The sequence below is a fragment of the Idiotropiscis lumnitzeri genome, chromosome 1 (genome assembly GCF_059441095.1).
Source record: "Idiotropiscis lumnitzeri isolate Australia: NSW breed Sydney's pygmy pipehorse chromosome 1, RoL_Ilum_1.0, whole genome shotgun sequence".
In the NCBI taxonomy this organism is placed as follows: Eukaryota; Metazoa; Chordata; class Actinopteri; order Syngnathiformes; family Syngnathidae; genus Idiotropiscis; species Idiotropiscis lumnitzeri.
The window spans coordinates 5,286,475-5,354,144 of record NC_142391.1 but is presented as its reverse complement, the minus strand read 5'-3'; the positions used below and the strand labels follow the sequence as shown (position 1 = coordinate 5,354,144).

Below are 67,670 nucleotides of genomic sequence, written 5' to 3'. Positions count from 1 at the left end.
TTAGGCAAGCCCCCTCTTTGTCCATTTTTAAAACTTGTTTGAAGACATGTTTTTATTCTTTAGCTTTTGACTCAACATGAGACACCGTTCTGCTGTTCTTCTGGTATCCGTGTTTACGCGTTGTCATTTATATGACACCATTTGGAAAGCGCTTTGTTACAGCTCCAGCTTTTGTGAAATGCTATATAAATAAAGTTGTATGGCATTCTATTTATTCCACCTGACTCATTAATAGTGTATGTATGGGAAAGATGGTAGCCAAATGCTTAATAAGGAGTTTTCAAAGAAAAAGCACATTATGATTGATGTAATGCCTTGAACTTTAATTAAAACGCACAGGTTTCATGAAAATTCGGCATGACAGGTGTGTGGCGATGAGCAGTGCTAGCCAACTAAACAACATATCTATATATTATAATAATAATAATAATATAACGTGATAAACAATTACTTTTTAATTAATTTAAACTTATTTCTAGTATTGTTTAATTGGTTGAAAAAAAATGAAAAAAAAAAAACACTCGGAACAATACATAGACTATATAACAGAATTAAAAAATATATAAATAAGCCCTTATTTCATATTCTAGTCGTGACAAGAATGCAAAAAGGAATCAAAACACGATTCATAGGTTTATAAAAAAAAATAATGATATTTTGAGTAGATTTTGGAAACACGCGCAGCTGTTTTAATGAGAGAAATCTATGATTTTAGAATGTCCCTGAAAGCAACTTTCTAAACAAGCTAAAATGATAGATACATACTGATGCATTGTTTGTTTGTTTTTAACAACAAAACATATTTAGAATTACCAACAACATAAATAAGCATATGAAAAAAAAAAAAGATGACAGAATTCTTTTTTACTCGCGCGTTTTGACGCTGAATCGGAACACCGTAACGTAAGGTTCTATCTCCCTCTTGTGGATTTTAAGTGCATTACAGCATCGTTTTTTTTCTTCCTCCGTCGATGACAGCTGCTGTCTCTCTGGATCATTTCGATCCATTGCCATCATGCGCACATCATTTGAAAAACGCATTAAATAGGCACCACCAGGATGAATTCTACTCACTTTAACGAAAACATAAGCAAGAGATAATCTAAAAGGATCACTGATCGCATAGGAAGCATCAAGCGCGGTGCACGTTAAAAGCATGCAGGAGGAGCCGCGCAGCCATTGGTCCATATTGCCGTCACAATCGCGAGCATATTGAGCTAAGAGCAGGCGGGGCCTCCTCGGAAGCTGAGGCGAAGCGGGGGTAGGATGCTGCAGCGCAAGCGAGGACTCGCGATGTCATCATAGTAAAAAAAAAAAAAAAAAAATCTGACGACATTCGGTTGGGGTGTTTTTGCTATCAAGTGAAACATCGATCGAATTCGCCGCCATCTGCGCGTCCCCGGGTGACGAGATGCTGAGGCGGCGTGACGCTCCGCGGCGGTGGGGGAGGAGAGGCCCCACCGCCAGCTGATGTTATTATGCGGGGAACGAGGCCCGCTGGACGGATTAAAGAAGAACAAAGCACCGATTCAAGTGACGTCTTGCACACTGGTAGGTCAGCATACATTTTACAATTAATATTCATTTGGAATATGAAAAAATACTGTCCGCTTCCTCTTCGTGATTTGTCCGTGGGAGTGTGGGCGGGGGTTCGAGGCCTTCATTTTGTTGTAGCCGGTTCTAGTAACATCATCCTCTATTGTATGCCAAGCCTCTCTATTGGGGACATTGTGCAGTCACAGAATTTGCCTATTTGTGGATTTTATTTATCTTTTTGTCTGAATTTAGTCTCCGTTAAATCACAGAGATATTTAATTTAGACATAAGAAGTGCTTTGCCGCCACAGGCAATTATAAAACTTTCGGGCAGATGTAAATCCTGACCCTCTGCGAATCATCCTTCATGTGCATTTTCAGTCATGTGCCTATTCATCAAAATGTAGATGTGATGTCATAATTTGACAAATTTGCATAAATAGGTCCACCCGTGACTTAGAAGCTAGGCTGGGTGAACGTCTGCCACTTTCAAGCAAGGGCTTAGACTACAATGAACTCCCGCTATTTCTGATGGATAGTGAATGAGTCATGTCGCAAAACACAAAAATCTGCCAATGATTGACACCCAATCAAATCTGTTGGTAATTGTCAAAAGATTTAGTCAAGACAATGGCTAAATGAAGCGCCATCGAAAAGTTCATAAGCGCTAGGCAACAAAATGCCACAAGATGATGACAAAGGAAGATTTCTATACAAAACACTGTTTTGGCCTGAGCACAAAAACAGCAAATATGTGAGTTTTTCAGCAAATTTGCAAATGCTTATTGGACGCACAGTAAGCATTATCAGCAGCATAGACGCTATTTGTTTGGCAACACTGCATGCGCCATATGCACGGATCCTCTTTAAGTGGAAGACGAATGTCTCGTTTATTAAAAAGGGAGTGACCGCACATTGAGTTCATTATTTAACCCCAAAAGAACCTTTTTGACCCATTTTGGGTCCTTTTTGACCCAACCTTTTTTAGAGTAAAAAACGTGGTATTAAAACACTTGGGTGCAGTTTTAAATTGTTGGGAGGGGGTGGAAAAACAGGTCGTTTACGGTAGAGTGAAATTTTTTTTTTCTTCATAATTCACTTGGCCTACTAAATCGGCCAAAAATAGAGCTTCTGTTACAGGATGGAGGCTTGTGTGTGATGTCACTTCCCTGGAGGCAGAAAGTCTCATCTGCTGAGAAAAAAAAGAAATAAATAAATCATTTGAGTGCATGCACATGTGTAAGCAGCCATGCATGAAGGCGACCCTCCCCCCTGCTGACCACCAAATTGAACCCTCTTCCTGTTCCTCCATCTTAGCCAACGATGGTGGACCCCTCCGAGGCTGAGGAGCAGACGAGCAAGTCCATCGCCCCGCAACTGGGCGCCTCCACCGTGGTCCCCGGAGACCAACGCTTGCCAGACCAGGCGGATGGCGCCATTGCGGAAGAGGAAGGCGACGTCGGCGACTTCCAGACACCGCCCACCGGCAGCTCCGAGCCGAGCCCCTGCCACACCTCGTCTCCGGCGAACCCATCACCGCCGCCGCCTCCAGAACCCGACGGCGACCTGTCACCCAAGCTGCACCTGGATCTGTACAACTTCGACTCGCCCGCAGCCGAGGGCAGCCGCTACGTGTTGACGAGCCCGCGCTCGCTGGAGGCATGCGCCCGCTGCGGCGTCAAACCCGTGGAGCTGCTGTCTCGCCCACTCTCTGACTTTGCCCGCGAGGCGCCAGGTCGCTCCATGCGGGTGGCGACAGGTCTGTTCGAGGTCTACGAGCGGGATCGGCATGCCAAGCTGCGGCACTGCAGGGAAGAGCGGGAGCGGATCGTCCGGGAGGAAAAGCGGCGGGTGATGCAGGCAGCGGTCAACAGTTGCGCGTCGGCGTTGGAGCAGCACAAAGTCACCACTCAGCCTCCTACACAAGAGACCTGCAGCTCAGCTACTGATTCAGTTTCAGCTTCTAAACCGGGACCATCACTGCAATCAAACCCAAACAGAGTCGGTTCCACAGGTCCCAAGCAGTCCTCCGGCAGAACGCCGCGGCCGGCGTCAGGTGGTCCACCAAAGGTAGTCCGGAAATCTTCTGGGTGCAAACCCTCCGGCACATACCCCAGAGTGACACCGAAAGCTCCCGTCTTCGTCAGAGCCAAGTCCACATTGACGCCATCTGTGTCAAAACCGCTGAACGGTGTCACCGGAGGTTTGTTTTCGCAGCACAATGGACACTTTCACCCCAAGCTGCGAGCCAAAAGCCACTCCTTGGAGTCCCTGCAGAGGAGGACCGAGCCCGTCTGCTCCTCCGCCTCCAACACCACCACCTGCACCTCCTCAGAGTCCGGAGCTTCGTCATACAGCTGGGACGGGCCACGGGACCACTGGGCCAAAGTGTCCAGTCCCCGCGCTCGGACCCTGGCCATGTTCAACTCCCTGATGGGCCGCAGCCTCAGCCTGGGAGACCTGAGCCACTCGCCGCAAACCACGCAGAAGGTGGAGCGCATCGTGAAGGAGGTCAAGCGCCGAGGCCTGAACGCCGTGTCGGAGCGCGACCGTAAAATCGCGGCGCTGATGCTGGCCAGGTACCAGGAGGAGGACATCATGAGCCAGACTCGCTACGTGGCCCACCTACAGTGGGACAGCGAGCGGCGAATGGAGGAGCTCCGGCGGGAGCAGGATGAGCGCAACAAGCAACGGGCTGTGCAGGAGGGCCAGCGGCTGTGGCAGACGCAAGTGTCCACGCGGCAACGGTGGCTCAGCCGGGAGGAGCGCCAGTCGACCGCCGCCAAGATGCGGCAAGCCGAGGAGAGCGAGAAACAGTGGCGCGAGCTGGCGGAGCGGCAGGAACGCCACCGCTTGCACAAGTTGCAGCAGGCGGCGCGCGAGGAGAAGCACAAAAAGTCTCTGCAGGAGCAGAACCTCAAGGCCTTGGAGGAGGAACGGGCAGCCGTGTTGGAGCAGGAGCGACTGCTACTGAGGGAGAAGCTCACAATGGCTGAGCTCAAGCGGCAGGAGAAGGAGCACCAGTCCCAGGAGGAGCGGCGGGGCCTGAACAAGGCGGAGCGGAGGCGCCACGCCGCCCTCATCCAGGAGATCACTCGGCGCGAGAAGGAGGACTGCGAGGAGGCCAAGCGGGCGGCGCAGGAGAAACTCAGCCGCTCCCTGGAGAACTACGAGCACATCGTGGAGCGACGAGGCCAGGAACTGCGGGAGAAGGCCAAGCGTGAGGAGGATCAGATCCAGCGAGCCCGCCGAGCCGCCGAGAATCGTGAGCGGCAACAGCAGAGGCAGCTGGAGGCCCGCGCCCGCGAGGCGGACAAGCGGGCCCGGCAGGCGGCGCTGGTGGCCGAGGAGCGCGCCAAGGAGAAGGCCCAGCGCGCCGTTCAGAACCGGAGAGAGAAGGAACGCCTGCAGCGTCTCAACCGGCAACGTGTGGAGGAGGAGGAGAAGCAGCGGCGGCGCGAGCTGCTGCAGTCCATCGAGCGCAAGCTGGAGAAGAGCGAGCAGATCTTCAAGGAGAAGCGCGCCGTACTGGAGAGCGCTCGCTCCGTGGCACGCGCCTCCTTCCACGTACGGGACAAAGTCCGCGAGGAGACCAACGGGCGCACCTTTGACAAGATGGCGCTGGAAGCTCAACTCAAAGCCGGCCTGGATGACAAATAGGACCAGTTTTTAAAAGCTTTAATTCCCTCTCCCCCCATGAACCCCCCCCCCTTTTTTTTTACACTTTCATATCATCAAAAACTACATCCATCCCTCTTTTGTGCCTCCATGATGACAGACCAGGCTCTCAAAGGATCCCGCAGGCACCATTAAAGGACAAGCCAGAAAAAAAAGGAGGAATTCCTCCGGAAAATAATGCTGTAGGCTAGACGATGAATCACCAGACATCGTCATCATTCCCTCAAATGCTCAGTCGGCCATGCACAAGTTAAGGGCTACAGGTAACAACTTTATCTGGAAAAAGCTGAGAAGCATTGCTGTACTTTTCCTTAGTGACATTTAAATCTACGCTAATTAATAAAGCCTCAGTTTTACATACTTTTTACACCCTGCAGTGTGACATTTACATGTTTTCAGTTAAAAAAAACAAACAAACATGAAAACATGTAATTGTTTGTGTGGAAATAACACATTTAAATCCTAAGGGCAGTTCAGAGTTTATCACGCGCAACGAAGACGTTGATACCTAGCAGATATTAGCATTAGCGGCTAACAGTGTTCCTCGTGTGTCATTTCAGGTCCATGAGATGATGAACCAAGTTGTCCTGGGGAGAAGAATTCTTATCAAATTGCACAAATGCAAATTAAACGTGTATACTTTTATGGGTTTTTTTTGTTTTTTTTTTTTTGGTGTGCGAGGCTCAAAGACAGTTAGTTTTATTAGCATCAAGACGGTTCCTTTTGTGTCTCCCTCCTCCATTTCATGTTAAATTCAGGTGTGGCTACAATTCAGAACAAAACCGCTCGCGGCAAAAAAATAATAATAATAAAACAATCAGAAGCAGAATTAAAAAAAAACATTTGACAATGATTTTGCCTCATTTCAATAACTGCAGCCATTTTAGACCCTAAACATCCTCTCTCTTTAACGTATCAGAACCATTGTATATTAGCTTACTCAGTAATTTGTGACTTTTGGATTAATTTTGGTTTACATTTAATCAAAGAGCTTAGTTACCTAAATAGCACCTTATTTCTTACCTCAATGATGTTCTTCTCAGCACTGGTTTTGTGAGTCCATCTGTGCTCGTATCCTGCAGCTAGTCCGTATGGTCGTGCGTCAGTTAGCCACATTAGCCCGCTAGCATAGGCCGCTAGCATAGGCCGCTAGCAAAGGCCGCTAGCATTGCCCGCTAGCATTGCCCGCTAGCATTGCCCGCTAGCATTGCCCGCTAGCATTGCCCGCTAGCATTGCCCGCTAGCATTGCCCGCTAGCATTGCCCGCTAGCATTGCCCGCTAGCATTGCCCGCTAGCATTGCCCGCTAGCATTTATGAGTAGATAAAGGCATGTCTTTGGCTATTTGCTTAGTGGAGCGTCACCTAACACATAATGTATCTGGAGGCAAGTTAGTCAGCAGGGTCCATTTTTTTTTTTTTTTAAACCAGGAGCACAATGGCCCCTAACCTAAAATTTTATGGGCGCAAAAAGATTTAGGGGCACACACGGTAAATTACCATAGTAAATAATCATCTCACACATTTTTACTGTTACTGATAAAGAAAATATTCAAGAATTATACAACTAAAATAAAAAAAAAAAATGAAAATTAACTGGTTGTGCTGTATAAAAACTGGAGCTGTATTGTCTGAAATTTTCGGGGCAGTCTGTAGCCCTCGGTACTTTATTTATATAATGCATTTCATATACACATGGTAACACAATGTGCTTCACATCATTAAAATTACATTTAAAAGCAATTACAAACAAAATAGTTGAAGACATTTAAAAGCAAAGTACATAAATAAAGAGAATAGTACTAAAATTACTAAAAAAAAACTTTACACTTTATTGGTTCGTTTTTAATCTTTTTTCATTCATATTATTCACTGAGGGGACCGTGTTCTACATAGAAAACATGGAATTTTATGGGTGATTTTGGTGGGACATATTATATGACGGGACGTTATACACGAGAAATTACAGTAGCATGTGGTGTTACGTTACTATGGTGACACAAAGCCGCAAATTAAATTCATATTTCGTTGGGTTAAACATCAGCTTCAGGGGGGCTGAAGAGCTCAAGCTGGTCGCCATTTTTGACAGTTTTGTTGTGTACTGAAGTTGAAGTCAATATCGTGGAACATTCTTAGAAAATATTGGTGGCGACTGGTTGGCTCAGTAGATAATGCAATACCATGTACAGACCATAAATTAAGTTTTTTTTTGTCACCAGCGGGCAAAGGAGATTATTAAAATCACTTTTTGCATGAATTTCAATTTATTTAGATTAATCATTGAAATGACGATCAAAATGTTATCCCATGTTACAACCACATCAGGTATCGTAGACAAAATAGCTTTTAGCCAATTAAGCATTATCCGTCTTTGCTGAACAACTCTTTTCAATTCGGGCTCATTTTGGGCAAAATTCCCAAATATGAGCCCTGGAACTCACCCAAAATGCCTGATTCAAAACAAAATGGCCGACTTCCTGTTTAATTTAAGGGAAAAGCGTTCTTGAGACTTTTTCGTGAATCTTATGATGAGACAATTCGTGTCAATCGGTGAAACTCTTGTCGGACGGAAAGGTTTTTATAACTGTCCAAGGCCCCTAACACCTCCATGTTCTACTTGAATAGAGTCGCTAATAAAATAATCCACAACAATGTATCGCTAATATTAATGTCGGCCATGTTTGTTGTTTTCCTTCTGAGCTCACAGATGTGTTCTCCCTGACGTCTTAAACACGGTCACGTCTACCTCCTTGGGGTTGGAAGTTGTCCGTGCGTCCGTCAGTCTTGGTCGAAGCTGGTGGCGGCGTCCTTGCGCGCTATGATCTGGTAGACGCTCTCCCGGAAGTTGCTGTCGGAGGTGAGGCGGCGCGCCGTTTCCCTCAGCTCCTCCATGCTGCTGCCCACGCCGCCGTCCAGGCTCGCCGTGGCAAATGATTTGGAGTGTTTCACTGGGGAAAAGGGAATACTGTGGTGACATCGGCGCACCTCCAGTGTACCACATTCATGACGCACCTTTAGTTTACCATGTTTACGAGGCCGACGCAGCGCCAATGGGCTACATTTAATAGCTGACACAACTCTAGTTCGTGATATTTATAATGCATGTTTAATGTCTGACGCGCATTGAGTGTGACGAATTTAACTCAAAAATCAAATGAACTTTTTGACTTCTATAACCGTCAATGGCAGCGAATGAGTTCATATCCGACACATCTTGAGCGAACCATATTTACGCCTGTATTCTCGTGACGGCCGCAAATCTGACACACCGCACTGTGTAAACCTGCACGGAGGCTTGTTAGAGCCCCTAATTTCTGTACAAAATTTCACAGCCGACGGACATCCTATGTGCCAAATTTAACATCTAACACATTTCCAATGTACCATATTTACATACCTTCAACGTCCCAAAGTTAATCGTCGACACACCTCCAGTGTACAGAAAGTAATAAACCAAATTCAACAGCTGACGCACCTCAGTGTGAAAACTTTAACGTCTGACAGTGACACATCTCCAGTCTACGACATTTGCATTTTTAATGTCTAATTTGCATCTGACACACCTGGAAATCACCATATTTACATATATCACATCTGGAGAACCTCTGATGTACCAGTTTCATATTTAATGTAACAATGCAGCTCCAGCGCACCATTTATAATGGCTGACGCACCTCCAGTGTACCAAATTTATCATCTGATGCAGGACTCAATGGTGAGTGCAAGACTTACACCAGTGTCGTCTCGAGGCCCTCCTCTGGACGCGGCAGCTCTTGATCCTGCGCGCCGCCGCCTTGTGTAGGTAGACAGCGTTTTTCATGATGGCCGGCAGCTTGGCTTCAATCTCGGCGGCGCAGATGCACTCCTCAAAGAAGCCTGACGGACACGGCGACAGCGTCAAGAAGATGTTGATAAAACACTGCGCCAAAGTGGGAGAGATCAACTCACGCCTCAGCTGAGTAACGTCACCCCTCATCCTCTGGTCTCGCTCGCTGCTGCGATCCAGAGAGTCCAGGCCTTTCTCCAGGTCTTGCAGGGCCTCCTCGGCCTGCTTCAGTCTTTTCTCGAGCTCCATACGGGACTCCATCTCTGCCTGAAAGGGCAAAGGTGAAGAAATCATAAAGAACAATAAAGTTAAGGCAATACCTGCAAACAGCAAAAAAAAGAAAAATCACCTTCAATTATTTTTTTTATCTACAAATTTAGCGCTAAAGTGCCAGGCATTAAAAGTAACCGAACTTGGAAGTTTTTCTGCATTCTGCCACAAGATGGCGGCAGGCAAAGTTGCAACATCAGGTAACTTCAAGCTCGTTACTTAATAGTAAAATAGCGAATGTGATTTGTGATCAAGTTTTCAGGTTCTTAGGGCATCTATTGTATTTTGACAGTTGTCTGGGAGGGGGAGAGAGAGAGAGAGAGAGAGAGAGAGAGAGAGAGAGAGAGAGAGAGAGAGAGAGAGAGAGAGAGAGAGAGAGAGAGAGAGAGAGAGAGAGAGAGAGAGCGCGGGCGAAGAGTTACAATGGAGTGACTTGAAAGACCTTACAATTTAAAGCCGTAACACGTGACTGTAGTACTGTGTGCGTGCGCGTGCGTGCGTGCGTGCGCGTCACCTGCAGCTCGGCCTCAGTTTGCTGCTTGTCTGCGGTGAGCTGCGAGAGCGACTGCTGCAGCGTATTGGCTTGCGAGGAGTAAAACTCCCGCTCCTGCTGCAGGACTTCTGCCCGCTGCTGGTTCTCACGCAGTCTGGAAAAACAGCGATAACACGAGATCGGATCGTGAAATGAAAACACTGGCCCACCATGATGGTAAATTACAAAAAAATGACAGTCCTATTTCAGTCACATTTTAATTAACCCGATGACACACCTACAATGTTATATTTATGGGCTGTACGGAAGAGGAGCCTAAAGTAAAGGTGGAGTACAAGTTCTGATTACTGGCCCCTCTAAAAACTTTCAAAACAAGTAACAACAAAAACAACAACACACGATCAGCGTTTCCCAGTCGATACAAACCAGCCTGGAAGCTGACAGTCAACGCTTGCGCTTGTGGAGCGATCAATGTCGTTTTTTTCCATTAGCATTAGCATTAGCATTAGCAGTTTGTGTTGTAGCAGGTGCGGGTGAACGTTTTTATTCAAGGATCACGTGTGATTGTTAGAACTGACAGATAGGCAAGATGAAGTTTAAAATCCCAAAACAAAGGTAAAATTAAAGAAACTACAGCCAACAAACCCATAAATAGCCAAATCTGATCACTTTGCTTTGGCCTTTTTCATTTTTTTCCCACCAGAGGTCTAGATATGTAAAACATTTTAATTATTTTATTATTTCAAAGAAATCAATTCACTCAATTCAATTAATTGAGAAGAATGAATCAAATTTAATACCTTTTGGGGGTGCTCAGCTAAATGAATGCAATAAATAAAATGATTTATTTTCACCAAATCATAATTGAAGCGGATTTACAATTCTACGATCAGTTATGAAATATTTACTTGATGCAAATAATGTTAAAGTGTCATTATTTAGCATCAACTTATTAAAAAAAAAAAAGCAATCTCATAAAACCAAAAATAAAAATCAATGAACAATCATTCTTACTTCTCATCCGCCTGCTCCTTCTCCTTCAGCAGCAGCTTCATTTGCTCCTCGATGTGGTGCAGATCCTGCAGGAGGTCCAGGTTTCCCAGCTCCTTCCTGTTCTCCACCACCACCTCCTCCTCATTGTCCGCTTTCTCCTCCTCCACCACCTCCTCCTCTTCCTCCTTAGCCTCCAGAAGCTCCAGAGTCCTCTGCTTCTCCAGGGAGAGTTGCTGCCAAAACACTCGAAAAGGTTGGGAACACTTTCTCACTGTTCTCATTGATCCTGAACGGCAACGATGTCACGGCGGAGTTGTTGGGTAACGCGTTACGTCGGTGTTGTCAATACAGTTGTCACGTACCTCGATGGACTTCTGCAGCATGACTGTCAGGCCGCTCAGCTCTTCCTTCTCACTCTCCACACCTCGCAGAGATTGAGTTGTGCCGTCCAGGTCCCTGTCGGCACCAAAAGCAAATGACCATTTTTGTCCTGATACATCAACACAAGAAGAAATAGAAGTGAACTATGCCGAAAAGCCGCCTTGAACGTCTGAACGTTCGCTGGAGTTGATCAGAGTGTGCGCTGACCAAGGTTATTACAGTTAACAAAAACGAACAGAATAAAATTAAATCGAAAAACTAAATTAGTTAATAAAATTAAATAAAAACTTTTTTTTTTAAATGCAAAAAAAAAAAAAAAAAGGAAAGTAACGCAAGTAAGTATTCATTTTAACTGTATTTATTTCGGTATTGCTGTACGTCCACACTGTAGAACAGGGGTGGGCAAACTTTTTGATTGGTGGGCCACAATGGGTTCTAAAATTTGACAGAGGAGCAGATGGAATGGAGTGTTTTGGTAACCTCACCTCATCGGAGAAAAAAAAATACATTTAATTTAAATGAAAGTGAACAAAAGCGTGACAACATTATATATGTCTTTGAAAAACTATAGTATTTAGAAAATAAAACATTAACTAGGTTTATTCATTTAATTTTTTTCAAGTTTGACGGGCCGGATTAAAACATTTAACGGGCCGCATGTGACCCCCAGGCCGTAGTTTGCCTACACCTGCTGTAGAAGGATAGTCAAACAGTTTTTTGAGAATTGTAGTTTACTTTACTGCACAATACTTTATATCTTGCACTTGACAAATACTCCATAAATTGAGGAAAATAAAACTAATACTAAAACTAAGAAAACTAATATCTAACAACCATGCTCTAAAAACTAATTGGAACTAACCAAATAAAAAAAAAATGCACAAAATAAAATCTAACTATAAAGAGAAATTCCCAACTCTTATGACCTGCTGATTCCTATTTAACATGAATCTGAATGTGATACAAGAATGCACTGTAGCCACATCCTCAGTTATAAGAGGGTGTACGCACTTATGCAACCATATTATCTTCGTTGTTTCACTTATCCTTTCTAAAATATTTCAGTTTTTTTTCCCACCGAGTTGTAAAAGTTATGTTCAAATTCATTGTGGACAAAGTTCTGAAAAGATTTATCTTGGTGTTATTTATTTATTGTGTCCACCTACATTATTAGTGGAAAACACTTTTGGGAGATTTTCTTTTCCTCTTTTTTTGGTCAATCAGTTATACGCAGATTTTCACTATTTGTGGGCCAGCCCGGTCCTTATCCCCCGCAAATACCGTGTAGGAGACACTGCATAATGTCTTAAGAAATAAATCTGCTTCAATTTACAGGTTCTTTAAAAATCTATCAGTGTTGCTTCATTACAGTTTAATTTGCTCCTGCTCGGCCTTCAGCTCCATAACCACTTCCTCGTACTTCATCTTCTCCTCCTCCAAAACCTGATTAAGACGTTCCAGCTCCTGTCATTAAACACACACACACACACACACACACAGATTCACACCAACATAAACATGGTGGAACAAAAGAGAAATCATTAAAAACAAAAGTCTGACTTCTCTCTGTGCTCGCTGGTGAGTGAGCTCCTCCGTCTCCTCCATCAGCTTATCTGCAGGAGGAACACACTGGATGGCAACATGCTTCGAAAAGACTTTCCCACACATTCACGAGCACAAATGACCTAAGTACTCCTGCTTCTCTTTGGCCAGCTGAAGCCCCTGAGCCTCCAGACTTTCGATCATGGCCTCCCCCAGTTGAGCGTTTTTCCACGTGCTGTGGACGAAAAAAAACACCTTCAAATATCTGAAATATAAGATAATGCGCACTCTTGCCATTTTCAGTTGAAGTTTAAAACTAAACTAAACTGGGGAGAAAAAGAGATAAAACAACTGCGCAACTTGATCTTAAGTTCTCCTCGCTGGAGCGACACATGTAGATTGATAATATGTAACGCGGCAAATTTTTACGTCATTCATCAATTGAAAGTTTCATTTTCATGCTCAAAAATCTGATTTTGTGACAGGCACTCAACAAAGAACTAATTTCCGTGGCATTGTCATAGATAACATCCAAATGCAGCAAAGCGTACAATTCCCTTTTACTTATGTCGTACTCATTTTATAATTCAACATTATTATCAGCTAATATGAAGCCGGGAATCTGTAGAATTTTTCATAAACAACCCCTGTGAACTCTAGCATAGCAACTGTTGCTATGTTGAAGTTCATGACCACAAAATATTCTCTTCTGCGTTCATTTGAGCAGCGAAATTAACAGGCACGTAGATCAATAGAGACGGTTTCATCCCTACCTATTCATATCTGTTATCATATTGTAATGAGCAAACAATTATGTAATGAGTAGCATATCATAATGGTTGATTGGCTCATTGGAAAGCTAAAATCATTCTCTTTTTGATTATGCCAAAACCTAATTTCAGAAATAAGTGTCACAGTGACTCATTTTGCTCTGCCGGGTCACGCGTAGTCTTCATCCTCAATGAAGAACCGCTAATACTAAATTGTCGTCTCCCTTCGTATCCACATGGCGGTATTAGACTGCCCCCATGTGGCCAAAGTGCATAGCACAAAGCCCATTCAATTCGAGCAAATAAAACGCAGCAAAAAGTGTTTACATCTTTCCATTCACTTTAAAATTATTTTTGGATTCATTATTAATCCAGAAAAAAAAAATCAAGAACAAATTATTGGTATTTCCATTCATTTCAATGGGGAAAGACTTTCTTTTACGAAACGAATGTTTTCAGTTACAGGAGAGGTCGCGGAATAAATTAAGATCGCATCTTAAAGGCACAATAATTAACGTAATGGAGTGTCTTACACTTTGCCCGACTCCTGCAGCATCTCCATCCAATGCATTTGCTCCTCCTCAGACTCAGCAGCCACCACGATGGTGCCCTGGTTAGCGCGACAATGTTATACTCTCCTCCTTGACATCATTCAGGAGGATATCTTGCAAAATTATTATATTATATTATATTGCAGCGTTATAATAGTTTGGGATTTTTCATCATAAGATAAAAGTGCTCACCGAGAAGTCTTCCAGGCTGATAACGAGGCCAAAGGGCATGCCCATGTCCTCCGTGGCCGACACCACGCATCCTCCCAGTGGAATCACTCCCTGATACAACAAACGGACAAAATAAGTGCGCAGATCGCCTTGGGGGAGGCCTCGAGGTGACCGAAGTTGGTTGACCTTGGGGTGGATGTTGAAAATCCGGCTGCTCTCAAAGCTTCTCTTCTCACTCTCAGCGTAGTAGAGCAAAAAGCTGTCTTTGATCACGAAGAATCTTTGCAAGACAGAGCAAGTGTCACTCAGACTTGATTTGATTCATAGGGCACTTTAAAAACAACCACTGCCACATGCAAAGTGCTGGATATGGAGTGAAAATTAGTCATAGTATATAAAAAGACAGAGAAGACAGAAATGTGAAGAAAACATGATTTAAAAAAAAAAAAAACATGATGTAAAACTTTCTTAAAAGTCCACATTGGTTGAACCGCAGAGCTAACGAGATGAGTTCATCATACTTCTCGAAATAATCAATTCCCTTCTATAAGAAATCGCAATGTTATGACTTCTTCCCATGTGATTTCGCGTTAAAAAGTGATCTGTTAAATTCTAAAGAAGAAAACATATGACTAACGTGGGAATATGAATGTTTGGGGAGGCGGGGCAAAACTAATTTAATTTCTTAATACAACCCCCACCCCAATAAAAAAAAATCTGGTAATATTGACTTCCTTATCTATATATTTTTCAAATCATAGTTTTGTTGTACTCCTGTGATATCTTATTTTTTTTTTTTGTTCTTCCATATTACCGCTGTAACCCTCTTCAAGTGCAAGTGCTGCATAACACAAATTGACAAACGCAATAAATAAATACCGCGACCTTCACCACCCGCACAAACGATCGCAAAGAGCACGCGGCAAATTGACTCAACTGTGACGCCTTAACGGTTACGTCATCGGGATGCTTGTTTACATCAGTCAACACTCTCACAATTCTGACAATTATGACACAACCACTGACTATTTGTTGCACTAGATGTCTTTCATAATTGATATCAAATTTTTAAAAAAAACACACAAGGAGAGTGCTTTCTAATATTTTGAATCTCTTAACGTATACAAGCACGAGAATAAACAGTGTCCGTACGAGTTGTGAAAAGTTCTGACCTGCGGGACCACTTGGCCGAGGGCCGTCCGAAGGGTCTTTTCCACAAGACGCCGTGCAGCTGCACCTTGGCGCTGATGTCCAACGCTTCTGAGTCCGACTGCTCCATGGACGACCAGGGCGAGAACGCCGAGCTTCTGGACGAGGACGGGAACATCCCGCCCGCCTAAAGATGAGGACGAGGAGGAGGAGGAGGAGGAGGCGAAAGAGGGAGGCGCTGGAAACTGAATCACATACGTGAGTCCATTTGAAAGCGAAAACGATCGATAACAATTAACCCGCTGCACACGAGGATGCTCACCCCCCCCCCAAAAAATAAAATCCTCAATAAGTCAGTGAGGCGGAAAGGATGCAAATGCCAATACGCTCATCACTGGAGGCGGGTAGAGGGGGGGGGGGGGGTGATGAGCGAGGATGCTGGAAAGTCAATTGCGCTCCAGCCAGTAAAAGCCGCGCTTCAGATTACTGCATAGGAGCCGTTTAAGAGCAGCATTATAACTGCGCTGAGGCTAAACACATGCAGTCAGATTAATGCTCACAACGTGGACCACAACATGTGTTCTATTGGACCAGAACGTTGGTCAGCAGAACTCGGCAGACTAAGGATACGAACGCCTGGGCCAGAACATATTTGGGCGGGTGGAACACTGGCCAGAACAGAACAGGGGTCAGAATGTGTCGTACCAAAACATAGAGGCCAGAACATTTGTCAGAACAAGATATTATGGCGTGGTAGAACACGTGAAAACCTGGAGCAGAACATGTCAAACGGAAGCCAGAAAGAGGCATTCGAATATATGAAAACATGATATAAACATAATACAACATGTGGCAGACGACATCAAAACTCAGGCAAGCACCTATATATATATATCTTTTTTTTAAATGTTTTATTTTCTTAGTTTTGTTTTAATTCATTTTTTAAAATAAAAGTATTTTTGAGTGCATTGCAGACAAAAAGTATTATATTATTCGAATATTGAGTATTTCACTACAATTCTCAAATGGTTGCTTGTAAACCACGAAACAAAAGATGAAAACTAAATTAATTTTCGCTTTAGTTTTCAAAAGGCAAGTTGCAGTTCCTGTTGCTTTGTATTTTTATTTTGTTCACAAAAATATGTATTCAATTTTAGTTTTATTTTTGTTAATCATCATAAACTTGGTCAGAACAAGTTTCTGGATAATAATTAGGACCTGACCGATACCGATTACGGTATTTAGCAGAATAAAATTCTGAGAACTGATTAAAGGGATGATTAATAATTTTTTTTGGGGCTCCTTAACATTTACAATAAATGAACTATAGCCAGAACATTTGACCAATTTATGATACTTAGTCCTTATGAACATCACAAAGGAAAATCTGTCAAAATAGATTTTCTGCTGGTGGTTGGGGGGGGGGGCTGAATCTCTTTAAATTGTTCTTGTGTTTTTACACGGTAAAGCGCAAAAAAAAGAAAAATTTAAATGGGCTGAATTTTGTCCATTTAAAAGCTCTAATAACAGCTGGTCTGGCAATAATAACCCATTAAAACATGTCAGATCCTGTTTGCACATACATCAGAATACATGAAAGTGAACCTCCCAAAAATATTTGAAATAAAATGTTCTATGCACCTTCACTAGTCGAAGCACATCATTCTGTTTCATTTTGCGTCTGCGGAATACGAGGGAACTAGTAAAATGCACGTTTCTAGCCCTCTCAGGGGGCGGCCATTTTTTTTTTGCTTCTGTTGACTGACAAGGACATCACAGTCACTCAGGTAATGACCAATCACAGCTCAGCTTCACAAAACTGGTGAGTCGCCCAAACATGGCCCATAGAACATTTTATTGCAGAGAATTTTTGGGGTTGTCTTCCCCTTTAAGAACATGTGTCGGAACTTACCGGGTGTTGTCGATCATGCGCCAGAACCTATTCAAGAAAATGCAAAAATATGGGCCAGAACTTCCGGCGTCAGAATCAGAACAGAGGCGATGGGATTGAACCTGGGTCAAAAGATTGCAAGTTGAAACATACGAGAACATGGATCAGAACCGAGGGTCATTACGTGTGTCAGGAAATTCAGTGATTCTTAATTTCACTTTATTCGTCTGAAAATTAATTCTTACAAATTGATGTTTGCTCCGCTCAGCCAGCGGCGCACGATGAATGCTCGTCCAATGGATGGCGTTAGGTAACGTACAAAAAAAATCCAAACCTGTGTCCACCTGCAGCCTTTCATGTATTTCTCAACTGTTGAAAATGTCTCGCTCTCTTTTAACTTTGCTATGTTAATGGTTCATAAACATGCCTGAAAAGTGGTTTTCCACAAGCGAGGGCGTACGTTTTAATGACACATTTAACAGCAAATCTGAAAGTGACAACTCAAATCCTCCCCCTCGTGGATTTATTCATCCCGACACACTCACACTCCACTAAAGCTGCTTTTCCCCCCAACACGTGATCCCATCTGAACACTTTTCACGATACCTCTTTCGGCACATAACATCACCAGAGAAGAAGGAAGTGATGGTGGGGGGGGGGAAGGATTTGGACATGGTGAGCCAATTAAGTAAAGAGGCGTGACAATTTTCTTTTTGCACCAGTTTAAAAAAAGAAAGACATTTCATTTTGTCAGAAAACATGTCGCTTTACAACCCACATTTCACCATCAAACATGACGCAGACTCACTGTGGTATATATATATATATATATATATATATATATATATATATATATATATATATATATATATGTATATATATACACACACACACACGCACGCACGCACAACACCGCCTTTATTGTTTCTCAAGTTCCTCAGTCCCAATTGGAACATTTCTTATAGATTAAATTGAATTTAGCCAGAGTCCAGAAATAGAAGTGTGGTGAATCGTAATCCGGGCTACGGAATATCCCTTAAATTGGCGAAGTGAACCAAAGACACCTTGTTAATCGATAAATTCCTCTTAAAGGAACAAAATGTACACGAGTCCCAGAAGCAGGAAGTAGCCGACTTCCAGCTACTATGGCACTTGAACGTCACTTTAAATCTGCGTCTAAGAGATCTGTACAGTGTATATAAAAGAAAAATGCCGTGACCATAACAGTTCCACGTTTAGGAGTCTTTTGTTTTCAGCGTGCCCCCCCTCCCTAATGGTGATGGCCGATCGACAGCAGCAGAGGGATGAGGCAGCCCAGCACCAGGGCGCCCACCTCTACCTTGCTCAGACCTTTGCCCCCTGGCGTCCCATGGCTGTGGCCCGCCACGCCGCCCACCTCGGGCAGCACGTGCACGGTCGCCACGTACAGAAACGTGCCGGCTGAGAAGAGCATGGCCACGCCGGTGGCGTTGATGTTGGACAGCGCCTCCTTGCTGCTCTGTGGATGAGGAAAATAAGGAAGGGAATTTTTTTTTTTTTCGATCATTGTGTTGTCATGCTGACTATTTAATAGAACTGCACGATATTGGAAAAAACTGACATTGCGATTTGGGGGGAGGCTGCGATGTACATTGAGATATTGAAACTAGAAAAAATTTCACCAGATGACTCAAATAGCTCTGCTTGGGAAGACTATTGTGCATGCGCACATCACAATCGCGATGTTCAAACCGCATATTGTGCAGGCCTACTAATGACTGATTTGTAAAGTCAACGTGGGATTGTGGAACATGATTTTAGGGAAAGCAATTAGTGATGTATTCTAGCGTCCCCAAAAAAATAAAAAAAATTGACAGGCGACTTGACTTGCTGCTAGTGCGATTTTAAGGCCATATTAACTCATTCACAATCAGCCGAGCGAAAAAAATGGATCTTTGACGTATTTATCCGTCAATGGCAGTGAGTGAGTTAATGCAAATGATTTTGGGTTTTTTAGTTGAATAAGCCATTTTTTTAATCAAATCATCAGTAGATTTAATTAAATGTTAATATTTATGTTTGTATTTAATGCCTTTTTGGGAGCATAGTTTGTAGCAAATATATGGTTTAAACAATATAGGTAATTCTATATTTGGGTACAGTGTTGTCAATTAACTGCATTTTTTTTTGTAGGGGTCAGTCCGAAAGCAGATGGCAGGGATTTAAAAAAAAAAAAAAAATTTTAAAGCACGATTTTTGGCCATTTATTAGTATTTGGTGTCATCCAGCCAAATTAATGACATATGAGAAGCCCTCATGATAGCCATTAATTTGACATATGACTTGATGCAGTTGGTCACAAAGTGATTTTTACCGTAAACTTCTCCATCGGTTTGGCGATCACGCAAGTCGATATTTTTTTGTCTTCAGGTACATCTTGCCCTCGTGCGTGTACAATGAGATAAGCCTCACAACGTCATGCGGGTTGTACCTGGCTGAGCCCGAGGAAGGTGAGCATGGCCAGGACGGGCGCCGCCAGGGCAAAGACGAGCAGATGCTTGCGGATCCGATTCCTCTCCAGCCCGGCGTGCATGAGGAAGGACACCAAGCCAAACGCCGCTGGGGCCTGCGGAAGAGATGCCGTCACATATTCCATCATTCATCATATATATAGGTTAGTCTAAACACTGAACGAAAGGCAAATGAACCGTGTCATAACGTGAAAGACAGTTTACCAAATATTATACTCATATTATTGACATAAATAATTTGATAATCCTAAATGATACCTTGTGTAGCATGATAGCGACAAAGACGATGAGCTGAACGCTGGTTCGAGAGGTGGAAGCGGCAGCTCCGAGGGCCACGCCGTCAGCTGGAAGCGACAAAACGCTGACGATTAGCGGCTCACAAAAAGACGCAATCAACGGCCACGTTAGCGAGACGTCAACGTTACAATGGGATCCTATCCGTACAAACAAAAGCCACTGAGATGGGCGGAAGTAAATTAATGCGCTTTGACCTCGCTTGCATGCTTGAGCTGCGAAAATAAACTCTCCTCATCACGGGCGCCACCAGCCGGCTCTCGAGCAGAGCAATAAATAGTAAGTAATTGGCATTTAATTCTCCAACCTATTCACGAATGAAGTTGCCCCTTTGTCCATTTCAAAAATCAAATGTGGACTTTGAACACTAACGTTTGCCCCCCCCCCAATATGTTGACTTACCGGCAGCATGCACCACTAGACCCAGTGTGGTGGTAATTTTGGAAGAGGCCACTCGGGCTGATTCGGAATCTGTTACAAACACACACACGTAATTACACAAACGTAAGATAACAAGAACAACAACTCACAATTGTGTGTGACTGCTTGAAAAGCTGAAGCTGAACTGCAAAGCTCTGGAATTAATTGACGTGAATTTGTATGTTGCGTTTGCAAGTTCTCCATATGCTTGTGAGGACTTTCTTTCACACGTGGTGTGCGTTCAACTGCCGTAACATTAGCCCCTGTGGAAAAATAATTCTTGCTTCTCACCCTCAGCGCTGTGCATGTGCGACGAGCCGATCTGGTCGACCAGCAGCATGAAGACGAAGCCCAGCACGAGCGACACGCCGATGCAGGCGTGCAGCTGCTCGTGGCTGTGCTCGTGGTGGACATCCGCGGCAAGCACCGCCTGCGCCTGGGCCGCCGCCGCCGCCGCGCCCTTGGCTTCCGACACTTCGGCGACAATGCCCACCTGACTGGGGGGGTGGTGCCCGCCCTCTGCGCATAAAAGTTAGGAAACATTCAGCATGATCTACCCCTGATGCTGTCAGACAAACAACGTCTGAAAAATGTTGATTTTCTTCTCCTGTCGGGTAACAATGCCATTATCATGAAGCCAATATTTGCCTTGGACAAATATTATTTGACTTTCATGACAGACCACTTTGGAAAAAACAGTAGCACCAGTAAAATATAAATAAATAAATAAAACCACGCAATGAGAATGTGAAAGACGCTTGCGCCATTAATTCAAAGTGCATTTTAACCCCCAACGTGTGTGCATTCAGTTTGACTGAATGCATCTCATTTAAACGTCGTCAAACTCCTTAAAATTAACATAGTACAAAATAAAAACAAATATACTATATATTCAAATACACCCTGAAACAATCCGGATCATTTTAATCAGGTGTGTAGGAGTAGGGAGAGATATAAAACGGGCAGGATATGACTCTCTAGGAACCAGAATTCCCTGCCCTTGGTGTAGATTATTCGGTATCAACTTTGTTTACCTTCCAGGATCTCCTCGTAAAGAGCGTGGACACCTTCGGGAATGATGACAGCGAGGGCCGTGCCGCACAGGAGTCCCGCTCCCAACACAGTGACCAGTTTTAGCTTCTCCTGATTGGACACATTTCAAAAAAAAATTATTAAAGAGATTAAGGCTCTACCCTCTGCTGCTCAAACAACAGATAAGTAGTTTGGTATTAAAAACGATTTAAATACATAATATAACAGATTTTCTTTCGTGTAAATGTGATTTAATACACAATTTTTTTCTATGGTCCCCTTCCCAAGTATTTTTTTAACAATCACAAATATAATTAAGCCATAAAACTGAATTGGGCTGCAACTAACGATTATTTTATTGCTTGAATAATCGGTTATGTTTTCTTTCTCAGTTATTCAGATACATATAAAAAAAAAAAAAACTAACATTTTAACTTCCATGGGTTTTATCCAAAGACAGGAACAATTGTGATTCAATATCCGGTTTTGGACCATCATTGTTTAGAAAGAAAAAACGATTGTTTTGTTTTTATCAACACAAAGATAATTATAACTTTCATGGAGTAGTACAAAACTCGTATATTTGCTGTTGGAACGTTGAAATTCCAAGCAGGTGGACGAATTTACATAAAAAAGATACTGAATATATTACAAAAAATAATCCATTTCATAATTTATTACTGTAGTTGGTGCAGCTCAAATTTAGATTATAACAAGGCAAACATTGAAAAAAATTAAGCCTACCAACCGACTGAAATGAAAGTTATTTTTTTCCTCGTTCCAAATTTCTGCCTTTGTAATTTGAAAACTGCATTATACTACATTGCAATATCAATTATATTAATCATTCAGTCCTAATTTAAATTTCTTCTTTAACCTGCAACGATGGTAGTATCATGTTCAGTACATTATTAATGAAAGAATGTCAAAGTGGCTGTTGGAGGAAATCGTTTGGGCGGCCCTTTAGCAAAAGCTTACCTCTGAGAAGTTGACTGCCAAGGGAATGGTCCCTGCCACATAGCAACCCACCAGCATGGCAAGTGACAGCAAGCTGATGGAGCTGAAGTCCTCCATGGCTGCACTTGGAACGTTCCGGCTAAATCGAATCTCCCCAGAATAGAGGGGGGGGGGAGTCTTTTGGAGGGGCTAAAGACACACCCGGAACTGTATCACCGCCAGTCTTCGCAAAACGAGTTAAGCAGGCAGCCAGCAAAACGGCGACGTGTAATTTTAATTAATGGCCTCCTCCTCGCTAGGCTAAGCTAGCCAGCTTCGATGAGCTATTGTCCGGGCCGAGGCGGCGTTTCACGAGCGAGGCGACTCGACGCGTCAACGTCCAAGCAGCCCACGCCGGGATTCATGTCCTCCATATGATCTCCGTTGCAAAAATCAACAAAAAATATTGCGTGTTTTTTCCACCCAAAGACGTGTTTAAGTGGGGCAAACAAACATGCTAAACAGCTTGGCCTATCGGACAGTACTTCCGGGTCACGTGATAATTATTTTAACTGCCGGGTCACGTGATTTTGACTGCCACGTCACTGCTGCAGGTGGCAGCCACCTGTCGGAAGAAAGCAGGTGGTGTACTTTTTGGTTTTGCTGGGTTGGGGGTGGGAAGGTACAATGTGATGTATATATTTGATAAATCTTTATAATGTCTAGATAAAAACTACGTTTTTAGTAATGAATGACTTAACGCTTTGTGTTTTCACCCATTGTATTGTAACGAATTGGGTTGTCTGTTCGTGTGTTGACATTTGTGTTTCTCTGAGTTGTGTCCAATTTCTGTGAATGCATCGCGCGACTCACTGGACGGGAGGCGTGCGTGCGTGCGTGCGTGAGCGAGAGATAGCGAGCGATTATCCGTTGAAAATGACAGAGCGAGTTACCCGGTGTTGTAATTGGTTACGGCCAACAGAGCCGTTATTGTAAGAATAAAAAGTCGAGAACTGAAGTCTGACGTGTCCTTTAAAGACACAACAATATCATTCAGATTTTTTTAATCATACAAAATATTCAGTGTAAATAAATTAACTGCTGCTCACGGGAAGGTTACGTCACTACATAGGAACCCAACTTCATAAACCTAAGACTATTTATTCTGCATCTTGGTAATTGAACAATTGGACTTTAAAAAAAATCAACAAAAACTATCAGAAGGCCAGATTGGATTGGGCAAATAAGTACAGAGATGTGCCACAAAGTTTTATGGTCTGATGAGACCAAAATTATGTTTATGATCCAAAACACACGCTCACAGGGCTTTTCTGAAACAGGCTCACTAGTGTTTAATGATGGCGGCAGAAAATGAATTATTAAGTCTACAAAACTATTTTGTCTGGCAACCTACAGAAAAATGCATCAAAACTAATCGTGAGACGCTTCATCAAGCAACAAGAAAACGACCCAAAACACACAACATAGGACTTCACTGGGGGGGGGAGTGGAAGGCCTTGGAAAGGCCAAGTCAATCACCAGACCGTAAACCAATAGAGGATGCATTTTCTCTCCCAAGAGGAAACTGTAGGGAGAAACAGGAAAAAAAGTGAATGCCCAAACCCTCTGCCTCCTCTTCATTCCACCATCTTCACTTCGAGCGTCTTGTCCTTTAAGAAGCATTCGGGCTGACGATCAAGCTTTTGTGGGGAATGAAAATTTGTCTCCGTGTACTCCAGTCGATGTATGTGAATACACAGCTACGGACATGCATCGTTAAAATGGTGTTTGTTTTTTTGTGTGAAGGACAGTTACATTTTAATCAAATGTAGCTTTGTGTCCGTAAATGTATTTTTGACGCCAATTAAAAAAAAAAAAAAAAAAGTTCCCGTAGCACATGTGATTATTTAGATATTTTCATTAAGTTTTCAAGTTTGACCTATAAAAGCTCGCGCAACATGGATGTTACTGTGTTGTCATTTATAGCTATGTTTCTGAAAGAAAAAAAAAATCCACCTGTTGTGGAACCTAACGCTTCATAAATATTACGAAATAGATTACGAAAACCTGAAAAAAGGCCAAATTCATAATCAGCGCAAAAAAATGTTGATTGGTATTATTGCTACTTTTACGGGTGGTGAACGTAGCACCCTGGGCTATAATATCAGTGAAACTAGTTACACACTTGGGTCACTCGCATCATAGTGCGACTCGCACGTGTTAATGTTAGATAAAAAGGATGATGTCATTGAAAACTGCGAGGTGCTGCGTCATCTTATTTTTGGCCAAAATTAAATTCATTCAGCAAGAAACATTACGTCGACAATTGATTTGCTTTAGTGGGCCGCAAAATGATTTGGCAGGCCTCACCTAGCCCGTGGGCCTTGAGTTTACCACCTGTGACCTAAAATAAGGTAAGATTATTTTTCATAAACAGCTGTGAGTGTCACACAAACCTGCGACTTACATCATAAAAGAGAACAGAAGTTTTTATTATAAAGCTACATTTGTTCCTGGCCAGTGTTTTTTTTACAAAAATTGTTCTAAACGCAACTGAATATTGCGCTAACGAGTTAAGTAGGTTAGCGATTGACTATAGCATGTTCCGATTTTTTTTTTTTTTTTCAAATGACAAATATTTAACAAATTTGGATTATGACAGGACGGGAATTCCGTCTTAAGCCGAGGACTCCATATACAAAAAGAGAGAATATCCTTTAAAAAAAACTTACAGTATTTATTAGATAACAGCTAAGCAGTGCTTCACCATGACTGATTTACTGGAGAACAGATGGGGAAATACAATTGCCTTGTTGTTTTTTTTTTGGTTTTGTTTTTTTTTTTTTGGAGGGGGGGGGTGTTTTGTTTTGTTTTTTTAAACCTCAATAAAAATACAACTTAAGGTTTCTTCATGCAATATCGTGATGTCGTCATTTCTTTCCGCGTTGGCGAGCTGGGACACTGCGCTAAGCGGTCCGGGGAAATGGTTTTATTTTGCCAGTCCGATCTTCTTGAATTCCGTTTCAAATATTAACAACCGCCACATTTTTACAATAAACACTTCCGCTTCCTCGTCGAGAACCTGAACACACAAAAACACGTTTTAGAGAATGAAATAATAATAATAATTAAAAAAAAAAAAAGTTGTCTAAAATCTTTTGGACTTACCATGGCGACGTCATCCAGAATACCCTGAGGAGTGCTGTGTGCCATCACCTGTCGAGACGGAACAAAAGCAATCAAATTAAATGTCATTTTAGACCTATGCATTTTCCTGTCTCATGCAAATCAGCCACTGCTCCCCCCGTAACTCGAGCACAGCCAAGCGCTACCATGAGCTGCCAAGTCACAGTCAAAGAAACTGTCTGGGGTTTCCCATGTAAATAGCTGCCATGATACAGTCTGTCTTCTTCCCTTCCCGCCTCAAAGAGTGTAGCATTGTTTTACTTCTATAATATCCTATTTCTTACTCATCATATCCCTCACTCACAGGGTAAAGCCGTGCCATACTCCTGTCTTGTTTCATCCCAGGGCTGAACTATTAATCAAATTTAAATCGACATTGCAATGTTGTAGAACCCAATTTTCAAATAGCACCGGTATTATGATTCGATCGGGTACAGCTCAGTTCGAGGTTTTGATGCATTGATTTTTTTTTTGGGTTATTTACATACATTTGAATGCATTTTCTGCATTGTAAAAATTTGGTTCGATGCACTTGCATCTCTTAGATAAAAAAAAAAGAAGATTTTCCGTGGTTTTCGTTCCACTCTTAGTCGAGATAAATGTGCAGTGTCTACCTATCGTCATGTAATATGATACATATAAGACATTTATTGGATTATTGTAATCAGATTCATGATTTAGTGATTTATGTTACACACTAGTTTGGTAGAATTTCGTGAAGGTGTATGACCGCAAATCAGTAAGTCCAACCTACAAGGGCAAAACGTTTATCCAGGATGAATGCGATATTGTAATAGAGATTAATTTACTGATTTGTGGTCTAAAAATACATGGGATGGGAACCTTGAAAAATAATACCATTAAATCACTTTTTTTTTTTAAATTATTATGTATTCAAAATCATTCATCCCTATTCCATCTTGTCCAAATTTGTACTCGGCAATTAGAGTTTCTCAGAGGATATGCTAGAGCTTTACTGCCTGTCTTATCCCATCTTATTTTCTACCGCGTTTCAGCACGACAAACAAACCCACCGCACTGCATGACAGGACAATTTCATACCTTTGAACAGACGAAATCAACCAGCGTTGCTTCCTCCTCGCCGATGTATTCAATGATTTTCTTGTTGATCCACGGTTTAATCCGGCGATCCATCAGAGTCTGCCGTGATGACAAGCGTCAACTGGTTACTCATCTTCCTAACTAAATATGGGTTGCAAATAGATTGTGTCTAATATACCGAATCAACCATGGACCAGTCCAACGGGTAGGTGAAGAGCTCGGGGCGGGCCGTGGGGATCTTCTCGATGAGGCTGCGGATGTTCTTGCGCTTCTCCTCAGTGTTGACGCCGCCTTTGGCGCCCGACATGTCAGCGCCGTCGAGGCCCAAGCTCTTGTCGTCGTCGCCGTAGTCCAGCGGCACGAGCTTCCTCTTGCGCGGCTGCTCGTCGGCCTCCTCGTCGTCGTTGAACTTGTTAAAGATGCTGTCCGCGGCCGCCAACTTCTTGCGCTTGGCGGCGTGCAGCTGGCTGGGGCTGTTAGTAGCACCTAGACGAGAAGAAAGTGCTTAAATGTGAACAAAGGGCAGAGAAAAGGGAGTAAGTCACAAGCAAGTTGAAGACTCAAGTGTTACCCAGCACCAAATTACCCGCCGCTCGCTAGGCACCAAGAATGAATAGTCACACAGTGCCAAGGGTTCTGCGACTAGTTTTTAGGAGTGGACGATCGCTCCACAAGTGGTTTTTCTGCGGTTCATATTCTGAATCGCAGGTAAAAAGACTCACAGCGTCGGCCAATGAAAATTTACGAATCTTATGATCTTTCGCCACCAAGCTGCACTAAGAAAGTATACAGTATCTTGCTTGACAAGACGTTCCGGTGATTATAATTTCACACGTGCCTAAGAAGGTTGTTATAGTTGAAAAGAAAAATTAACTAAATCCAAAATGGGAAAAAAAAAAAAAACGCTAACCAAATATTCTTTGGGAAAAAAAAAAAACAAACTGAAACTACCTTTTACATATAGAAAATTTCCTGCAACTATCATAGCAAACATCTTTCTTTTTGTCAATTACTATCATGCAAAAGCTTTCTGGGTTCATTTTAGAAGAAAGGCCGTGGTTAAGTTTACTTGATTACGCAACACTTGAAGCCTTGTTTTAATTTCCCACTTGACAAATAGGCCAAACATTGAGGGGAAAAAAACAAACTAATAAAACCTGAACTAAAACGACAGCTATGTAACTTCGGTTCGATGAGTCTCGAATAACTGCCCGGGGGCGGTGCTTAACAGCACGGAATAGCCCCAACCTTCAGCTCGCGAGGTACGCCATATACAATCCCCGAATCGACAGATGCGGGCGGACTTGCGGCACCCCCGGCCAACGACCAACCAGGTTGGGTAACTGCACTCAAGACAACCGTGGGACCCCTCCATAGGAGAAAAACGTTCCACAGGGAACACACGCGACAACAGCAAGCCACTAGCAGCACGTGTACAGCCTACGAGCTGACCGGTGGCAAAAGACACCCGGCACCATTCAGTGTGTGGCTGGTCCAAGTCAGGTCTGATGACTACCAAGTCAAACTTAATTCTTCGGTTAGATATCACCGAAGCTAGTCCCAAATCCTAAAATTGGTCTGACTCGAGCCAAGTCATGTGACTCAAGTCTTCCATCTGTGAAGAGGGAGGTTTTAGTTTTCTGCTTGACCCACCTAGCTTGAGACTGAGGCCAATCTTGGGCCGGTGCTCGTCAAGAGGCTGCACCTCAGGCGTTCGCTCGCCTGGAATGATGATGCCTCGCGGGGAGTCCATGCCAGGCGTGTTGGGCGTGGCATTCCCGCTGGCAGAGGACACAGAGGGAGCGGTGTTGATTGGTCGCATGAGGGCTTTGAGGTGCAGCCTAGCCTCAGGTGAGTCCCCACCATTGTGGGCCACATGCTGTTGCTGCTGTGGTTGTTGTTCCTCGTCCTCCTCCTGCTCTTGCTGCTGCTGCGCCTGCTCCTCTTCCTCCTCACGCCTCCTTCGCCGCAGCCGCCGCTCCACCTCGTCCTCTTCGTCTTCTTCCGAATGTGGCGGAGGGTCTCGAGGCGTGGGCTCGGCGGGCTTTGCCGAGGTCCTCTTCTCTCGCTCCCGGTGGGACTCTCCGTGTGACTCTTTGTGAGATTCTCTGTGTGATTCTCTATGGGACTCTCTATGGGAATCTCGGTGTGAATCCCGGTGGGACTCTCGCTCCTTTTTCTCCTGCTTGACTTTCTCCTCGGGTTCCAGCTTTAGAGGAGGCTTCCGTCTGCGCTCTGCCTCCTCCTCCATCTGCACACAGTGAACCACTTTAAGGTTGGAAACTTGAGGCAAGGAGCTGTCCCTTCAAGACATGGCTTGCAGGTTAATTCATAAATTTTCTCAGTTTTATTTTGCACAGTGGTTTAAAGCGAGTTTCACTGACGTCCGCTTGTTGTACTGTCAGCAAAGTGGAGCTAGGATACAAAAGCACCAGCAGTTTTGTCATATAGATTGAAATTTGTGACTTTTCTGACCACTCTTACGAATGTTTAAAAAAATAAATAAATAAAAATGCTCAGAAACGTACAACACAAGCCGAATCATTTTCACATTATTTTGCATGTAAAAAGAGTCCATTGGAAGGCAACCGCTGAGATGAACTGCATGAGTCAATTTCTGTATAAATAATTTATTCACATCTTGGTAAATGTACACCTGAAATACTGGATATGCTTCCAAGCCACAAATATGTTGGCCACCCTTTAAAATTAATCAGCTGATTATTATCCGAATTTTATTCTGCCAGATAACGAAATTGATTTAAAAAAAATAAAATAAAATAAAAACACACACCGGTCAGGCCCAACTAATTTATGAAGGCTTGTGTGTACAAGAAAAAAAGTCTGTATTTAATTCTGTATTATTTCTCTGAAAAAATACCTGCCGGTTTCAACGCTTGTTTGGTATCCGGAGAACTGACTCAGATGCCCGAAGAAAAAGAAAATCCGATTTTGGTGAAAAATAAACGTTGCAGTTGTATTTCGAGGCCATCCATATGAGCCAGCTCAACTTCCAGGACAAACTCACCCTTTGCATTTCGGCGTCCGGGTCAGGGTGACCCTCGGCCAGGAGCCTCTGCCGGATCTCTTCAAGCTCCTCCTTCTCCCTCTTGCGGTCGCGCTCATCCATCTCGATCTCCTTTTCCCGGTCACGGAGGCGCTTTTGCAGAGCACTGCCCCTGCAGGGAGGACATTGGAAGGAGGTGAGATAGAGAAAAAAAAAAGCCCAACATGTAAAATCTATTACAAAAAAGGCACCAACCTGTAGTATTTGGGATCATCCCGGTCGTCGTCATAGTCTTCAAGGAATTCTTTTAGTCTTTTGGCTTCTTTCATCTGTCGACAAACAATTACTCTTAGATCAGACAATTAACCAGTTAAAATACTGCGTTTGTCTTACAGTCTCGCGGCTGCGCTCGTCGTCCCGCTCCATTTCCTTGCTGTAGTCGCGAGACTTCTTCCTCTCCCGCAGTTCCCAGTTTTTCAGCCGCTTCCGGAGGGAAAACAAAGACTTAACATTAACGCACTAACTCGGTGCATCATTTGAAGGCTTTGTTTCAATTGTGCAAAGAGGTTGCTGGCAGGAATAAACGGAGAGAGGCGCGATGGTACGATTATCATGAAATTAACTACATTTTGCGAGTGAGCCTTGCACTTATGACTGGATTATTTGAAGTCATGTTGATTTCCATCGTGCACTTAGTGTGTAAATGCGTTTGTGTGTGTGTGTGTTTCCGTGGAATGTCGATTTAAGACCTTTTGAAGGCAATTTATGTAGCCTACTTGGATTTTTAGGACTTTATGTAAGAATTTCATTTGGAATGTCCATTGTCATGACTTCTTATCTCTAAGACTTTTTGAAGGCACTATGTGGAACATGTAGACTTTTAAGACTTACGTTTTATGACAATTTTCAAGACTACATGGATTTGTGTATTTTTAGTTGTCAAGAATTAGTAAAACCAAATGGATTGTCCATATTGGAGACTTTTTGAAGGCAGTTTGTGAAGAAATTTAATTGAAGCCTCAGTTTAAGGTCTTTCCATGGAGAATAAGTCCATTTTAAAAAATATAACTTTTTTTTTTTTTTTTTAAATACCTCCTGATAGGCGGCCTCCTTATCTCGGAGTCTCCTCTCCAGCCTCCGGCGTTCGTACACGTCCTCCTCATCTTCGTCACGGTCCCGTTTTTTGTCATCTCTGGTCCTCTCTCTGCATACAATAAACCGAATACACCAATATAAAAAGACAAATTAACACAAAGGGTTGCCAAGTATGGCCTAAGTGCCTTTTAGTGGCACACTGTCCATTTCTATAGCAGACGGTGACATGTACTAAAAATAACATCTGACACATAACAATGGGGGAAAAAAATGGTTGAGGGCTCAGTGAGGGAAAAGAAATATATTTTAGAAGCAGAAATGGTTTGTTCTACTTCCTTCTTTTAGTTTCACGTGAATCAGTGCCGATCCAAATTCATCCACAATTAAAAAAATAAATAAATAAATACCCACTTTGGTACTCACGCCGACCTAATTCAGAAAAATCTTAAATGACAGTGCGATGTGGCAGTTTTAACCATAATAAACATTACAAAAAGGCATAAAGGCATGATGGATTGGTTTTAGCATGTTAGCGTGTTTAATCAAGTTGAAGAATATGAAAGTTGGGCAGCATGGAGGAAGAGTGGTGTGCAGAATTGCCTCAAAGTTCTGAGCATCCGTGTTTTCATTGCATGTAATTCCAAAGGGGCCCTCTAACATCCTTCGATTTTTCTGTAAAATGCCCTCAGAGGAAAACATTTGGCCACCTTTGCTTTCGACCCAAAAAAGCTGACCTGGAGTGGCTGCGGGCTTCGCTGATGTCTCGACTCTTCTCCCTCTCGCGCTCGCGCTCCCTCGTCCTTTCCCGTTCCCGGTCCCGCTCGCGTTCCCGCTCTCTGTCCCGGTCGCGCTCGCGTTCCCGATCCCGCTCGCGCTCCTTGTCGCGCTCCCGTTCCTTCTCTTTCTCCCTATCGCGGCGCTCCCGTTCGCGCTCCCGCTCTTTGTCCTTCTCTCGCCGCTCCTTCTCCAGCTCCTGTCGCTCTTTCTCCTTCTTGCCTTTCTCCTCCTCCAATTTCTTAGTGAAAGAAGTGATGTAGAATGTCAATTTCCAGCCTTGCAGGCATTTTACGTAGAACACGTCAAGACAAAAAAATTAAATTAAAAATAGCTGCATTTTTTATTAACTATTCCTTTTAGAATATTTACTGACTAATTTCATTTCTGATAAATACGTCTGTAAGTGTCTAATAAATGCAGCTATGGCAGGTCACCTTGTGTGTATCACGGAATTTGCTGATCTCTCTGGAAATCAAGTCCCTCTTGTCATCTTCCAGCTCCATGGCGTTAATGTCGTCCTGTCAAATCACACAAAAACAAAAAAAAACACCCAAAGAGTGAGCGGCAAAGGCCTACGAAATCTTGCCCATTATGTGGTCGATACCTCATCTTTCTTGTCTTTTCTCTTCTTGCGAAGTTGCCCGTTGCCGTCCGCAGAGGTGGCGTTGAGTTCGCTGGAATACTCACGGATGAGCACTTCGATGGCGCCCTTTGCCGCCTGGTCGCGCTGCAGCGTCTCTTCGTCCAGCACCTCGTCCTCGTCCTCATTCTTACCATCGCCGCTCGCTCCCTGGGGAAGGGAGGAAAGGAAAAAAAAAAAAAAAAAAAAAACCCAGTGAGTCGTTTTTTAGCGAATAGCTGTGAAGTATCCTTGGCGTGGAAGATTGCTGCGCGTACGCCATTGGCGCTCTTTTTTTTGGCCTTCCACTCATCCAGCTGCGCCTTGGTCTTGGCGTCCACTTTGACAAGTAGCTTCTTGTCACCCAGCATCAGCTCGTGCAGCAGTCGCAGGGATCGCAGCGTCGATTCGGGCTCTTTGTACTCGCAGAAGCCAAAGGCTAGTGGAAGAACGAAGGAAATACAAGTTCAACACTCCACTTGAGTAAGGCCACTATGCGCTCACTGCGGTTTTTTTTTTACCTTGAAGTTTCCCAGAGGCACCTTGTACTCGCTTCCAGCTTAGCACTATACCACATTTCTGGAAAAGACAACAAAATGACAATTATTATTCCTATGATTTAATCTTCCTTGTTATTGGCCCGTGTGAAAAATAATGACAAATTTAATTTCTTCATCCAAATTTTGTTTATTTTTTTCCTCTAAGAATTTAGATCTTAACCTCTCATACTGTGATTAGACGCTTGAGACCATTTACGTGCTGCTGTTTTGGTTACAAATGTTCAAATAGTCGAACGTCGGATGTGAGAACAGGAGCGTCTCTCTACTGAGGTGATTAATCCTACTCTCTATTCCTGGAGGGAAAAGGGAGTCGTCTATTTGACGGTGATTAACTTGTCTTAATTAGGGTCATGGCATCTATGTGAGCGACGACCACTATTTGGCGAAATACTGCACTCATGTTGGGCATACAACTTTGTGGATCAACCACACATCTTCTGGGGCATGCCAACTATTAGATTTTGTGAAGTACAACTATAAATTCTGCATGCTTATTGGAATGCGAATCACCACGCAAGACACCATCTGCACATAATATAAATATGAATCATGCTGTGTTTAATCGGAGCAATTGTTACGATGGCGTTTTAGTTAGCCGTCGCTTACAAACAGGCTAACGTCCATGTGTGAACAGCAGCGTCATGGGAAAAAAGGCGTCTGCGTCAAGGTGGCCTTTAAATAGATGTCGCACATGGCGACTAAGGTCGGTACCCACTAAAGCAGTGACCCGCTTAAGTGTAGTAAGCGAAAAAATGCTGATAGGGGGGCTCTCTCTAATAGTATGCACAACACCGAAGTTCAGTGTTCAAACAATATAATTCACAGGGGTTTCATCTTTTTCGATCCAGTACAATATTTGTTAAGTACAGTTCAGTGGTATTTAAAAACACTGAAAGGCAAGCATCCCCAATCACGACACTGTGGGTCGTTTCATCAGTCCGTTGTGAGACAAATTGCCCATAAAGTTCAACACCGTTGCTTCTTGCCACGAGTGGCCATCATGTAAAAATGACCAAGACTACAGTGCAGAAAGCGAAAAAAAAAAAAGGTCAAGATAATATTAAACCGAGAGCGGAAGCAGAATATTTACAGAAATCTCTGGCACATGCCAACAGCTGTCGACAAAAGTCCCAGAAGTAAAACATTAAACAAGAATGAGGTTTATGGGAAAAGACCAAGGAAGAAGCTTTTACTGTCCCCCCCCAAAAAATGAAAAAATAAAGATTGCTGCAGGTTTGAAGTCCACCGAAGAGAACTGCATGTCACCGCATGACAAATTATTCAATGACAGAAGAAGTTACAGAAGTGTATGGATGGTTGTGTGAAACACACAACGCCATGTTGTAGAGTAAAAATGGCACAGCACACTGACGTCGAACTTTCATCCCAAACAGAAAGCATGGCGGAGAGAGGGAGCAGCATTGTTTGGGACGTGCTTTGCTAACGCAGAGCCTGGACAGCTTGCTTTCTTCAATGGAAAAAAATTAATTCAGTTCATCAAGATATTTCACAGAAGGACTTGAGGCCACCTTGTCTGACCATTGATGCTCAAATCAATGGGACAATGATCCCAAACAAAGAAGCAAATCAAGAGAACGACTTCAGAAAATTTTTAAAAAAGACACTAAACTTTGCAAACAGAGCTCTTTTGTGAGTACCTTTTTCTCAAAAAAATGGTGCTCACATAGCTTGAATAAAGTTTCCACGTTTCTGCTCCGAACTCACCGCCAGCAGCTGTCTGACCAGCATGTCGGAGGCCTTCTCTGAGATGTTGCCCACAAACACGGTGGTGGTGGGACCGTCCTCGGGCTCCTTGGCTCGGAAGTTGATCTTGTTTGGGAGCATCGGCTTCTGCGCAACAGAAACTGTGGTTGGGACAAGAACCTGCCCAAAACAAACAAAATGTAAACAGAAAGCAAAACAACCACGGAATGTAATGTAATTTACAAAAGCATAGGTCTGCTGTGACTCACTGAGGGAGAGGGGGTCACGACACCCATGTGAACTGGTATCATGGGAGTACCTGAAATAGAAAAAAATAAATAAAAATGGGTACATAAGACACTCAGAAAGCGATTTTTTTTGTTGTTGTTTTTTTAATTAAAAATAAATGGGTCACTGACCATTTAGTTTGGATACAGAGCAGCCAGACAATTTAGAACTGGTGCCCTCAAAAAACACAGGACAAGGACTAACAAAGATAGATGTGTCTGTCGATGTGTAGTAATTATTAAACTGATTTGAAAATACAACTTTAATTGTATGGCGCATTTCACGACAGCAGGAGCTGTGACAAAGTGCATTCCATATGCTGTAATGTAAACACATATACAATAAATACCAGAAGAACAGCAAAACAGCGACAGACTTATGTTGAGCCGAAAGCTAAAGAATAAAAATGTGTCTTCAAACGAGATGCAAAATGCCTAGAATTAGAATTAGAAATCCCTTTATTGTCATTGTACTCAAGAGTGCAACGAGATTAGAGAGCTCCCCTCTCCAGTGCAATACAACAATAATACAGACAAATATATAAATTAGATAAATAAGAGAGTGCAATGGAAAATAATACTGAAGGGTATATAAAAACCTATCGCAAAGACATGCAAAGATTTTTTTATGGAATTTAATGATTTTAACTGACTTTGACCAGACAGATGCAAACTTAATTGCAAATCCCAACCCAATATTTGGACATCAACTAGGGGAATGAAAAAAAATACCCCTTTCATTAAATAAAAATGTAATTTATTTTGGTACATGTCAAATGTGCATGCTTATTGCATGTTTCCAAATATTATGGAGCCCTAGCATGTAGAATCAAAGATTTTCTTTGCTGAAATATGTTTGTCATCTAAAAAAGGTCGCAGGCTTGACAAGCTGTCAAGTCTTTTTTTTCTGAAAAACTGTCTTGACTTTTTTTTTTTATTATTAAACCTGAACAAATAAATGACTCAACCCATCGTAATATAAGCTTTCTGTTCAATTAAACACGCCCAGATCTTACACGACGTACCTCAATTAGTAAGTAAACGGATGAGCTCATCATTATGTATTATTCATACTTTTTTGTGACATTTTTGGATGACTGGTGTTCCATGACAGTTTTCTCATCTGAGATGGGCGCCGCGGCTCAATAAAGGTTGGAAACGCTCACTTCAGACAAAGACACTTCCAAGAGTGTCTGCGGATCTAAAAATTGTTTCAACACGCTGCAAACTGGATACCTGGTGGGACGGGCGGGCCGAAGGTGCCGAACTGGGGTGGGGGGATGCCGGGGGGCAGCTGGGGGATGCTCAGCGGCTGGCGGTTAAGCGGAGGAGGGAACGACATCGTGAGGGGCAACAGGAGGAACCTGTGACGAAAAGACGATATTACAGTTCAACGACAGCTCGCTCTCAAATGCACTTCAACTACTTATTTTAGCGTCAATACAGTAAGAGATAGTTTTATTTTAGTAGAACATGGCGCTTCTGTCACAAAAAGACGACAAAAAACCGCGGCCGGCCATGTTAGAAGTGTGCTAGTTAGCTTTAGCATGCATAGCTCGTGTTAGCTCCGTGGCCTTGCTAGCTGGCGTTAGCAAGAGGGAAGCTAATGGTCCGAGTTACTCACCTATAAAAGGAGGTTTAAAAGGGACGAGCCGGCAACGGTGTGCGTTGGGCCGAACCCAAGCCCATTAAACGTACACAAGGAATAAAGCGTATCGCGAGTGCGGCTTTTGCGTTTGTAATGACACCGGTACTCTTCTGCAACACAAGAAAATAGAAGGAGCCTTTTTCTTCACGAAGAGGATCATGGGAAAACGGTGAACATGAGGGAGCAGTCATGCCCTCAGCGGGGTCTCGCAGGCGGGAGTAGGAAACGCATTGAATGACAATCATACTACGGTGGCCGCGAGGTTAAAAAAATGGAGAAGGATCGGCTATGTAAACCCAGTAGGGTTGTGAGGTCGGCAGACTCGGGGCAATTAGTGGAACCCATGGTTTGAAGCAAATATGGTGAAGCATCATTTGGTTGTTATGCTGCACATAGATACAATAAGTTTCCAACAGAAGTGACATAAGCAACAAGTTTAAATGCTTTAAAATCGGGGTTAAAACTATGTGTTGTTTCCCACATACGAATAAAAATATTTTTCCTAGTTTGTATCGTAATCTTTTCCCCAAAAATGTTCCTGCACGTATGTTCTTTTAGGAATTTTAGCAAACTACTTTTTAATAATTTAATTCACTTTCAAGTGTCTTAAAAATTATTCTATTTCTAAATATTAAATTATTTTGCCTTCAAATTTTGTTACATAGCGGGAAGTACCTTGTGTATGAAATGTGCTTATATAAGTAAACCTGGCTTGTCTTGTCTTTTTTTGATGAATTAGTCACTCTCTGTCAAACTGATGCTTGTTGTAAAGTTGAGTTGAATTCACTGCTACCAAAAGCCCAATTTTTTATCTAGCTTTGGTGTATGTATTTTTACCTCAATATTGAGATTGTGCTTCAATACGCAATTATTTTTCCAATGTCCCCTTTTACAAACACAAGTTTAAAAAAAAAAACGGTTTTACGATATCAAACGATAACCCCCATTACACAATACAATGTTTTCGTCCTGTAGGTCAGTCTTACGCTAAAATGAAGGCAAATGAAAGATGACTTTATGTGGACGCCAGTTTATTGATCTACATCTATTAGTCATTAATTTACTAACCTCTTTGACTCGCAGCCTTTTAAGCACTCACTACAATTCCACAAATGTCTATCAAACAAGTGTGGCATAAACAAGTCATAAATCAAATAAGAACAATAATTCTGTGGCTTTATCACTTGACCTTTTCATGTTTTATGCTCTTATCACTTTTATGTAACGTTTTCTCATGTTGCCTTTTGGCCAGGGCGTCTTGCGAACTTGTCAACCAACCTTCCTGCAACAATAAATAAATAAAACAATGTCATGTAAACGTGATTGCACTTCTTATGCACTGAGCTCGTCTAGACGCTGTACAAATCAATAAAATATGACTGAAACGAAGCAGTTTTTGCCCCTAAAACGGCAGCCTTTGTAATTCGAAAATTGCATTCTATTTTCTCTTGCGTCTCCTTTTCAAATGATTTTATTTTTTAAAAAAAACATCACTCTATATTATTATACTTTATGAAACATACAGTAAGGACAATTAAAAAGAATGTCAAGAATGAAACCGTTTGTACATCATGATTTAACGGCTGCAATCCAGTTCACTAAGCTGCTCCTCTTGGTGTACCCACCTTGGCCACCGGGAGGCAGTATAACAAAATCATGCAGACAAACGATGACTCATCTTGTACTACAAGCTTACTGCCCCAGTAAAATGTTGTAACATTAGTCATTTTACGTAGAGGATAAAGAAAACATACCTCTGAGTATTGTCATATTATCGGTGTACGTGTTGCGCCACCATTTGTGCTCAAATTTCTGTCGCTTCTAAAATCATGACTATCGATGCTAACCGTTAGCATCTAAATGGCATATCCCATTATATGTTAGCATTGAACTAAACGCATCCTCGTGAGGCAAATCTATGTAGTTGTTTAAAATGAAATATGTGTAATTAGCTTTGTTTTATGTTTAGTTTGACAATACTCTAATATCGGGCGTGGCATCTTTTGGGGAGAATTGTTCATTCTTTTCCAATGTGGTACTTATTAAGCGAGTTGATTTGAGTTCACTGTTGAAGCGCACGTGTCTCAAATTTACGCTCGCAAATCAAAGCCAAAAAACTGCGAAATGTCAGCTGTCACTTTTGGTGACATTTTCGTTTGATTGTGGGCCCAAGATTTTTCAGATGTCAAAACCAACCATGGGTAAATAAAGGTTGCGAAACGGCCTTCAGTGGCAAAAGTGTTGTTCTAAGTAATGAATTGCTGAAGGGCGAGCACCTTCATAGTGGATAGTAATAAACTAGTGGGCAAAACTATTTTCAAATGGAACTTGACATTATATAAAGTAAACATTCTGCTGCTGTCCGTGCGCGCGTGATGGTGAAGCAACAGGCGTTTGCTTGTTTTGTAAAAAGTGTTCCGATGTTTTCGACCGGCACGTGATGAAAAGCTGCTCTTGGAACAGATGTCATGAAGTAAACAACTCTATCAATGCGCTCGGCTGCGCGCGTCCGTGGAAATTTCCATCTTCAACACCACTCTGATCACGCACCATTCGGTCCCTTCTGCTTCTGAATAGACCACGCCCACTAACCCGAACCCACTCATTTCGCCGCGTCTCATTGGCCGCCGTGAAGGTGTGTCACGGGCTGACGTCCGGCTGTGGAATGAAGAAGTGCGCGCTCAGAGTGTGGACCAAAGTCACAGCGCCTTTGACGCGTGTTCGGAATAGAACCAGCAAACGCCATTGGAAACGACAAAGAACCCAAGACGGCTCTGAGTTTCTTCCGCCTGAAGTTTCTTCTCATGAATATTAAGTAGCTGCTGTAGGCTTCCTTCGAACCGGAACTTGTAACGGGACGGTCACGTTTGGCATCCTAAGAAGCAACATCGCGCCGGTCTTTCATCAGACGCACGGCGGGGACTCAAGAGAGGAGAGAAGAACCATGGCTCTCAGGGGACATTTGCTAAGACTTGCCCGGACTCGGGCGCTCGCAGGCGGGCAGCCTAGCCGAGCCCAATCGGTGGCCGTGCTGGGGGCTCCCTTCTCACGAGGACAGGTGAGATAAAACAAAACAATAACATAGTATGAGTCTATTATTTAACTGGCAAAGGAGGGAATGACACATTTATTAATCATACTTGATGTGTTTTATGGTGTCCAGAAAAGAAGAGGCGTGGAACACGGGCCTAAAATCATCAGAGATGCGGGGCTCATCGAGCGGCTCTCCGGTTTAGGTGTGTACCGGCGTTACATAACCAGATTAGAACAGTTATCTCACCAGGGTATTCATACACGCGCGTATATATTTTAAATTCACCCGCACAAAGACTATCCCTCTCCTTACAATATCTTTTTTTCCTCTTCACGTAATCTATTATTCGTTTTCATGTTCAATAAACCGCAATGGCGACCCATCCCCACGTGTTTACAATGCGCATGCTCAGAAACTGCAGACAATGAAGTGCACCCTTCCCTCTTTTACTAATCCGCAGTCTGCAAGAGAACATAATGTGCCTTATTTTTTTTTGTTTTGTTTTCTGCAACTTGTTCGATGTGGTGTCGCAACACGCCCCACTCTACCGCGCACAAAAACGTCATAAAAGCGATTTATGGCCTGGGGCCCAAAAAGAATGTAGCCCGATTTAACATGCGGATCAGAACTACAGAGTAAGGATGGGGGTATCTGCAATTCGATGATGCCTCGTCCAAAATAACCTATTATATATCCGTAACTACTTTCTAACTATTATTATTATCCACAATTATCGTTTCAAAAATCTGCTGCAGTTATGTTGCCAAGGAAAAATGCCCTTCGTGTCATTTGCAGATGTCGTATCTGCTGTACACTAAAAAAATGTGAATTTTGAGATTTGATCATTTTATTTTTTATCACTCAGCTGATTGGTTTCAAGGTTGTTCTGAAAGCAATTCTGCATAGCTCAGTGAGTAACAACACTCAATTTGGACGGTAGGGTTGAGGTTCAAATCCCAATCAAGACGTATGCGGTTGACACTTTACGCCACATGGTGAGCTTTTTAAAACAATTATTCCTAAATTAAATGGAAAACAAGAAAAACTGAAGCAAATACCAATTATAATATATTTATTAATAATTCCATTCCTGCGGTAGAATTGAATGATCTGTTTAACTACTGAGTAAGTAGCCGACTTTAGCGGACGTGACCAGTGTCATAAGATGGCAATATTCTTTGTCAACATATGATATTATTTCAAGACTTGACGATATGTTATAAGCCTGGAATAGAAATTGGTGTGTTGCATCGGGAAAAGCACCCGATGGAGAAACTCCTCGTTGTGGCTAGTCATGAGAATCTTGGTAATAGAATTATCAGAATTATTTTTAACCGCAGCTATAGTGATAACCTGGTCACTAATTTCTTGGCATATTTCACTCATGAAAATGTTTAGTTTTTACCCATTGTTGTTGAATGTGCAATGGTTCAAGTCTCTAGCGCTGTGGCTTAACAACAGTTCTACATTGAACGGCTTTATTTTAAAAAAAAATCTAAAATCAGATATTGTACAACAGTATCGCTTGACTTGTAACGAATAAAATGCATTTGTAAATTCATTCATGGAAAACTCTGCTGGCAAAATTCTGTTTACACTCATGAAACGCTTAAGGCAGAGATAACATCACTTGATCGCACCCGAGGTGGAAGACTCTCTCAAGCAAACAAAAAAATATATACTTTGTGCAAGCAGTAATAGATGGAAAAAAATTCACTGTTGCAAATGGAATGAAGCTCAGCGTAACGAGGTAAAAGTAGTTTCTTCTTAACACTAGCACTGAAGTAAAAGTAAAATGTTGCGGTAGTTAAAAATACTTCGACAAGTACATTGGATCCAAAAGCACAGTTTGTAAAACAACCCAGCATTTTTTTTTTTATTGCGTAATAATTAGTGAACGAAAACCAAATGTTTCCTGTGGAATCAGATGTGAGTTACAAATGGCAGTACAAGTGCGGTTTGCTATAATTACTCTCAATAAAATCCAGACTACATCTCGTGTGTACACTTCTGTGAACTTGTCTGCGATATATACATATATATATACATATATATATATATATATATATATATATATATATATATATATATATATATTATATATATTCCACAGTACATTTAGTTCTCCTGACAAGCACTCTAGGTTGGTTTTCCAGGCCCAGTTGGAACTTGTGCACAGTGTTTTGTTCTGATATGATGTGCTAAAAATAAACAGTTTTTAAGTTTTGAGCAATTTTAATTAGATTAAGTATTTACATTTTTTTGAAAATTAAAAATATTTATTTTATGCAATCATTTCAAATTTTGGCATCTACTGGAGCTAGATGTCTTGTTTGGTGGTGTGGAATTTTTGGATCAAAAAAATTAACTTTCATTAATTGATTTTATTTCACAATTGCATAATATATCCAATTTTAAATGTATGGCTGTATTGTTTAAATGTTTAAATACATTTTATTCAACTCCTCTTGTCTTTCTGAGGCACTGTTTAAATGTTTTATCTTTTCTCACGCTCTCTCCAAATTTCAACTGTAAGCATCAGCAATACAAATGCCACATCTTTTCTGTATGCGGTACACATCGCGGTGGTCTTATCGATCACCATATCCTGATTTATTCAGGTGGACGACACACCCGACATTTATTGAGGTCCGGTGTGCATTCAAAGCTCGTAGCCACCATGAGGGCACTCTTCACAGCTGCAACGTTACGTAATCAAAGGAACACTTGAGAATTGTCTTTCAGTCTATTTCCGTCGTGCCTGCTCAAGGTAACGGGCCACATGCTTGCACTCAGAGCAGCGTGTAAGACTACACTGTCATATGGGCTCGCGTTGCCCATCTGAACTCCCAAGTATTACCTCGACAGCCATCGGGTCGGAGAATGTGCTGCTTTGCCGCAAACTGCCTATAGACTGAAATCCAACCTCGCGAGTCGAAGTGGGCGAGTGGCTGGTGCTGCATAAGGAATGTACGCTATACCGGTCTGATGAGTCAGTACTCGCACAAAGGCGGTGAGGCTTATCGGGCTTGTGGAATGGGAGCACTCAAAAGCCTTCTGTAACCTTCTGCCTAGAAAACGCGGTTCAAATTGAGTAGAAATCGGGCAAAATCTCTACGACAGAGGTGCCAAACATTTTTTTGTCACGGGCCACATCATAGTTATGGCTGCCCTTGAAGCGCCGTTATGACTGTGAACCAATAAAAATATATGATGGCCTGATATCATCATATCTACGCAAGACATTCTTGGATAACTAGTCTTGAAATCAGAAGCAAGTTAACAATTGTTCTACTATTTTACAGTTTATTTTAAAAGAGGGGTTGATGATAAAAAAAAAATACAATATGTCGATGTTCCCAAAATCAAATTACCACATTTTCCGGACTATAAGGCGCACCTGCATATAAGCCACAGCAACCATTTGGGGAGGGAAAAAAAAGCTGCACCAGACTATAAGCCGCAGTTTTCTATGTTGGAAAAAAATGAGTTGTTAACTGCGTGTACAGAACGATTTGTACTGTGAACGCCCCTAGTGGTGAAAGAAAAATCCACAGAAAAGCCGCAGCGTTGTTTTAGCCGCATGGTTCAAAATCGAGGAAAAACGTAGCGGGTTATATTCCGGAAAATACGGTAAATAGTTTTAAGGAGTTTAGCAAAATAAAAGAAAAAAAATCATAATCATCGACAAACGAGAAAGAGGGTAATTAATAAAAAAAAGTGTTATTTTTATGGAGTTCCTCTTGGCTCAATCTTAGAACCCTTTTCCAAACTGCAGCTATTTATCAACAAGAGGAAGAACGATACAATCCTCGAAGCAAATTTTGAAAAAATCTTTGATATTTATCAATCCAATGTAATTTTTTTTTCAAAAAGACAATTTGCAATTTTTGGTATTTTAGCAAGAAAACATGAAGTTGACTGTCATGATTTGCCTCGGCGGGCCACATAAAACGATGTGGTGGCTCGGTTCTGGCTGCTGGCCCTTGAATTTGAAAACTCTGCGACGTTTAGATCGCTGTGTTCTTCTAACCAAAATGTCAGACTTGTTGTTTTGGATGTGAGGCTTTTTTGCGGTAGACAAAAATTATATGATAGACATAGCGACCAAATTTCATGCTGCTAAGGATTCGGGAGCTGAATTTTCTTACAAATGTTCGAGTGTACATTTCAAACCAAAATAGCATACTTTCTCTCTCTTTGGCAGCCAAATTTAGACTTTTTTTTGTGGGCCTACTCATGATAGACATGCTTATCGCATTAAGTTTTGCTCAGCGGGAACATGAAATGGGAGCTACAAATGACTGACACACCTACACAAAAAAAAAAAAAATCCAAGTAAAACGGGCCTCGGGGTTGAATTCTCAAAAATTACGAATGCTGAAACCGCAAACCAAATGAAAAAAAAATCCCACGATGAACACCTAAAATATTTGATGGGCATGATTAACTCATTCACAACCAGGTAAAATGAAAATACTTTTTGACGTCTTTATCCGTCAATGGGAGTGAATGAGTTAAGCTCTCAAAATAAAATGGAGCATAAGCGTGACAATCTTGTCTAATAGAAGAAATGTTTTTGTGCCATCTTGGAATCAAAAAGCTAGATTGAAGTGACGGGAGGAGCATCACTTAGTTAAGAATTTTGCTAATAATTTATTAAATTTTTTTTCAGATTACGCCGTACACGACTTCGGCGACCTGAATTTCCACTACCCGGAGATGGATGAGCCTTACATGAACGTGAACTTCCCTCGCACGGTGGGCGCTGCCACAAAGAAGCTTTCGGGCGCTGTGAGCAGAGCGGTGGGCGCTGGTCACACCCTGGTCATGCTGGGAGGAGACCACAGGTAACCACGGAACCCACAAAAAAAAACTAAAACAAAAAAATCTGTCTTCCCACTACCCGGTTTATAAGTCGTCATTTGCTTCTCATCCAAAGTCTTGGTATCGGATCGGTGGCAGGCCACGCCCAACAGTGTCCTGACCTGTGTGTCATCTGGGTTGACGCGCACGCCGATGTGAACACGCCCATGACGTCGCCGTCGGGGAACCTCCACGGGCAGCCAGTGGCGTTCATGCTCAAAGAGCTGCAAGACAAGGTGAGGCGTTGTCAAGTTCAGAATGTAGAAGACGACTCATCTACGGCCGCTTCAAGTCAGACTCACCTGTTTCTGCATGTCCAACGCAGGTGCCAGATCTCCCGGGGTTCTCTTGGGTGAAGCCATTCCTCGCCTGCAGGGACCTGGTGTATATCGGACTTCGGGATGTGGACCCCGGCGAGTAGTAAGTTGAACGGTCGACCCAGGCAACAAAGTATAAATACTTTATCGTTGTGGTTTATGACATCTTGTGTGTTTCAAAGCCACATCCTGAAGAACTTGGGAATCCAGTATTTCACCATGCGGGATATCGACAGACTCGGCATTCAGAGGGTCACAGAAGTCGCTCTCGATCACTTGCTGGCAAGGTAACACTCAACGTGACTGGCTTGACTGAAATCCTGTCATTTGCGGACCATAAAGCGCACCTTTTTATAAGCCGCAACAGCTCAAAAAATTAATAATAAAAAAATAAAATAAAATAAAATAAAAGCTGCACCGGGCTATAAGCCGCGCTTTTCTATGTTGAAAAAAATTTGTTGCTTTACTGCATGTACAGAACAATTTTGTACTGTGAATGCACATAAAGGGACATAAACAGATTGTTAAAACGGTGCCTTTTAACACGGCAACTACTTTGCTAATTAAAACAGACCCAAGAGAAAAAATAAATAAATCAAGATTTATTTAGCGTATTTTCGGAACTATTGAGCGCCCCTACTGGCGAAAGAAAATTCCACAAAAAAAAAAGCCGCATCATTGTATTAGCCGCATGGTTCAAAAATCGAGGAAAAAAGTAGCGGCTTATCGTCCGGAAAATACGGTACTATAGTTTATAATACAAATTTTAATTAAATGATTTTTTTTCTACATTTCTTTGTGAAATGAAAAACAATAATAAAAAAAGGCTTGAAGATTATACCCATTTGTCTTATTTCAAATATTCCTTACCAAAAATAAAAATTAGCCGTATTAGCTGCATGGTTCAAAATCTAGGAAAAAAGTAACACCTTATAGTCCGGTAATCCAAGACGGGTCTTCAAAACACCTTTCCCCTTCCCCAACAGAAAACAAAGACCCATCCACTTGAGCTTTGACATTGACGCATTCGACCCATCTCTGGCTCCCGCTACGGGGACGCCGGTGAACGGCGGGTTGACCTACAGGGAGGGCATCTACATCACAGAGGAAATTCACAACACAGGTACGCCAATATCGGTACACAAAGCTGGGCACTTGACCCTTTGTTACCGGTCAGCCCCCCACCCTCTGGCCGCGATCTCGGTACTGCCTCGACCCAACGGCCTTATTCATAAAAGTTGTCGGCCCTGAGAGGCATCTACTCCATCTTCCTGGATATAAGGATATCTGGGAGGTCAGTCATCCAGAATCACAATCACTTTTACTGGCCGAGTTTGCAAAGCACACAAGGAATTTCTTGTCTTCAGCAGTATGAGCTACCCTCCACAGGAGCAACGACGACAAAAAAGTCATGACAAAAAGTATAGAAAGTCTTTCCGTAATGTAAGGATACCATCCAAAAGTAACCAGCACCAATGAACTCATTTCCAGCCATTGACGGCTAAAGACGTCAAAGATCCATTTCAAAAAAAAAAAAAAAAATTTTACTCAGCTGGTAGTGAATGAGGTAAGGTGGCATGTGTATCTACTCCAGTTTTTGTCTCAACGGTGCGATGTAACGGTCTTGAATTTGAGTCATGACATGCTTGAGGACACGAGGGTGTCTGGGTTCATCCTTAGTCATCCGGGAGGCACTTGGAGCAGTCATGACCAGCTGAGCTGGCTTTGGCATCTATTCCACATGCCTCACAGACTTCAAACAGGCTGGAGGACCAAGTGTGAACGCGAGTGTGCGAATCCACGGCAGGGAATTATTCTGGAGGCTCCTAGTCAGGTATAAGTCATCACGGTCATACGTGAGAATGAAAACCCGAGTGAAGCTCGAGAAGGTGGCCTGAAACCGAAAAGTCGAAGCATCCGTTCTTCCCCGGTGACTAAGACCAGATGCTTTGTTGCACTTCTAGCGTCCAACTCTCGGAACCTGTCGTCTTTGTGCAGGTCTGCTGTCGGTGATGGACCTGGTGGAAGTGAACCCCGTGGTGGGGGCGACCCGGGCAGCCGTGGAGGCCACGGGCGCCCTGGCCGTCGACGTCATCGCGTCATCCCTGGGGCAGACGAGAGAGGGCGCCCACGGGGTCATTCACGAGATCCCCGCGACGAAGGACGACGACACCGAGCAGCTTTGCCTCTGAGAGAAAACAGCCACAGACTTCTTCCCACTCTCTTTGAAGCATTCCAAAGTGTTGCGTACAAGACTACACCCCAAAAAAAAAAAAAAAAAAAAAAACTGAATCCAATAGCTTGGGTATGAGCATATTTTTGGTCCGCTCTGTTCATCGTGCTGCATTTCACCGTAGAAAGGGTTTGTCTGTCTTTGTCTCGAAAGGTTTGCCATTGTAAAGCCTCAAATTTAGACAGCCGCGCGTAATAATTTATTTTGCTATTTTATGTAAGAAGGCATGGATGCCTGCTATTTATTTTTTTGGTTTCGTTTACAAGCAAATAAGCCTGCCTCAAAGGTTTGATTAGAAGCAATCAGTCAGTATCTTTGTAGCTTTAGTTAAAAGTAGAAATTTAATTGCGTATGCACTTTCGGACCAGTTGTGGTTACCGTGTTTTCCTGATTGTTTCATTTTTGTTTCCATTTACATTGAAGCAACTAATAATGCTTGTGTGGGAGTGTAACTATGGTACACACACTTAAATCCAAAGGCGTCATGCTGCAATTTAAAAATTCACTCAAACCACTATACTGACATGCATTTATGTTCTTGTATTAAAGAGTTTATTTTCTGGTCTTCCATCTAAGTGATTCGGTGTCCGGGTGCCATTTTTTGGTGTCAAGGCCAAAATTGACAAAAGAATAATTTTTCACTCTTCAAAGTTGAATGTGAACAACTTTATAAATCTATAAAGATATTCATCATAAAGCGCAAGCACACGATCGCGATATTTTCCGGATTATAAATCGCACCCGCATATAAGCTGCAGCAACTCTTTTTGGGAAAAAAATAAATAAAAAAATGATATACAAACTGCACCAGGCTATAGGCCACCGTTTTCTATGTTGAAAAAAAATTGTTTGCTGCATGTACAAAACGAGCACGCCCCTGCCGATAAAAGAAAAATCCACAGAAACGCCGCACTGTTGTATTAGTCGCATGGTTTGAAATCGAGGAAAAAAGTAGCGGCTTATGGTCTGGAAAATACGGTAATAGTTTTAAGGAGTTTTGCAAAATAAACAAAAGAAAAAAAATAATCATCAACAAATGAGGAAGCAGGTAATTTTTAAGTGTTATTTTTAAGGAGTTCCTCTTGGCTCAATCTTAGAACCCTTTTCCAAATCGCAGCTATTTATCAACAAGACGAAGAAGAATGATACAATCGAAAAAAAAATTCTTTGATATTTATCAATAGAGGAAGCAGTTACATGAAATTGATTTTTTTTTAATCCGCATCAAGAGGCCGCTGGTACTGGGAACAGTTCATATTTTTTAGGAGTAATAACTGTTAAAAGAAAAAATAAAACAAAACAGGAAGCAAATACTTGGAAGAATCAGTATTCCGGGAAACAATCACATTCACAATCATCTGATCAATGGATTAAATAATTCCAAGTAAAGAACAAGACCAGCAAGACGACTTAATAACGGCAATTTATTTTTTTTTTTTTAAAGTAGTAAGTGCGATCAAAGCTGTCTGGCCTTCTGAAATTTGAGATAATTCTGCATAGAAATATTGAAGAAAGCAACTTTTTTTTGCCCATTGTTCAGAGTGTAACAACCTGAGCAATACAAAGCAAAATTTAAAACAATCAAGACAGAAACGGAGCCATCAGTTCCGACATTGGCTATTGCTAAATTAAGTACCTCCGTTTAACACACTGGCTGCCATGTTGGACCATGTGGTGGGTCCAGTGCCGCCGCCACTGAACATCCTCTCCGGTCCGCAGATGTCCAAAATCTTCCAGAGGGATTTCTCTGTGTTAACAGTCTCTATTAAATAGTGCACGTTTGATTATGTGGTTCATGTGGTGAGGAATCCTCATCTAGAGCTGAACCTTCGGTAACACGTTGGACCTCAAGGGTCCGAAATGAAGTTTTGTTTTTTGTTTTTTCCTCTTCCGCCGACCTCATCGCCGAAAGAACTTGAGGTAAACGACAGCGCCCAGAATGGCCAATTCCATGAGAATGATGACAGCGAGCAGCAGCTTGTTTGTCATGAGCCTGATGGGAGAGGTCAAACAAAGCACGTCAGATAATGTTCTCGGAATGTCAGAAATTGAGCGCGCAAGCCAGAACGGGTCTTGAGGCTTGTGGTTTTATTTGAAAGCGCTTTGCTTTTTTTCCTGTATTTACAGTCGTGCTCAGAAGTTTACACACCCTGGCAGATATTTTGAAATATTGGTTGTGACCTTACAATTGTGTTTCTTAGTGCCTCTAAGGAAAATGCAATTAAATACGAACCAATTTGTTTACACCACATCAACTTTGAGCTCGCACTTACCGTCGAGACATAGAACGGAGGATCTTCCGCGAGCGACTGAGGTTCTCTCCCGTATTTACCAGCTACAAACAAAGAAACAAACATACAGGGTCACAGATAGAAAGTGGAACCGCACTCTTGTCACATCAAACACGGCACTTCAGCATATGCAAGCGGTCAGAGTGGTTTGTTCAATTTTTTTTTTTTTTGGGAGCATTATCATCCACACTGTTCTCTCTTCATTTCCTAAAAGATGACAAATTGTTGTTATTCTTCTCGAAAGAGAAAATATTTCAACTGTTATATATTAATGCACCTGTTAGTTTTGCTACTTTCCTAAAAAGATGACAAACTATCAAGGTTGCACTTTCCTAAAAAGAAAAGATTAAGGGTGTATTCACAGTCCTTTGGCCCGGAACAAAATCAGACTGATTATTTTTCGTTTGGTGCGGTTCGTATTTACGCGACTAAAAAAAAAAAATAAATAAATAAATAAATAAATAAATAAAATAAAAAAAAATCAGTGTTGCACTTTCCTAAATAGAAAAGATTTGAGGTGTTATGTATTTCTGCCAACATTTTTTTTTCCCGTTTAAGTTGAAACCATCACAATGCAGAGTCCGCCACCTAAGTCCCCCCCTTTTTTTTAAAGACGCTCACTCTGTCCCTGGTCCGATCAAGTTGCTCCCGTTGCCCGCCGAGGTCCTCGATGATGTCGGTGCCGATGTGTTCCGTCTCGGCGGCGAGGCGCTGACTGCGCTCGATGCTCTGGCTGGCGTTGTTCAGCGACTCGGTGCCCTGCAGGAGCAAGGCCCGCTGCGACTGCACGCGTGTCTGGACAGAGGAGGACGAATAACCGATGTTAGCTGACAGCCAATCAGAATGATCCATTTTCGCAGACGCCATTTTGCGATCGATGACCCATTCATTCAAATCGAAAAAAGCAGAATGACACAATAAAAATGTTCACAATTTTAATCGTTGCTTTTAACTGAGGTTTGGCGTTCGCAAGATTGGTATATGTGTATATTTGATTTCATTTCAATACTTCGTATTTTTGTTTGGCGTAGGGGGGGTTAAATACTTCTCAGATTTACACTATTTGCAACGAGGCTCAGTCACGATCCTCTGCGAATAGTGCAAGTTCACCGAGTTCATTTGGTTTTCACAATTTTATTGCCCCTCTCTGACAGAAATGGTAATTATGTCAAATGTGGGCTGAGTTTGACAACCCTGGCCTGCTGTTTATCACCGTGTTGTGAAGGTCCACCAAGATAAACGTGCCGATCCATTATGTCCAAGTCGTCACAAAACTCACGCTTTGTTGGTTTTGCGATGAATAGATGCTGCCGTGACTCCCGTCCGACAGCGGCGGGGCCGAGTTCTTGGTGTCCCGCTGCAGTTTGGCGAGGTCACGTTGGTATAAACGCAGCTTGGTTCTCATGGAATTTCGGTAGGGAGGCGGAGCGTCGCGCAGCTCCTCTTCCATTCCCTGCAGCTGGGGTCAAACGAGGGCACAATTATGTAGTTTCTTTCTTCTTCTTCTTTTTTTTTTTTTGCATGCCGCGGGATAACGGCTTTAAGATGGAACCAATTACAGGGTTAGACCGCATTCTTGCAGTGTTCTAAACAGAAGATTACAAGCCAAGACGCATCACTTTAAGGCTCCTACTTTGACCGACACATGCTTGAAAACTAGAACTGAATGATTTTGAAAATAATAGCGATGTGTGATTTTTATTACTATTCAGATTTAATATATGATTATTTTTTTCAAAGTCACAAACTCGAGCAATACATTAAACTGCATTATCACAAATAATATATTTATTATAAATAAATGTCTTTGTCTTATAAGTTAGGTTTACACTCAAACAGATTTATTAAGTCAGTTGGATAAGCTCCAGCACACCCGCAACACTTGCCTTGAGCTAAAATAAAAGCAATTGAACCAGGAATAAATATGAAAGACAGTTTATCTATCTCAATTAGTTTCTTAACTTTCAAAACACTGACTTGCAGTCTTTCAAGCCCACTAAAACAAAATCGTACCAAACAAGTGAGATGAAAAAAAAATCGGTATTCAATGATAATGCAAACAAATTCAACATTGATGTATATTATGATGATGATATGAAAACATGGGTTTTGTATTTACCATCAGCACTGAACTAACCTAGACGTGATATGAATATAGAAAAACATAAAGCTAACTGACTCTTTCCAAATTGCAGCTCTTATATATAAAAATTGCACTTTATGTAGATTTAAATTTGATTAATTTTGCAGCCCTACTGCAGTCATCACTATGTACAAGAGAAGGTATTCTGCAGAGAGAGAGAGAGAGAGAGAGAAAGAGAAGAGAGCGAGAGAGAGAAATAGAGAGAGAGACAGGGAGAGAGAAAGAGAGAGAGATAGGGAGAGAGCGATAGGGAGAGAAAGAGAGGGAGAGAGAGAGAGGGAGAGAAAGAGAAAGAGAGAGAGAGATTTCTAGAAACCAAAATACCGTAAAATAAATCATTTATTTTTGGGGCTGTCAATGACTTTCAGTGCACCTATTTCACAATACAATTTCAAACATATTATTTGATTTTTTTCTCTTTAAAAAAATAAGCAGAGGATTCTGCAGGTGGTGCAAACTCAACAGCTTGCTAGCTAACGTTTCCAAAACAATCAGGGAAGCTCACAATTTCCTCCGCCTCTCCTTTTCTCTCGTCGAAGGCCCTCAACAAGCTCTTTTTCTCCTCTGCGGGTGAACAAAAACACAAAGGTTGTCAATGATTTATTCAAATGTATTGCTAAGATAGAAATCGCAACAATTCGATACCTCCATGGCTCCTCAGCAACCTCTCCGGCATCAGCTTTAGCTCATCGTAAAGGGATCTATAGATTTCGTGCAACTTCTCAAATTCCTCCGACGACATCGTAATTCAATTGACCCCCCCAAGACTCAATTTCAGCACCTTTTGGGATTTTATTTAAGATACCAAATAAAGTAGTTGAATCAAACAGTGGGTAAGACAAATTGCTTCCGCATGATGGTCCTGTGATCGAGTGTCAAAATAAATCCTCCAGATTGAAAACCTAAAGACAGTGACTTGAAATGCTATTTAAACGTAAAAATAAATACTATAAACTATTTATAGTTTGTTTTGTTTAAGAAGAATAAAAAATATATATTTTCTATTTTAATTTAGCCTCAAAATTGATGCCTTTATGACCATTATATGCAGGCGCATTTTGGGCACCTATTATTAGTGTCTTCTGGGTAATGTAGTATCAAGTAGTGAACGTCGCTTTAAACACTAATATTGCCATAAAATAAAATGCGTTTTACCTTGCTATACCTGTTTAAGTTATAACCGTACTTTGCCAACAATGACGATATCAAAATATTTCAATCAATACTTAGCACGAAAGTAGTTTAATTTGGAAATTTAGTTTAACATTATAATAATTTGTATTAAAATATATATTTATGCTAATAATTTTGGACAATAAATGAGCAAATTCTGTTAGCGTAAAAATAATTGAAAAATATGCCTTTTATATTTTCAGTGCGCGACTAATACGGTCTTAGAATAAACTTGTAATTTTACTTTTTATTAACTTTTTTGTCCACATTTGTAAGTTATTTTATCAAATTACAACATGACAATTATTTTCTTACGTAGATGAAGTTGTGCTTTTATACGGTGGGGAAAAAGGTTTTTCCATCATCATATTTGTTCCCCCTATAATTCACAGTGACCATGATATTTATCCCAATAATAAAGTCGTAATTTATTTATTTTTTTGCTCAATTTGCATCCATCTAGTCCACAGGTGTCAAACTCAAGGCCCGGAGGCCAGATCTGGCCGCAACCTCATTTTATGTGGCCCGCAAAGGGCAAATCATCTGCATCAACTTCCTGTTTCTAGCATATTTTCTTCACTTTTAACAACATTGAGATATGAGATATTGCCATTTATTTGTTACCAATCCTCCCCTTTTAAAATAAATTTAAAATTTGTTGAACAATTACTTACTAGCTTCTGATTTCAAAACTGGCTTTCCAATCAATTTATATGGGTTCACAGTCATACCGGCCCTCTGAGGGAAACCACAACTATGATGTGGCCCGTCCACAAAAATGAGTTTGACACCCCTGGTCTAGTCTCTCGAACACTTGATACACGGGCTCCCTCTAGTGGTACACACGAGAATCCACTGTACATTTGTTGAGTAGAGTTCAGTTTTACTTGAAATACGACTGTCGTTTTTTATAAGTGCTTCCAAGTTTACTCTTTTTTTCTTAGTAAACAGGTTAAGCCCCCAAAATAGACCTTTGACTTTAAGTCATGATGCAAAGGTCCCCTTTGATATGGGAGTCCTTAAGGTCATACAAATACAAATTTGGTGTCAAGGTACACGTTTGAGGGGTGAAGGAATCCAATAGGCTTCACGTTTTGTAAACCAACAGTTTTCTCATTAGCATGACGACTGGGGCGTAACTACGCACATTTCAAATCCAGAATTGTGTCATAAGAATAACAGGGTTTTTTTTTTGTGTACGTGTACTCGTGAATAATATAAAAAGTGCGGTCCTTTCCGATATTCAAAAAGAATCAACGTTTCAACACTCATTAACCTGATGATGTAATCCCAAAGAGGTTAAGGAAAGGTACCATAAAGATTCGATTTGACTTTCCGAAGGGACCCCATGATTCACTTTCGAGCTGCATGAACTACACATCCCATGATGCCATTCGCGTGGCATCGCCCCCTTCAGCTTTTATCACACCCCCCCCCTCCCCATGTCAGCTGTCGTACTTGCAAGCGCCTACGACAGCATCCCTCCGTACTCCAACGATGTGGCTTTTCTTACTTCTCGCTGGCATCGCCGCGGTGACGTTACTGGTGGTTTTATTCGCTCCTCACATACGGTAAGAAGCCATTTTTGGCCGCTTAGACATGGAGTCGTGTGACAGCACACATTCCGCCTCGTTGACACATATTAGCATTAGCATAGCGAGGGATACCCACGCTGTGACTAAATAAATTATACTTTAACGTTTCCTGATGTGTTTAATTGGATCTAATTTCACCCGATATTGGTCCCCAATTGACAATCAATGAGATGGAATATAACGGGGGTGTGTGTTGGCACGCTACGGGCCAATCAGGAGGCTGTGCGTGGGCGGGAACTTCATCGGTATGCGCGTGGCCAGCTGCGCCATTGGTCGCGAGCCCGCCGTGCTCCATGGCGTGCTCGTACCTCCTGACGTCGGCCACGCCGTGCGCGTGAATAATTAAGCCGAAACCGACTAGAATTTGCGTACAAAATTTTTTTAAAATAAATAACGACGACCATGTCAAAATATTAAGATATTGGTATAATTTTACACGGAGAAAAAAAAAATGCTAAATTTGACAAATCTTAGATCGAACGTTGCTCCTTGACCCTAATGATTCATAATTCTACCCTCTAGGGAGTTATTTTCTGCACGACCTTATTTTTTTAATTGTTACATTTTTTTTTTTTTTTTTCATAATTTACTGTATTGTACCTACTATTTATCCCTGAATTAAAGTAATACATTTACAAGAAAAGAGTTACAACCTATGTTCTCATAACTTGAAAAACCTTTCTTACATTTTTCACTTTCTCATAACTTGATATTTTTCCTCGTAATTTATGAAATTTCAGTGCTCATAACTTGTCATAAAGTTTTTTTTTGTTGTTTTTTTTAAAAGAAAATACAAGTGAAGGTCAGAGCTTGGATTCAAAACTCCAACCTCAAAACTGTTAAGTGGACGTGCTAACCACTCATCCACCATGCTGCCAATTTAATGAATTAAAATTGAAACACGACACCTTCAAATTATTTCATTTGAGGAACACCGCCTCCAGGATCAATGCAACATTGACCCGCAGTTAGACAGCTACTAAGCTAGCTAGCTACGATAGTCATACCTAACATAAACTATTAACAATTTGTTTTGAGGGTTGTCAATGTTTTCCACAGAAGATATGCGGCAGGAGGCATGTGCATGTCGTCTGCTCGTTTGGACGGGAAAACGGTCCTCATCACTGGGGCCAACACTGGCATCGGGAAGGAGACGGCCCTGGACCTGGCCACTCGAGGTTACTTTTTGAATGGGGGCATATTAAGGAAAACGTACATTTTAAGTGCTTACATAAACAAGTTTTTTCATTTGATTAATTAACTTTTATTAATTCTGATAGTAAATTGCTTTCGCAATTTTTTTTTCTGTTTTCTTTTTTTTTTTAAGGTGGCGGGGGGTTTGATTGAGTCCAAATTTGTACTACCCAATAAAGAACCCGGCATTCATATTATTGGAATGTTGGCAGAAAACTATGCTCGCAAGGGGAGAACGTAATATCTACACAGGAAAACCATAATTTTGAAACTAGATACTCATAGCTATGAGAGAAGTAGAAGGTCAGCTTGCCAAGTTATTCTTCAGACTTAAACCCTATAGAGTATGCATTTTAACAGCTAAAGAGGCAACAAAACAATCCATGCGTCCATGTTTTCTATACTGTGCTGCAGAGCTGAAAATGTTTTTTGACGCCAGGAGCTCGGGTGGTGATGGCGTGCCGGGATGTGGACAAAGGTGAGGGGGCGGCGGCCAGCATTCGGGCTGCGTACCCTGAAGCACAGGTGGAGGTTCGGGAGCTGGACTTGGCTGACACTTACTCCATACGATCTTTCGCGCAACAATTCCTTCGAGGTAGAAGTCTTATCAAATCTCATTTCTGACTATTACTCATGTTTTGTCATTATTTTTCAGACTTCACCCATCTTCACGTCCTCATCAACAATGCGGGGGTGATGATGTGTCCCTACACCAAAACTAACGATGGCTTCGAGATGCACATCGGCGTCAATCATTTAGGTAACAGAATGCGAGTGTCACAAAAGCTTTGGCCTGCAAGTGTCGCCACATCCTCACGATTGTTTTTCTTTCGCATCGTTTCAAGGTCACTTTCTGTTGACGTCGCTGCTGGTGGGCCTGCTGGAGCGAAGCGCTCCGGCGCGCATCGTGGTGGTCTCGTCGCTGGCGCACAACTTCGGCTGGATCCGCTTCCACGACCTGCACAGCCAGGGAAGCTACAACAGCGGGCTGGCGTACTGCCAGAGCAAGCTGGCGAATGTGCTCTTTGCTCGAGAGCTGGCGAGGCGTCTTCAAGGTGCAAAATGGCTTTTCTTTTGTTTTATTTAACCGGCTTGCCTACCTCAAGAAATCAACTTAGCCAACAAGCAAATAGGCAATCAACTTACACAACTCTGCGAGTAATCATCTTAAGACAAACACCTCCCTCAAGCACTCATCAATTTAAGACAAATCAATGGAAATTAAAAAACAAAACACCTCCATCAAACAATGTGAAACTTAGAAAACAAACGCCTACCTCAAATTATCAACTTAAGACAAATAAACACCATCATTTAAGAAACAAAGCCTGCCTCAGAAACATTGGCACAACCTCCTTAAGCAGCATCCACTTGAGACAAATAAATTCCATCCATAAATAACCATAAAGTATGACAAAGTCTTTTTTTTTTTTTAACAATCAGGAACAAAATATGAGTGACGTTCACCTGTGTGACGATTCTTCTAGGCAGCAACGTTACGGTGAACTCGGTCCACCCTGGCACGGTCAACTCGGACCTGACGCGTCACTCCACCTTGATGATGATCATCTTCAGCGTATGGTCCGTCTTCCTGAAGACGCCTCGCGAGGGCGCCCAGACCAGCATCTACTGCGCCGTGGCTGAGGAGCTGCACTCCATTTCGGGGAAACACTTCAGGTATAACATCAACCCATCCCGCCCACCTCCCTCCTAAAAGGATGCAGCCCGCATTAAAGTGCTAAAATTAGGGCATCTGGTTTTAAAATCACATTTAAATGATTATTTATTACATTATTTTATATATATCTATATACATACATAAAATATTTCTTATTTATTTTGTCTGTGTTCAAATACATTTTATGTATTTGTATTCATATCCAAGTATATACAGTAAGTTTATAATTTACAAATTTTAAAGAAAATATTTGTGCAAATATTTAAGATGAAATATATTATTTTACATTTCTAAAAATTGTTTTTAAATGAAAAATACTCAATTGGAATACTTAGAACTATGAGCTATGAGTTGTCATTAAAAAAAAAAAAATTGTTTTTTTATGTAAAGTAAAAAAAAAATAATTCTTACAAAATTAGACCATTTAAATATAAAACATTAAACTTACATTAAAAACTGAAATTTAAATAATTTTCCGGAGTTGCTAAAAATGAAATCATAAAAAAATTACATTTAAAATATGTATTGCAAAATTGAGATTGTATTAAAAAAAAAATCATATGAAATGAAAATGTTTTATACATTTCTACACAAATCAATAATTGTAAAAATATGGACCCATTAATATAAAACAATTATAATGAAGTCAAATGTTGTATTTCTACATAAATTTAAAAAAAAATGAATACGGATATACTGTACAGCCCTCCAAAAAATTATTCTTAAACACAAAAATACATAGAAGTAAAGAAATTCAAAGTTATTAAAACAAATCAGGATTAAATGATATATATTAGTAATTGTTTGAAAAAGCGCCAAAGGTGTAACCTTTTCTTTGCTCTTTGCAGCGACTGCGCCCCCGCCTTCGTGGCCCCCCAGGGGAGAAGTGAGGAAACCGCCCGGCGTCTGTGGGATGCCAGCTGCGAGCTCCTCGGCATCCAGTGGGACTAATTGAAGACTTTTATCCATCACTTCATTTATATAGTGTAGTATTTTTCAAGCGGAAACAACAACACATTTTTGTGACGCAATGTGAAGGCAGGGCAGTTCCAATTGCCAGACTGTGAGCGGTCCAAGCAGGGTACAACGACCAGCATCTTTTTAGCCAATTTATCTGATATTTTCTCTTATTTTTAAGCATATTTTCAGCTGAAACTGCTTCACGTGTGTGCCAAAATCTCGCAGGGCTTTTCTCCAAACAATTAGTAAGCTACGTGTCACTTTATGATAATGACAGAAAACAATACATACGCGTTGATGATGGACAAACCACCTTCCTTGTGCGCATTCACGCGAGGATGCTGAGAGTTTACATGCGTGTGCTTTTATATACCAGTCAGGTTTGTTTGCCTTTTGAACCACACGTAACGTTCACGTGCAGAGTTGAATGTTTACATTTCATGTAAATAAACCATTTGGCCCCGGTCACTCATTTTAAACAGGTTTTGCTGTCTTTCAAATGGTAACACTGCTCTGAATAGATAACACAGCAGGTATGAAACATACACTACCCTGTTCGAATGAACAATTAAAAAAAAAAAAAAAAGAACAAAGGTAAATCATTTCAAGATTTTCCACCATTAATGAGACCTTTAACCGATACGACTCAAAGTAATAAAAAATAAACAACTGCGATAAGGTTTCACATCCACAAGTGGGGTGTTCGGACTAACCAATGACATTCAAGTTCATATTAAATAAAAGTCAGCGTACAACTGCCACCATTTATGTGCCTCCGATAAAGTTCAGCTGTTCTCCTCGGTCTTCCCTGACACTTGGGCGACCACAATATTTCATTTATTTATTTATTTTTTTTAATCCTCCCTTGAAGTATTTCTTTTATTTGAGTCACATTTTTTTTAATCTCACAAAAAGATGGAATTTGAAAAAGGGTGTGTAAAACCTTTTAGAGCCACTGCAATCGACGACACCAAAAAGAAGTAAAATTTTTCAAAAGAAGAAAATATAGCTTCTACGATTATGAGAATAAATTATTTTTAACATTATTTATACATTTAAATAATTATAAACATTCATTTTTTAATCTAAAAACTTAAATGATAGAGTACATTTACTCTTTTTAAAGGCTTTAACACAACATACACACACAACCTATGCTTCACACATGCCATCTTTAAAGATGTTTACAAACATGTGGGACATGATCGTTTTTTTTTTTTTGTTTTTTTTTTTTATTATGCGGCGTAATTATCCAACAAATCCCTCCAAAAACATTAGAAAAAAATCACATGTGCTTGCATCATCATCAAAGCAATCATTTCACCAGCTATTTGTACAAGCGTATCCACAAAAGGATGATTTTTAATAACTCAGAATATAAAGTGCATCAGTGAGCAGATGAGAGTGCAAATATGTCTTCGGTGCATCTCTCACAAGTGGCTTTTTTTTCTTGACATGAGTAAAAGGCAGCAACGATTTTCCCTTTTAAAGTGAACTTATTGTTGATGTAAAAGATTATTTAAAAATGAGTGTCAGCAAGGGACATACTAAATATGATTACAACATGAGAGACGTAAAAAAACAACCAGAGACAAATTGAATGTAGTTTCTTCATAAAAGAAGAAATGAAAGAAAGGAAATGGAAAATTCCCCAAAACACTTGAAAAATATACATTGCCATATGGACACAAGTAATGGGACGGTCCTCTTCATAAAAATATTAATTAATTCATGTGTCACCAACAAGATGCCCGTGGGCAGCAGAAGCCTTCGGAAATGTTCTAAAAATAAAAATGAAAAAAAAAAGCCACCAGTGATGGGACGCTGTGATTGAACTTGAAAATGTGAACACGTGGAGAGATTTCTAGAAATAAAATGTTGCAAATTGTTATTTATGTTTCCTAATTCTGAGTGTCTTTACGGAAAGCATACCATTAATTGTTAAAAAAATAATAATTCAGTAAGTGTGTATCAATCTGGTCATTTTTTGCATTGATCAGGACACAAAATGTCAACCTCGGCTTCAAAATGGTTGGTGACGCCAGAATCGATTAAACCTGCAAGCACATTATTTTTCATAGCAACTCGAAACGATCGGCAAACATCTGGTTCCAGGCGCGACTCACATATTTAGTTGCCGTCGCTAAAACAATAGTCGTGATAAAGTACAAGAAAGTCTTGGAATATGCCCCAAATGGCCAAAATTTAAACCTGGATCAGTCAATATTTTATGTCCAAACGATTGTGTTCATCGTTAAAACTGGTGTATGTTTTTTTTAATTTATTTATTTTTTTATTTTTCAAGCTATGGTATTTGCCCTGAAATGTGTGCGAACCAAACCAAAATGACCCACTGCATGTTCAATTCCACAAATGGGTCATTGAGACGTTTCCGTGTGTCCTGTCACGATAAACATGACCACCAAATTCTGCCTTGACAGGATAAACTAGTTCCAGGCACTAAACTTTTCTAGATGTCGAGCGCTCAAATTGGCCCCAAAATGGCATTTCTTTTCAGGCAAGGGTCAATCAGATTTTTGTGCATTCTGTTATGAGAAATGACCACCAAATTTCATATTAATATGCAAAACTGCTGTCGGGCAAACTTCCAGGCGACAAAGCCCAGTACAGGGTGGCTCGTGCTGACCTGAGCAAAGGCATCAAGCTAGCCAAGGCAAACTACAAGGGGAGGCTGGAGGCCCACCTTGCCAGCAACAGACCACGGGAGGTGTGGCAGGGTCTACGGAGCATCACCAACTTCCGAGGCAGCAGCACGACCTCTGTAGACCCGAGTGCATCGCTGGCAGAGGAGCTTAACTGCTTCTTCGCTCGCTTTGACTCGCCCCAACCGTCACACCCGCTTCATGCCTCAACTCCCCCCCACTCACCGTAGAGGAACACGATGTGAGGCGCGCGCTCCTGGCGGTTAACCCCAGGAAATCTACTGGACCCGACGGAATACCAGGCAAGGTCCTCAGAGCATGTGCCCACCAACTGTCACATGTTTTCTGCAGGATCTTCAACCGCTCCCTGGCTCAGGCAGTCATCCCCTCCTGCTTGAAAACCTCCACCATTATTCCTGTCCCCAAAAAGTCACCCGCAGTCCTCCTGAATGACTACCGTCCTGTTGCTCTCACGCCAGTCATCATGAAGTGCTTCGAGAGGCTGGTTCTCCAGCACATCAGGGACTGCCTTCCTCCCACTCTGGACCCCTACCAGTTTGCATACCGGGCTAACAGATCCACTGAGGACGCCATCGACACTGCTCTGCATGTTGTGCTGGGCCACCTGGAACAACAGCAGAGCTATGCAAGGATGCTCTTTGTGGACTACAGCTCGGCATTCAACACGATCATCCCAGACATCCTCGTTGCCAAACTGGACATTCTCGGCCTCCCTGCCCTCACACGCATCTGGATTAAGGACTTTCTGACCAACAGACCCCAGACTGTGTTGCTCGGCCCCTACATGTCCTCCACCCTCATGCTGAGCACCGGTTCCCCCCAAGGATGCGTGCTGAGCCCTCTCCTGTACGCCCTCTACACCTACGACTGCAGCCCGGCCCACGGCAACAACACCATCGTCAAGTTTGCTGACGACACGACAGTGGTCGGTCTGATCTCGGAAGGTGACGAGACAGCCTACAGAGAGGAGGTAAAGAGACTGACGGCTTGGTGCGAGGACAGCAAAAACAAAGGGGATCGTCATCGACTTCAGGAGGAACAAGACGGTGCCGCTCCCCCTCTGCATCGAAGGCGTGTGTGTGGAGAGGGTCCACACGTTTAAGTTTCTGGGAGTACAGATCTCCAATGACCTCTCCTGGACTCACAACACCACAGCAGTGGTGAAGAAGGTCCACCAGCGTCTGCACTTCCTGAGAGTCCTCAGGAAATTCAACCTGGACAGGAAGCTGCTGCTGGCCTTCTACCACTCGTCCATCGAGAGCCTGTTGACGTACTGTGTCTCCACCTGGTACAGCGGCTGCACTGAGGCGGACAGAGTGAGGCTCCAGAGGACGGTCCAAACAGCGCAAAGGATTATTGGCTGCCCTCTCCCCTCACTGTCGGACATCTACACCGCCCGGTGCCTCAGAAGGGCTCTCAACATCGTCAAAGACAATACCCACCCAAACTCACACCTGTTCGACCTGATGCCCTCTGGCAGGCGCTACAGGTGCATCAAATCAAGGACCAATAGACTGAGAAACAGTTTCTTTCCAAGAGCCATCTCCATTCTGAACTCTCACACACACGCGACCACCCTTACCTTGCAGAACAGCAACGTGATGTGTTTTTATATATCCTATCCAGTATTATTTTCCATTGCACTCACTATTCTCTTATTTATCTAATTTAAATATCGATCTGAATTATTGTTGTATTGCACTGGAGAGGGGAGCTCTCGAATCTCGTTGCACACTTGAGTACAATGACAATAAAGGGATTTCTGATTCTGATTCCTAAGAGTGCGACCGAGTGACTTTTAGAAAGTCTTCACACTGCATTTCCTGTAGGTGTCCCAATACTTGTGTCCATACACCGTATTTGTCAAGAATTCTTTAAGGCAAGTCGAGATGTTTTTTTTTTCCCTTTTCAATTGAGGTAGAGATCGATTTTGTGTCACAAGAGTGACTCAAGTGCACTGCGAAACGCAGCGATGTTACGCAACAGTCCTCACACAATTGGGTAGAACTTTTTTTTTTTTTTATAATTAATACAGTCGGTACTCTTCAATCAGGTGTCTGTGTTGGACGTTTTCCGTTACCTGGCCTGGTTGTTGGGTCGTCCCGATCCCGCTCGCTGTTTGCCGTTGCCTTGGTGGTGGTGCTCCTGCAGCCACTGGCGGCAGATGTTCTGCATCACCGAGTCATGCGTCCCCTCCGCCGCCAGCAGGACCTTTTGCACCAGCGGGCCGGCCCTGCTCGCCTCCATTTTGACGGCCAGCAGGTAGGCCGGACGCAGCTTGTTGCATAGCAGGTAGGCTTTGATCTGAGGAGGATGACAGCTACTTTTACGACAACAGTTATTTTCTTTTTAAATCGTATCATACATGAAAATGCTCTCTGTGCCTGTCGAGCGCATGCGAGCTGAGGCTGAATTCCTAAAATATATGCGAGCCAATCAGAAGCCAGGAGAAAGTAACAGATGGACAATTAACAACAAATGTTGGTTAAAAAAAAACAATCGAAGGAAGGTAATGGCTTGCAATAAGAAGCATGTGAATATTGTGCGAAAAAAAAGATTTAAGATGATGAAAATATGTATTACAAGCAAGGCAAGACAACTTCATTTATATAACACATTTCATACACAAGGTATCTCAATGTGCTTCACACAACCAAAAGCACATCTAAAAGCATTAACAGAAAAACTGAAGATGTTTGCAAAGCAAAGAGAACAAAAGTAGTTTACCAAAAATTACTAAAAGAACGCCCGTTGACATTCAAGCACATTGAGAACCAAACGATTTAAGCACATTTAACTAATTTAATCCCAGAAATTTTTACTAAGGAACCCCTTCAATTCCAGCGTTTTTCTGGATTTTGACTAATTTTGCGAGGCCAACAGAATAATGTGTTCTAATGCTAATAAAAACACGGAGCTAGGACGCAAAAAAAAAAAAGAAAAAAAGAAAAGGCTAAGACGTATAAATACGTCTTTGGGAGGCGGGGACTACATTTTTGAAAACGTATATGTATGTCTTTTAAAAGCAAAGAAAAAAAAAAAAAGTAGCTTTCTGAAATTAAGAAAAGACCGCAGAGTGAAATTGATGGAATAAAACAAAAATACCTTCATCAAAGGAATGCAGAAAAAATGCTTCATTTTTAACCCATGGATTTAATAGTTTTTATACTTGGGGTTTACTTCATTTCATTGGCAATTCATTCTATTTGTGTGCGGCAAAACAGCTAAACGGCGCTTCTATTTTTTCATATTTGGTTTATAATCTGAGGTCATTTTTTAATTAAATTTCTGAATGAGTGTTTTATTACAAAATTTATATCTATATATATCTACAGTCCCTTACCTTTATTTCCGTGCTCTTGGATTCCAGAATGAGCCCTTCCACCTCTTTGGCCTGACACAAAGACAACCAAAACACAAATATCACAATGCCATCTTTTTCCTCCATCATCCTAATCCTAATCTGTGCTTTACGTCGGCTGCGCCTTTATCCGCCGCCTCCACGCAATTGAGGATCAGCGAGTCTCCGTCGCTCTTGGTGGCCGTGCCCGACTCGCTGACGCACTTGAGCAGCTGGTGCACCGCTCCAAACTTCCTGTGGCGGACCAGACGCTGTCCGGCGCGCACGTACACCGCCTGCGCCTCCAGCTGGAAGTCCTACACAAAAACACTTGTTTATTTGCATTTATGTTGCGGCACTTTAAGCAACAGATTAAAAACAAATGGTTCTGAAACAAGGTGCAGACAGACCAAGTTTATTATAAGAAAAACTAACAAATTTACTAAAACTGAAATGAAAAATTCCCGTTACTGTATAAAATAAAAATGAGTGCTTTTACAAAAAACATAAAACTATATTTTAGTTAAAAACAACTAAACTAAACAAAAAAAAAAACTTTAATTGTAGATATAACAGTCATTTGGGAATTGCAGCTTAATTTATTCGATAAAAAATTATGACCTATTTTGTTTATTTTAATTAATAAGTCGCATGAATTTATTTAAATAAGCCACATATATAAACCAATACTGAAACTAAAACTCAACTAAAATGATGCATTTTTTAAAAAAATAAAATAAAAATAAATACCTAATTTAAAAAAATAGTAAAGCTGCTCTGAAAAAGTCAAACGTTAAAAAAGAAATAACGAATGAAAAAAAACAAAACTATAATAAACCTGAGACAGAAAATATAAAGGTTATCACACACAGGTCGGGGCTGGATATATATTGTAGAGCTTCAAAAAAAATACAAATTGAAAAAAAAATTAACATTCTGGAGCTCACCTGTATGACTCGGTATGCAATGCCAAAACCTTCCTCTACATTTTTACCCCCGAGCATCACCTGCAAACACACAAACGACAACGCTTAAAAACCCCCACAAAAGACCAACAAGGTGTAACATTGGTTTGGAGAAAAAAAAAGAAAAGAAAAATAAATATAAAATCAGAAAATGGCTTCATGTGGAAAAAGAATCAAGTTTATTTTACTCAACTTCATTGATCGTGCACTTTAAAAAAAAAAAACTGCAGCAGCATAGCAAAAAAAGTCGTGGTGTCCAGCACGCGAAAACATAATCGCATCTCACCTTGCAGGCCACCTCCACCTTCATCGGGCTCCCTCCGAACAAGGTGGGCGGGGGTCCGGACCCGGCAGCAGGCGGCATCTCGCGACGGTGCAGGAAGCGGGTCACCTCCAGCTGCAGCTCGATGGTGTTCATGTGCCTGAAAACAAAAAAGAAAAATGTCACACTTATAGTGCATTATACACTTACATACAACTCAGTATTCATTTTTTTTTTTTTACAGAGGATATATAAGCATGCAAGGATGTTAGTTGAGATAATAGGGACACATTTTTCAAGATTGATGCTTTTCGTTAGCCTGTCTATGGCGTTTCCTATTAAGCATTAGCAAAAGCATTAAGATAGCGAACAAAAGGGCTCAGCTATGGAGTTCTTTAAAATATACAAAACGTCATTCTCTTTGCTTAACGGTTATTTTGACAGGAAACCTTAACTGTGAGTGTGAATAAACATCTTAAAGCGTCCTTTTTGAAGAACTGTTCACTATCTGCCAAACTGCTGCATGCAGTGAAGCGACTTGAGTGCACTGCTACCATGCAGGATTGGTATCGAAAGTTTTTCAATCAGAATCACGTTTATCGGCCAAGGATGTAAAAATACGGGGGCTTACGCGTGGTTTTCCGCCATTCACGGCATTGCTTGGTTGACGGGGGAATTACTGCTCTAGTGGAGCGCGTTCAGACAGACCTGGAGACGTCGCTTGATGACATCATCTTCCTGAAGGGGGCCCCTTGCGACGACTTGCGCCTGACACCTCCGCGACACTGCTGCTCCTGCAGGTACGTCCTCAGGTGCTCTTTGGCTTGCACCAACCAGCGCTGACACACACGCGCAATTAATTGTAACTTTTTTTTTTCTGAGTGTGAGTGTGTGTGTGTGTGCGTACCTGCTGATCACCAAGCTGCTGGTACGAAGTGGCTCCATGAGTGAAGAAGCGGATGCAGGTCATGGCTGCACGAACGTGATCCTGTCGGTGGAAACGCTACATTATGTTATCGAAAGAAACGTCACCTAGTCGTTCGAATAAACAGAGCTGGGCACTTGACCCTTTTTTGAGGGTCAGTCCCCCGCCCTGCGGCTGCGATCGGTGTAGCCTTCCGATGGCCTGACACGGCTTTAACGCAGTTATGGGCTTTCCCCAACGAAACACACAACAGTGAGGAGCGCACCATCATGAACTGCTGAATCTGGTAGAGCGTGTGGAAGTAGCCGCGCCGCTGCAGCCACTGGCAGGTAGCGATGAGGTAGCGGCTGCTTGCCTCCAGGCCCGGGTCTAGCTTCTCCAGGACGTCCTGCAGCATCCCCAGATGCCCTCGCTCCAGGGCCGGCTGCAGCACGCCCTCCAGGAACACCTCCTCCGGGGCATCCTGAGGTCGAGGAGAGGAATCCAGTGAATATGATCAATCCAGGCCCGCATGTGTCGAGATGGGGTATTGGATTATGGTTTTAAGATGAGGTCTGGGTTGAGAATTAGGGATTCAAGTGGTTTTAGACAAGGGTTTCAAACAAAGGTTGCGGTTCCTAATCAAGGTTGAAGATTGAGTTCGAGTTTCAGGTCTAAATTTTGGGGGTTTCAAGTACATGCTTGGATTAGGGTTTCAATGAGGGTAAGGTTTTGAGTTTCAAACAAAGGTTGGCGTTTCAAATTAGGAATTGAAAACTGGGTTACGTTCAAGTCTGGGGTAGGGATTAAAAAAAGATAAGTGTTTCAAGTTAGGGCTTCAAGTTAAGATTCAGGTTGCTAATTAGGGTTTCAAGACAATTTAGAGTTTCAAATTTGGGTTTGGTGCTTGGGTTAGGGTTTCAAGTCTGGGATAGGGTTTCAAGAAAATGTTAGCATTTGGGGTTGAGGCCTGGGTTAGGGTTTCAAGTTAAAGTTGGGGTTAATGCTAAGGATAGGGCTTCAAACCGAGGCTGCGGTTTCAAATTAGGTGTTGAAGCCTGCGCAGGGCGATCTTTTCCAGTTAGGGTTTGAAATTGCGACATCAAGCAAAGGCGCATGTTTCACATTAAGGTGAAAGCCAAGATTAGGTTTTCAAATTGGGGCTTGACGCCAAGGTTCGGTTTTAATTGAGGGTGACACAACAAAATGGGAGCTGGCCTTGTTGAGGAGGTACAAGATCGCCTCCGCCATGGCGTCGTGGCGCATGTGGAAGCTGACCAGCGCCAGGTGAGTGGCGTACGCGTTCAGATAGTAGAGGCATTCCTGGTGGAGGATGCGCTTCGGGCACTCCTGCCGCTCGCTGAGGGCCTCCTCCAACTCATGCAGCGACGCCAAGATGTCCTCGCTCAGAGACTTCGGGGGAACATGAAGACAGAGTCAAAATTAAAACCTGACAAACAACCAGTTAGATAAGTCACATGATGCTTGTTGCTAGGCAGACTTCATAGGGACTGTGGCAGCGCTATCAAGTTTTACCTGGGGTAGAAAATGAATATTGGCGCACCGAACACTCAAATAATTAATGAGATTTAATTAGACGGAGTCGTCTGGCCGAGTCGTGAGTCTCACAACAAACAAAGAGAAGC

At 42.0% G+C, this 67,670-nt stretch overlaps 8 protein-coding genes across 13 annotated transcripts in view; 3 read left to right on the top strand and 5 right to left on the bottom strand.

Moving 5' to 3' along the window:
- The first annotated feature begins 962 nt into the window (after positions 1-962).
- ccdc177 (coiled-coil domain containing 177) lies at positions 963-5,858 on the top strand. 2 transcript variants are annotated; one of them, XM_088312546.1, is made up of 3 exons: positions 963-1,555; positions 2,853-5,476; positions 5,774-5,858. In XM_088312546.1, the coding sequence occupies exon 2, from the start codon at positions 2,859-2,861 to the stop codon at positions 5,193-5,195; it is 2,337 nt and encodes a 778-aa protein (XP_088168672.1). In that variant the 5' UTR covers positions 963-1,555; positions 2,853-2,858; the 3' UTR covers positions 5,196-5,476; positions 5,774-5,858. The 2 variants fall into 2 exon arrangements, with proteins under 2 accessions (XP_088168672.1, XP_088168663.1); XM_088312537.1 differs by having other exon boundaries at positions 964-1,551.
- A 1,175-nt stretch (positions 5,859-7,033) lies between these two features.
- plekhd1 (pleckstrin homology and coiled-coil domain containing D1) lies at positions 7,034-15,728 on the bottom strand. Its single transcript, XM_088312527.1, has 13 exons — positions 15,381-15,728; positions 14,395-14,488; positions 14,230-14,319; positions 14,020-14,096; positions 12,860-12,951; positions 12,735-12,787; positions 12,544-12,638; positions 11,156-11,249; positions 10,815-11,026; positions 9,822-9,954; positions 9,160-9,304; positions 8,944-9,087; positions 7,034-8,159 (listed from the first exon to the last, which is right to left on the bottom strand). Exons 1-13 carry the CDS (start codon positions 15,533-15,535, stop codon positions 7,990-7,992), a joined length of 1,554 nt encoding a protein of 517 aa, XP_088168653.1. The 5' UTR covers positions 15,536-15,728; the 3' UTR covers positions 7,034-7,989.
- Positions 15,729-18,121: 2,393 nt separating this feature from the next.
- Positions 18,122-23,003, bottom strand: slc39a9 (solute carrier family 39 member 9). Its single transcript, XM_088312512.1, has 7 exons — positions 22,483-23,003; positions 21,507-21,615; positions 20,764-20,991; positions 20,455-20,523; positions 20,017-20,102; positions 19,719-19,853; positions 18,122-18,746 (listed from the first exon to the last, which is right to left on the bottom strand). The coding sequence occupies exons 1-7, from the start codon at positions 22,576-22,578 to the stop codon at positions 18,519-18,521; spliced, it is 951 nt and encodes a 316-aa protein (XP_088168638.1). The 5' UTR covers positions 22,579-23,003; the 3' UTR covers positions 18,122-18,518.
- A 2,150-nt stretch (positions 23,004-25,153) lies between these two features.
- On the bottom strand, positions 25,154-36,607 carry rbm25a (RNA binding motif protein 25a). 2 transcript variants are annotated; one of them, XM_088312485.1, is made up of 18 exons: positions 36,362-36,607; positions 35,974-36,101; positions 34,720-34,769; positions 34,472-34,630; positions 32,708-32,765; positions 32,465-32,625; positions 32,172-32,357; positions 32,002-32,085; positions 31,525-31,805; positions 30,788-30,899; positions 30,089-30,178; positions 29,951-30,024; positions 29,717-29,867; positions 28,342-28,939; positions 26,867-27,174; positions 26,689-26,787; positions 25,609-25,656; positions 25,154-25,522 (listed from the first exon to the last, which is right to left on the bottom strand). In XM_088312485.1, the coding sequence occupies exons 2-18, from the start codon at positions 36,077-36,079 to the stop codon at positions 25,430-25,432; spliced, it is 2,658 nt and encodes an 885-aa protein (XP_088168611.1). In that variant the 5' UTR covers positions 36,080-36,101; positions 36,362-36,607; the 3' UTR covers positions 25,154-25,429. The 2 variants fall into 2 exon arrangements, with proteins under 2 accessions (XP_088168611.1, XP_088168622.1); XM_088312496.1 differs by lacking the exons at positions 34,720-34,769; positions 36,362-36,607 and having other exon boundaries at positions 34,472-34,597.
- A 2,421-nt stretch (positions 36,608-39,028) lies between these two features.
- On the top strand, positions 39,029-47,400 carry arg2 (arginase 2). Its single transcript, XM_088312472.1, has 8 exons — positions 39,029-39,443; positions 39,549-39,621; positions 44,095-44,269; positions 44,362-44,521; positions 44,611-44,705; positions 44,785-44,889; positions 45,589-45,725; positions 46,601-47,400. The coding sequence occupies exons 1-8, from the start codon at positions 39,330-39,332 to the stop codon at positions 46,792-46,794; spliced, it is 1,053 nt and encodes a 350-aa protein (XP_088168598.1). The 5' UTR covers positions 39,029-39,329; the 3' UTR covers positions 46,795-47,400.
- A 746-nt stretch (positions 47,401-48,146) lies between these two features.
- On the bottom strand, positions 48,147-52,158 carry vti1b (vesicle transport through interaction with t-SNAREs 1B). Of its 3 annotated transcripts, XR_015845054.1 has the most exons (7): positions 51,915-52,155; positions 51,775-51,833; positions 50,406-50,585; positions 49,748-49,921; positions 49,109-49,170; positions 48,663-48,828; positions 48,443-48,582 (listed from the first exon to the last, which is right to left on the bottom strand). XR_015845054.1 is itself a non-coding variant. In XM_088304515.1 (6 exons), exons 1-6 carry the CDS (start codon positions 52,009-52,011, stop codon positions 48,459-48,461), a joined length of 696 nt encoding a protein of 231 aa, XP_088160641.1. In that variant the 5' UTR covers positions 52,012-52,158; the 3' UTR covers positions 48,147-48,458. The 3 variants fall into 3 exon arrangements, 2 of the variants coding, with proteins under 2 accessions (XP_088160641.1, XP_088160648.1); XM_088304515.1 differs by lacking the exon at positions 48,663-48,828 and having other exon boundaries at positions 48,147-48,582; positions 51,915-52,158; XM_088304522.1 differs by having other exon boundaries at positions 48,147-48,828.
- Positions 52,159-53,871: 1,713 nt separating this feature from the next.
- rdh12 (retinol dehydrogenase 12) lies at positions 53,872-58,348 on the top strand. 2 transcript variants are annotated; one of them, XM_088312458.1, is made up of 7 exons: positions 53,872-54,013; positions 55,100-55,215; positions 55,671-55,826; positions 55,887-55,991; positions 56,077-56,286; positions 56,719-56,908; positions 57,758-58,348. In XM_088312458.1, the coding sequence occupies exons 1-7, from the start codon at positions 53,940-53,942 to the stop codon at positions 57,858-57,860; spliced, it is 954 nt and encodes a 317-aa protein (XP_088168584.1). In that variant the 5' UTR covers positions 53,872-53,939; the 3' UTR covers positions 57,861-58,348. The 2 variants fall into 2 exon arrangements, with proteins under 2 accessions (XP_088168584.1, XP_088168575.1); XM_088312449.1 differs by having other exon boundaries at positions 53,874-54,013; positions 55,097-55,215.
- Positions 58,349-61,836: 3,488 nt separating this feature from the next.
- Positions 61,837-67,670, bottom strand: part of zfyve26 (zinc finger, FYVE domain containing 26) — a 26,844-nt gene continuing 21,010 nt past the window's right edge. The window contains exons 33-41 of the mRNA XM_088312436.1: positions 67,243-67,437; positions 66,311-66,508; positions 66,028-66,108; positions 65,829-65,959; positions 65,145-65,280; positions 64,841-64,900; positions 64,028-64,210; positions 63,897-63,947; positions 61,837-62,857 (exon numbers count right to left, since the gene is read on the bottom strand). Of these exons, the coding sequence (XP_088168562.1) occupies positions 62,630-62,857; positions 63,897-63,947; positions 64,028-64,210; positions 64,841-64,900; positions 65,145-65,280; positions 65,829-65,959; positions 66,028-66,108; positions 66,311-66,508; positions 67,243-67,437 (1,263 nt within the window). The 3' untranslated portion in view covers positions 61,837-62,629. The remainder of the gene's footprint in view (positions 62,858-63,896; positions 63,948-64,027; positions 64,211-64,840; positions 64,901-65,144; positions 65,281-65,828; positions 65,960-66,027; positions 66,109-66,310; positions 66,509-67,242; positions 67,438-67,670) is intronic.

Bases quoted from the DNA above. Each gene is read 5' to 3' on its own strand.
- ccdc177 (XM_088312537.1), top strand. From the start codon at position 1,471: ATGTTATTATGCGGGGAACGAGGCCCGCTGGACGGATTAAAGAAGAAC. The intron at 1,552-2,852 runs GTAGGTCAGCAT...CCTCCATCTTAG, and splicing joins AAGTGACGTCTTGCACACTG to CCAACGATGGTGGACCCCTC.
- plekhd1 (XM_088312527.1), bottom strand. From the start codon at position 15,535: ATGTTCCCGTCCTCGTCCAGAAGCTCGGCGTTCTCGCCCTGGTCGTCC. The intron at 14,489-15,380 runs GTCAGAACTTTT...TGTCTTGCAAAG, and splicing joins TCGGCCAAGTGGTCCCGCAG to ATTCTTCGTGATCAAAGACA. The intron at 14,097-14,229 runs GTGAGCACTTTT...CGCGCTAACCAG, and splicing joins TCAGCCTGGAAGACTTCTCG to GGCACCATCGTGGTGGCTGC.
- slc39a9 (XM_088312512.1), bottom strand. From the start codon at position 22,578: ATGGAGGACTTCAGCTCCATCAGCTTGCTGTCACTTGCCATGCTGGTG. The intron at 20,103-20,454 runs GTAAGTCAACAT...TGTCGCTTCCAG, and splicing joins TCTAGTGGTGCATGCTGCCG to CTGACGGCGTGGCCCTCGGA. The intron at 19,854-20,016 runs GTATCATTTAGG...TCTCTTCCGCAG, and splicing joins TCGCTATCATGCTACACAAG to GCCCCAGCGGCGTTTGGCTT.
- rbm25a (XM_088312485.1), bottom strand. From the start codon at position 36,079: ATGTCGTTCCCTCCTCCGCTTAACCGCCAGCCGCTGAGCATCCCCCAG. The intron at 27,175-28,341 runs GTGGGTCAAGCA...CTTCTCGTCTAG, and splicing joins TGGCCTCAGTCTCAAGCTAG to GTGCTACTAACAGCCCCAGC. The intron at 25,523-25,608 runs GTAAGTCCAAAA...TTGTGTGTTCAG, and splicing joins TTCTGGATGACGTCGCCATG to GTTCTCGACGAGGAAGCGGA.
- arg2 (XM_088312472.1), top strand. From the start codon at position 39,330: ATGGCTCTCAGGGGACATTTGCTAAGACTTGCCCGGACTCGGGCGCTC. The intron at 44,270-44,361 runs GTAACCACGGAA...TCTCATCCAAAG, and splicing joins ATGCTGGGAGGAGACCACAG to TCTTGGTATCGGATCGGTGG. The intron at 45,726-46,600 runs GTACGCCAATAT...GTCTTTGTGCAG, and splicing joins AGAGGAAATTCACAACACAG to GTCTGCTGTCGGTGATGGAC.
- vti1b (XM_088304515.1), bottom strand. From the start codon at position 52,011: ATGTCGTCGGAGGAATTTGAGAAGTTGCACGAAATCTATAGATCCCTT. The intron at 51,834-51,914 runs GTATCGAATTGT...GTTCACCCGCAG, and splicing joins GTTGCTGAGGAGCCATGGAG to AGGAGAAAAAGAGCTTGTTG. The intron at 48,583-49,108 runs GTAAGTGCGAGC...CTGTTAACACAG, and splicing joins CTCCGTTCTATGTCTCGACG to AGAAATCCCTCTGGAAGATT.
- rdh12 (XM_088312449.1), top strand. From the start codon at position 53,940: ATGTGGCTTTTCTTACTTCTCGCTGGCATCGCCGCGGTGACGTTACTG. The intron at 56,287-56,718 runs GTGCAAAATGGC...CGATTCTTCTAG, and splicing joins GCTGGCGAGGCGTCTTCAAG to GCAGCAACGTTACGGTGAAC. The intron at 56,909-57,757 runs GTATAACATCAA...TGCTCTTTGCAG, and splicing joins ATTTCGGGGAAACACTTCAG to CGACTGCGCCCCCGCCTTCG.